This window comes from Zingiber officinale, chromosome 7A, assembly GCF_018446385.1.
Source record: "Zingiber officinale cultivar Zhangliang chromosome 7A, Zo_v1.1, whole genome shotgun sequence".
In the NCBI taxonomy this organism is placed as follows: Eukaryota; Viridiplantae; Streptophyta; class Magnoliopsida; order Zingiberales; family Zingiberaceae; genus Zingiber; species Zingiber officinale.
The window spans coordinates 130520827-130592915 of NC_055998.1; the positions used below are offsets into that span (position 1 = coordinate 130520827).

At 39.6% G+C, this 72089-nt stretch overlaps 1 protein-coding gene and 3 non-coding genes across 5 annotated transcripts; all 4 read right to left on the reverse strand.

The window, feature by feature from the left end:
* Positions 1 to 29528: 29528 nt before the first annotated feature.
* On the reverse strand, positions 29529 to 29600 carry TRNAD-GUC. The gene has a single exon. It is a non-coding gene; the product is annotated as a tRNA-Asp (tRNA).
* A 111-nt stretch (positions 29601 to 29711) lies between these two features.
* On the reverse strand, positions 29712 to 29783 carry TRNAD-GUC. The gene has a single exon. It is a non-coding gene; the product is annotated as a tRNA-Asp (tRNA).
* A 119-nt stretch (positions 29784 to 29902) lies between these two features.
* On the reverse strand, positions 29903 to 29974 carry TRNAD-GUC. Its single transcript has one exon. It is a non-coding gene; the product is annotated as a tRNA-Asp (tRNA).
* Positions 29975 to 40067: 10093 nt separating this feature from the next.
* On the reverse strand, positions 40068 to 42325 carry LOC122002573 (heat stress transcription factor A-4b-like). 2 transcript variants are annotated; one of them, XM_042557786.1, is made up of 3 exons: positions 42091 to 42325; positions 41569 to 41999; positions 40068 to 41265 (listed from the first exon to the last, which is right to left on the reverse strand). In XM_042557786.1, the coding sequence occupies exons 2-3, from the start codon at positions 41794 to 41796 to the stop codon at positions 40339 to 40341; spliced, it is 1155 nt and encodes a 384-aa protein (XP_042413720.1). In that variant the 5' UTR covers positions 41797 to 41999; positions 42091 to 42325; the 3' UTR covers positions 40068 to 40338. The 2 variants fall into 2 exon arrangements, with proteins under 2 accessions (XP_042413720.1, XP_042413721.1); XM_042557787.1 differs by having other exon boundaries at positions 41569 to 42002.
* Positions 42326 to 72089: the final 29764 nt, after the last annotated feature.

The following is a 72089-nucleotide window of genomic DNA, read 5'->3' on the forward strand; positions in this document are numbered from 1 at the left end:
CACACCCATCGAGTCTAGTCGTCGCATTTATCTTGCTTCTTTTTTAGCTGCGCCTCTGGTCCTCAAATAGTACCACGCCTCACAAGGATACAATCCGCGACAAAAATAAAATTTTACATTTATCGATCCTATATTCCACGAAGGAATGTACATATAATCTAGATCGAACAAAATATAAAATCCTAATAACTAATACAACTCCTGCTGTATTTAATATTATAATCATGCACACACATAAAATGCCCTCGACATGTCCGAGGGTCCAATCACACCCAAACACAACATGGCCATAATAGTTAGATCTAGGATGCATGCAGCCACAGAGTTAATCTATTTGCACATCCTACTATTATCATGCCTAAATTATGTATGACATGTGCATAATTAAACTAAAAACCAAACACACAGAGGCTAAAACCTAGCTTTGATACCAATTATTGGTTGCTACTCGGAATACCGTTCTAGTTCCCCTGTACAAAAATTTGTACAAGCATAGAACTATCCTACCTATCCATGTGCTCTACTAAAGTTAAATTTGGATTGCAAACGATGCTTAACATTATTAATCCAAATTTCCCTTTAGAAGTTAAAATTGGATTGAGAACGAAACTTAATATTCTTACTCCAAGTTCAACCGATGTGATCTTCCTAAGTTAAACCATATTACAGAAGTTATCAAATATCTATTTCAAAGATCGGCTTCCAGGTTAAACATGGCGAGGCACTAGGCCTTCTTGGGTATGGGATCATCCACCACTTCTTAAACAAAGCCTCACAAAGAAATTAGATATTTAACTTCTTACAATAAACTAGATTTAACTATAGAGACCTCAATAGAAACACATTATCGAAACATGAAATCAAAAAATAAAATCGATAACAAAAACTATAACATAAAATTGATAGCTTCTTGTGTTTGGTTTTTCATGATCTATACAAAGAACATGAACTAGTTATGATGCGGAAACAAATAACTAGTTATACCTTTCTTTGTAGCTAAAGACCTCTTAATCTTTTGTTGTATTCCTCTCCTCCTCTTGGACGTTGTATGGGCAACGATCTACCAAGATAGAATCCACTCGAACCGCTTCTTCTCCTCCAAGACTCTCGAGCCACCAAGGGATGCCAAAATAGGAAATTTTCTTCTTCTTCTTCTCCTCCAAGCAACCGGCCACCAAGTGCTTCTCCTCTTCTTCTTCTTCCTTTCCAAGTAACCGGCCACAAGGATTTTCAAATCCTTGATGCCGCGGCCCTAAGGAAGCAAAAGAGAAGACTAGATGAAGAGGTGCCGCCGGCCTAAGAGAAAGGGAGAAGGGGAGGTGCCAACCACACCAAGGATAGAGAGAGGAATAGAATAGGGTCGTGTCTCCCATGAGGCACCCTCTCCTTCTCTTTTATATTCCTTGGTCAAGGCAAAAAAGAAAGTTTTAAACATAATCAAAACTTCCTTATTTGTGACCTCTCTTTAAAAAAGGAAAATTTAACAACAATTAAAATCTCTCTTTTCTAAATTTCCTATTGTACATGGCAATAAAGAAAAGTTTTAAAATTAATCTCTCTCTGTTAAAACATGTAGACAATTACAAAAAGGAAAGATTAATTAAAACTTCTCCTTTTTAAATCATGGTTATAAAAAGAGAAAGTTTTATCAAAAATTAAAATTTTTCTTTTAAACATTATAGACAACTACAAATAAGGAAAGATTTTAACAAAATTAAAATCTCTCTTTAATCTTTTGTAGATAGCTATAAAAGGAAATATTTTAAAATTTTAAAACTCTCTTTTAAAACCATAAGGATGGCTATAAAAGGAAATTAAAATCTTTCCATAAAAGGAAAGATTTTAATAAAATAAAATATCTCTTTTAACCATTGTAGATAACTACAAATAAGGAAAGATTTTAATAAAATTTTGTTTTAAACAAAACTTCCTTTTTCCTTTACCTATGGGCGGCCCCATGCTTGGTCACTAAGCATGGCTTGGCCAGCCACTACATGAGCTTCAAAATAATGCTTGGTCGGCCCCCTTGCTCCCAGCAAGGATGTGTCCGACCCATTACTTGGGTAAGAAGTGGACTTTGTGGATACAAGGCTTTATAGAGGCTACAACAGGGACCAAGAGGTGAAATTAATTTTGGTCTCCCGATAAGCTTGAGCTTCCTATGTTTGCCCCAAACACCCAACTCAAGTTCATCAATAATAACTCATACCACTAAAGAGTTATTATTAAACTACCACACCAATCCCAAATTACATTATGGGCTCCTTCTTATTATGAGTGTATTAATCTCCCTGTGTTTAAGATATTGAATGCCCACTAATTAAATGATACTGACAACTTAATTAATATCTAGCTCCAAGAGTAGTACCACTCAACTTTATTGTTATGTCAGACTAAGTCCACCTGCAGGGTTTACATGACAATCCTTGTGAGCTCCTCAAGGGGAAATCATCAACCTAGATTAGTAGGACACAATTTCATTCTATAATCAACAACACACCATATAAATAATATCATTTCCCAACTTATCGGACCTATTGATTTAACGAGTTAAATCACAACCTTTGATAAATTAAAGAAATAAATATTAAGTATACGTGCTTGTTATTATATCATGATTAAGAGTACGCACTTTTATAATAACAGAGGTTTTGTTCTTTTATGTAGTCAGTATAAAAGAAACTACCTCAAATGGTCCTGCTCAATACACTCATAGTGTACTAGTGTAATTTTATAGTCAAGATAAACTAATACCAAATTACACTACAACCACTCCAATGGTTTGTCTCATTCCATCTTGTTGTGAGTTACTATTTATAATTTATAAGGAACTGATAACATGATCTTCTGTGTGTCTCCTCACATCATGTTATCTTCAATATAAATTAAATGGACAACTACACTTAGTAAAAATATAGACATTTGACCAATGTGATTCTTATAAATGTTTATACAAAAGCTAGGCTTTTAGTATACATCCTAACAATAATGCGCTAGAAGAGCTAAAGAGTTATTTAACTTCCTTACCTATACTGTAAAGCCCATCGCCAGTGAGTCACTCTAATGTACCTATTGTCCATAGAGCGAGCAGTAGGATTGATGTTGGTGTGACAAAATGACACTGAATAATAGTCAGTGTACTTTTTGAGTCATTTATTGAAAGATACTGAACACTGCTACACCTATCTCGAGAAACTGGCGTATAGGCTTGTCCTCATCACTCGAAGGTTACGCCCATACTTTTTTTCACATCCCATAATTATCTTAACTAACAACACTCTAAGAAGAGTCTTACTCAATCCCTAAGCATCTGGCCGACTAATCAAGTGGAACACGGAGTTAAGCGAGTTCGACATACAATACCAACTCAGATCGACGATCAAGGCACAAGCCTTAGCCGATTTTGTCACTGAAGTACACAACGTCGAGCTAGAGGTAATTTGGAAGATATATGTGGATGAGTCCTCTACCTAGCAAGGCAGCGGAATAGACATACTATTGATATCACCACGCGAAGAGCGAATGCAATTGTCTGTTTGGTTGGACTACCGAGCTACAAACAATGAGATGGAGTACAAAGCACTAATCATCAGTCTGCAAGCAACCATACACATGGGGGCCACCCGAGTGGTTATCCACTCGGATTCACAATTAGTAGTGCAGTAACTCTCAGGTACTTTCGAAATCAATAACATCAGGTTGAAATTATACGTTGAGGTTTTCAAGAAGTTAAAGGCGGGATTCCAAGAAGTGATCGTATAAAAAATCCCTAGGCGGACAACTAGTACGCGGATAAATTGGGCAAGTTAGCAAGTTCCTTATGTAGATCCCTTCCGGCCAACAAGAGGGGATGAATTGCCCTACACAATAAAATAAACCAATACTTTTCTCAAACAATCGAGATTAACACAAGTATACACTTAATTAAATAGAATAATAGAATCAAAATAAGTATGATACAAGCAAGGTTTTTACTCGGTTGGCAATCGGAGGATTGCTACTCCAAGGAAATCTTTTTCGAACAAAACGTCGAAGGTGGAGAAGCCTCGTACATAAAAATGAAGCTCGAAAGTGAAGAACTGAATAGAACTTGAAGTACAGAGTGTGTTATTAAAAAAAGGAGAAAACCAGGCCTCTATTTATAGCCCACTAGTCGAAAATGACTACTTGCTTACGTGGGACAGTCTAGGCACCCCTACATGGCGAATTTTATCGTCGCGTAAATAGCTACACAACGGACGTGAAATAAAGTTTTATCCTGGATCGGGCGCCCGGACACCCTTCCTCGACGAGGCGGGCGTCGAGGCACCCTTGGGCTGACCTAGGGGGTTCGAGCGCCCGAAGCACTCGAGCGCCCGGACTTGGTCCAAGCACTCGGACAGTCAACAACTCATTGACTGCCCGGTTCTGCTCAGATCTGACTCCGTGGGTGATCTTGACTACTCAGAATATGACTCATCTAAACCTATTTTTTGTCCTTCTCGAGCAGTCTTCAGCTCTCGTTTCTCATCCCTTGAAAAAGTCGCACGCTTCTTATCTGCAACCGTACTCTTCCGCAGCATCTCTTCCCTCAAACGCATCGAGTTCGTCAACTCTCTCTTGTGTCATCCTTCTTGCTAGTTGCATCTTTCTCTTGACTTTCTGTGTTCCTAAATTCCTGCACACTAGACACAAGGCATCAAAAGATAATAGGGCATAACTTGACTTGATTGATCATATCAAAACTATCACAAGGTACTTACACCTTAAGCCCTATGGTGTTGGAAAAGCCAATTGAGCAGGTGATGTTGGAGGCTTACATTGATAGAACGACGGGATTGGAAGCCCCCACCAACTAGAGGACACCTTTGATTGAGTTCCTCCGATCGGACAGTGCTTCGGCTGACCAGGAGCAGACTCGGTTAATAAAAAAGAGAGCCAGGTAGTTCATATTGGTTGGAGATCACCTGTACATAAAGAGCCTTCTCAAGGCCCTTATTGAAGTGTATTGGATCAGAAGACATTCAATACATTCTGTAAGAAGTTCACCAAGACTCTTGTGGTAGACATCCGGGTGGTCATTCATTGGCGAGGAAAATCCTGTTGGCAGGTTATTTCTAACCTACTTTGCAAGCTGATGCCGCTGGAACGGTAGGAACCTGTTGGATCGTGAAAACGCTAGAGGGGGGGAGTGAATAGCGTTTGTTGAAAATCGATATCGAGTAAGCAACAGAAATAAAATACGAAAGCAACATTAGAAAAACACGAGCAGTTTTTACTTGGTTCGGAGTCTTCGGCGACTCCTACTCCAAGGCCTAGGTCTCGCGAACCTATCGATGGGCAATCCACTAAAAATTTCTTCCGTTACCCTCAGAAGAGAGAGTCGAGTACACAAGAATTAGGTTAAGTGCAACAACCTGCACTTACCCTTTTATATAAATTAAGTACAGAAAAATAACTGTTACCAACACTCTTATAGGAATGAAAATGATGCGCTTCGTGTTGATGTTTGTCGGGCGCGATCAGAACTTCTCGGATCAGTCGTCGGGCTTAACAGCTTCTTGGTAGTGTCATAGCAATAACAGGAAGCAGTCGAAGGCTCAGAGGTGCACGCAATAGCTCGTATGTGGTTAATTTCTCAAAGCCTCCTTGAAACAACCTTATAAAGGGCTTGGAAGGCACCTTCCAAAGGCCTTGAAGGCGCCTCCAATGGGATAAAAATTTATCCCGACTTCCCTGCACCTTATCTGCGAACTGGTCAAAATTTATCCTATAGAAGGCACCTTCCATAGCCATGGAAGGCGCCTTCTATGAATAGTACCGAGGCACCTTCCATAGCCATGAAAGGCGCCTTCGAGCACTGCTCACCCGAAAGTCATTTAATTTTGTTCCTTTTGTCCTGCAAAACAATATTAGTCCACTAACCCTGCAAAACATGTGTTAGGACAAATAAATAAATAATAAAAGAGTAATTAGTTCCTATCCTCCCAGGACCAGGAAGTAGTCAAGGTCTCAGTGTAGGGATCCCAAATGGTCCTAGATTGAACCAACGCCAAATGTCTCTCAGCTGGGACGCATCCTCATAGTTACTCTCCTCTAGTGACTTACCTTCACTTACCGTTTACCAGACATCTAGTCAGCCTGTCAACCAGTCTGGATTTCGTGCCAGTTATCAGGTCAGCCCGTCGACTTAGCTGGATTTCGTGCCAGATATCAAGTCAACCCGTTGACCTATTTGGACTTCTTGCCAGCTATCCGGTCAGTCTGTCGACCAAATTGGGCTTCTAACCAGCTATTCGGTCGGTCCGTCGACCTAGCTGGATTTCTCTTGCACACTCAGTCAAAGTGTTAAATCATAACACAACTAACTTAACATACTTTGTCATTCATCAAAACCTGACTTAGACCGTTAGTACTAATCGCACCAACAATCTCCCCCTTTTTGATGCAATGACAACCTGGGTTAAGTTAGTGAAAAATACGTAAAAATAACTGTACCCATGAAATAATTTTAATTTAGTTAGGTTGGTGTTTTGTCTAGTATTTGTTGCTAACTTAAATCACCTAACATAAACAAGTAAACTTATAAAAATAAAAAATTGGCTAAGTAAATTTTGACAATTAAAATTTTTTCAGGTTTACTCGGAGACATTAAACTTATAAATGTGAGTAAAAAATTTTTAATAAAAAAGGAATTGATTTTCAAATATGTCTTAAATCTACATGTATAATTTCTAAAAATAAAGTTTAGATAATTTTCAAAGGCTATTAAGTTTACATAATTTCCAAACTTTACTAGATTTTCAAAAGATATAAAATTTTGAAAATGCTAAAAGAAAGTTAGAAAGTTTTGGAAAAATATTTTTAAATTTTGAAAACATTTTAATATAACTTACTAAACATTTTGAAATTTGAATTTTGAAAAAGATATAAAGGATGTTTTCAAAAATATCTTTTTCAAAAACATTTTAAGGTTTCCAAAAGTAGTACGATAATATTTTAAGTAAAATAATTTTTAAAGACTATATCAAGTCTTTTTTCAAAAATTTAGTCAAACTGATTTTTAAAAACTTATCTTTAAAACTTTTAAAGATTAAGGAAGTAAAAAATTTAAAAATAATTTCATAAAATATTAGAAAAAATGCAAGTAGTTTGTAAAATAAAATATTAATACTTCCCCTGAACCTGACAGTATTTTTAAAATAAAACAACTAGAAAATGTTCTTAACTGTCTAACCATTAGTTACTTACTAACTATCAGAAGATAGCAGCTTTCACTTGATTAGTCAGGTCGAGTTTAGTTGATTCAGTAGTGTTTGACTAAGATGAACAACTTAACCTGATTACTGTTAGTATGGTTTTTAACGTCATACTTGTATTGATACACTGATATAAGCATTTTAAGTCCAGACAATCTGCCTATGCATCTCACCCCTTTTAAAGTTTAGTAATACATAAATAAGGTAGTCCTAGTGTGTTGGTGAGATGCTCAAGTTCTAGACCTATAGGAGCATGCATTCTAAGGATTTGTTCTATACTAAGGCTAAAATTGATTTTGAAAATTCTAAAAATAGGGAATTTTGAGAATATATATATATATATATAAAATTTACCCTAGAATTTTAAAGACAATTTTGAAAATAATTTTGAAATTAAAAGTCCTTATCCATTGAGAACATTCCTAATCTCCGACGTAATTTACTAAACTCACATTCAGGGAGTGGTTTAGTAAATATGTCAACTAAATTAGACTTGGACTTAATATATTTGAGTTCAATATCTCCTTTAGTGACATGATCTCTGATAAAATGATGTCTGATTTCAATATGTTTAGTTCTTGAATGATGCACAAGATTTTTTGTTAAATTAATTGAACTGATGTTATCAAATAACACTTTTATATTTGTAAAGTTTAAATTAAAATATTTTAAGGTGTGCATCATCCATAATAATTGTGTGACACATTCTGCTATAGCTATATATTCTGACTCAGTAGTAGACAAGGCAACACAGTGTTGCTTTCTACTAAACTAGCTGATAAGTGATGGGGCCAGTAGCTGACATCCACCACTTGTACTTTTACGGTCTAATTTACAGCCAGTGTAATCTGAGTCAAAATAGCCTAATGGTTCAAAATTGGTTGTTCTAGGATATTAAATTCCTACATTTCATGTTCCTTTAAGATATCTAAAGATTCTTTTGACTTGAATCAAATGTGATTCTTTAGCACATGTTTGGTATCTAGCACACATACTAACTATAAATAAAATATAAGGTTGACTTGCAATTAAGTATAGTAGGCTATCTATGTCACTCCTATAGTATTTTAAGTGAACTAGTTTTCCAGTTGGGTCCTCATCTAAGGTTGTGTTAGTTGCCATAGATGTTTTTATTTCCTTAGTATTTTTCATTCTAAATTTTTTAAGTAATTCTTTAATATATTTTTATTGATAAATGTAATTACCTTCATTTGTTTGTTTAATTTGGAGTCCTAAAAAGTAAGTTAGTTTACCTACTAGACTCATTTCAAATTCCTGTTCCATTAGGGTGATAAATTCTTGTAAAAATTCTGAATTAGTTGACCCAAAGATTATATCATCTACATAAACTTGGGCTATAAAAATATCTTATTTTATTGATTTTACAAATAGAGTTGGGTCAATTTATCCTTGGTTGAATCCTTTGGAATTTAGGTGGGAGGTTAATCTTTCATACCATGCTCTGGGTGCCTATTTAAGTCCATATAGGGCTTTCTTAAGCTTAAATACATGATTAGGATGATATAAGCTCTCAAATCCAGGTGGCTGACCTACATAAACTTCTTCTTTGATTAGCCAATTTAAGAATGCAGATTTAACATCCATTTGATAAAGTTTAAATCTTTTATGGGTTGCATAGCTAAGCAACATTCTAATGGATTCAAGTCTGGCTATTAGGGCATATGTTTTATCATAGTCAAGTCCCTCTACTTGACTAAACCTCTTAGCAACTAGTCTAGCCTTGTTTCTAATAATTTCTCCAGTTTCACTTAGTTTGTTTCTATTATCTTTTTATTTTTGGGTGGTGGAACTAAATCCCAGACTGTGTTTCTCTCAAATTGGGCTAGCTCTTCTTGCATGACTATAATCCAGTCTGGGAAAAGCAATGATTCAACTATTGTTTTGGGTTCTATCTTTGAAATTAGGGATATTTGACTTAAGTTCCTGAAGGATGACCTAGTCTGAACCCTTAGGTCTGGGTCATCGATTATTTGGTCAATTGGATGATCTGGGTTGACTCTTAGGGTTCTGGGAGGTTTATTCACTCGAAGATGATCTTCTTCTTCGTGAATTAGGTTTTCATTAGCTCCCCCTTGACTAGTGTTACCTTGAATAAAATTAATTGGTTGAATTTGGGCTTGTTCTATGTTTTGATTGGTCTCATCAAATTTCACATTTGAGGTTTTTTCAATTTTCAGTGTGACTTTATTATATATTCTGTAACCTTTACTGTTTAATGAATATCCTACAAATATTCCATTTTCTATTTTTGAGGTAAATTTTTCTAAGTGTTCTCTTGTATTTAGTATGTATGATGGGCATCCAAATACTTTAAAATATTTAATAGTAGGTTATTTATTATAAAATAATTCAAAAAAGGTTTTATTGTGAGTTTTGTTTATTGTAGTTCGATTTTTTACATGACAAGCTGTACTAACAGCTTCTGCCCAAAAATATTTTGGTAAGTTATATTCATTCAACATTGTCCTAGAAGCTTCAAGTAGAGTTCTATTTGTTCTTTCTACGATTCTATTTTGTTGATGGGTTTTAGGACATGAAAATTCATGATAGTAACCATTTTAAAGACAAAATTGGTTAAAGTTGTGATTTTTAAACTCTCCTCCATTGTCACTTTTGATTCTTTTAATTTTTAGGTCTTTTTCATTTTTAATTTGTTTGCAAAAATTTGTGAAGATTTCAAATGTTTCATCTTTACTTTTTAAGAATTTTACCCAGGTGAATCTAGAGTAGTCATCTATTATTACTAAGCAATATAGACTTCCACTTATTGATTTGACTCAATGGGAATCAAATAAGTCTAAGTGTAATAGTTCTAGTATTGAATTTATTTAAAGTTGATTAGTTTGTTTGTGAGTAGATTTTGTTTGTTTTCCTTGTTGACAAGTATTACAGATTGTTGAATCTAAGTTGGGTAATTTTGGTAAGCCTCTAACTAATTCATTTAACTTACTTAGATTTCTGAAGTTTGTGTGTGACATTCTTCTATGTCATAACCAAATTTCTTCTTTTTGTATTAAATAACACTTAAGTGAAGAAGAGGTTAGGTTAATTTCATAGGTATTGTCCTTTCTAAACCCTTTTAGGCTTACAGTAGGGTTATCTAAGTGTTTAATTAAACATTCAGTAGAAAAAACCTAACATTATATCCAGAATCACATAGTTGACTTATATTAAGAAGATTGTACTTGAGTTTTTCAACAAGTAAAACTTTCTTAATAACGAAATCGGTTTTGAGTTCAATGTTACCTATCTCAATTACCTTGAGTTTGTCGTTGTTTCCAAAGGCAACTATTCCTAAGCTCTTGTAGGTTAATTGAGTGAATTTGGTGTGATCCCCAGTCATATGTTTGGAGCAACCACTGTCCAATATCCATTTGGTTTCCTACAATAGGTAGGAGTTTAAAAATTAGTTCAAGTTAATTTTAAAATAATTTTTTAGTTGAGTTAATTTTTAAAATAAATTTTTAAGTTAAGTTAATTTTTAAAATAATTTTTAAGTTAAGTTAATTTTTTAAAATAATTTTTTAAGTTAAGTTCAATTAAAATAAATTTTAAGTTAAAAAAAATTTTAAGTTAAAATAAATTTTTAAAATAATTTTTAAGTTAAAATATTTTTTAAAATGATTTTTAAGTTAAAATAATTTTTTAAAATGATTTTAAGTTAAAATAAAAATGATTTTTAAGTTAAAATAAAATTTAAAATGATGTTTAAGTTAATATAATTTTTAAAATAATTTTTAAAATGATTTTTTAAATGATTTTTAAGTTAAAATAAAATTGATTTTTAAGTTAAAATAATTTTTAAGATGATTTTTAAGTTAATATAATTTTTAAAATGATTTTTAAGTTATATAATTTTTAAAATGATTTTTAAGTTAAATTAATTTTTAAAATAATTTTAAGTTAAATTAATTTTTAAATAATTTTTAAGTTAAATTAATTTTTAAAATATTTTTTTAAGTTTAATTAATTTTTAAAATAATTTTTTAAATTAAAATAATTTTTAAAATAATTTTTAAGTTAAATTAATTTTTAAAATAATTTTTTTAAAAAATAAATTGAAATTGAAATTTTAATTTAATTTTGGTTCTTAGTCATCTCACCCGATCTAAGTTTTCAATCTGGGAATCTTATAATTGTTGTGAGATGAGTCATGTTCAATTTCAGGGTTTGGTTTAACTTTGTATTAGATTCAGGTTTAGCTTGAGCTCAACAAATAGATATTCTTTGGATAAACTTCTGGGCTATGGTGAGTCACTTGGATATCATTAGAGTAACCATGTCTTCGAGGTTTTCCAAATAGTCCTATCCACTGAACTTAATACAAAATCTTGGTCTAACTGGTTACGATCCGTAAGGGGTAGCTTCAGTTAGTTCCAGTTAGCCAAATGCATCAGGTTGAAGCCATATCTTCCTAGACATGCATAGACTGAGCTTTCCTAACCTACTATCATCCAAAACTTCACCAATACCATAGGTCAAGTTAAACTTAGTCTCTTTTTAAGCTAATCTTAATTACCCTGCTGAGTAGGTTATTTTTGGAGGTGCCAACTAATTTGGAGCCTCCCCCTGAATTATTGATCTAAATTTTAGTTCTAGGTTTATGCCAATTACTTTTATAATTATAATATACTTGATTATAATCTTGATTCAAGTTGGTTTTATGGTTATTGCTATTATTTGATTTTGGTTTAGTTGATTTAATTTTATAGTTAGAATTCTGAATTAGGTTTTTGGATTTTACATAATATATTTTATTTTTAGGTATATAATATTGATTAACTCCTATTTGTGTGGTTAAACACGCTTTCGGAACCCAAGCTTTGGTTTGTTTTTTATTTTGAGATACAAGTGAAATAAATGATTTATTTGTTAAGCTAGACTTATATCCAAGTTCAGATTTGTTGTATACTCCTTTTTGATTATTTAATATTAGGTCCAAATTTTTAGATCTAGTTGTGAACTTTTCTAATAACCCTTTAAGTTTGTTAATTTCAATTTTTAGTGTTGAATTTTCCTCCTCAAGTTTTACGACTTGATTTGGATTTGATTTTTCAATTTGTTCCTTGAATTGTTGGTTTTTCTTAAAGAGCAATTTATTGTGATTTTCTTGTTCAGTTAATTTTCTATTTAAACATGCAATTACTTTAAAAAACTTTTTGCTTAAATTAAAATTTACCTTCTCGGAACCTTCGAAAACGAGTACGGACTCGTGGCTTGATTCAGATTCGGACCCGTTTTTCGATTCATCCTCTGATTCTGATTCGCGGGCCATCATCGTGAGGTAGCTCTGGTGCTTCTGCTCTTCGGCTTCCGATTCCTCTGAAGACTATTCATTCCACGTTGCTTTGAGTACCTTCTTTCTCCTGGTGAATATTTTTCCTACCAAGTTCACCTGGTATTCTTCGTCTTCTGAGTCTTGGTCTGACTCACCTTCAGATTCAGGAATGGTTCTTGACTTTTCCTTAGAGGAACCTAAAAAAGAGCAACACCTTTCTCGGTTCTAGCATTAGTTTGCTCGTGTAACTCTAGTTCACAAAACAATTCGTCTAATTTTAACTTTGAAAGATTCTTCAAAATCTTGTAGGCATCCATGATGGATGCCCACAATGTATTTTGAGGAAACGCATTTAGGGCGTGCCTTATTAAATCACGGTTCTCCATTTGATGGTCGATGGTATGAAGCCCATTGAGGATGTCTTTGATCTTCGCGTGGAGTTGACTCACAGATTCTCCTTCCTGCATCTTAATGCTAAACAATTTATTTAAATAAAGATCCCATTTGGTTATCTTTGCATCGCTAGTTCCTTCGTGCAATTCGATGAGCTTGTCCCACAGTTCCTTCGCATTTTCGTGTGGGTCCACTCGGTTCAGCTCTTCCTTTGTTAGCCCGCATTGTAGTGTATTGAGCGCCTTGAAGTCGATCTGGGCTTTCTTCTTCATTTCCAGATTACAATGTTTCAGGTCCATTAGGTTTCCGGAGTTGTCGACAGACGCTTTGTAGCCTCTGGTGAAGCTAAACCACTAGTCAAAATAGGTCTTCAAGTAGACTTCCATTCGTTTCTTCCAGTATGGGAAGTCGTCGCCACTGGTACTGTAACCCTCGGTCTGGGCCATGAATCCTGCACACAAAAAGAGAAAAAGAGAGAGGGTCCCCAGACTTGGTCTTGGATTAGTAGTGTGGAAGAAAGAAAAGTATTACGACTGAAAATGGTGTTGCACCAGTTCAGTTTAATTTGCTACGAAGAAAATGTTTCCAAAAAGGTAATAATACCAGTTTGGATTATATCGAAAAAACTTAAAGCCAAAAAAGAAACAAAAACTTTCACCCCTTGTCTGATTAGTGGTTGCACCAAATCAGAGCGGTACCTGCTCTGATACCACTTGTTGGATCGTGAAAATGCTAGAAGGGGGGGGGGGGAGTGAATAGCGTTCGTTGAAAATCGATATCGAGTAAGCAGCGGAAATAAAATACGAAAGCAACACCATAAAAACATGAGCAATTTTTACTTGGTTCAGACCCTTCGACGACTTCTACTCCAAGGATCAGGTCCTGCAGACCTATCGATGGGCAATGCACTAAAAATTTCTTCCGTTACCCCCGGAAGAGAGAGTCGAGAACACAAGATGTAACGACCACCCTTCTTACTACTACTACTATCTAAGGATGACCGTTAGTTAACTACTAACTCTACTTACCCGGTATGATTAAAAGTCACATGGAAACCCTATCGAAAATTTTTGGCAGAGTCTCCCTTGTACTGGTGACCATAAATCAAGATACAAGCATAGTATACATCAGCCACAGGCGGCTGGAACATTTATCAAACAACCACGCAGTTAAATAAGTATCAAACACAAATATCTACTTACTAAACTGAACTCATCCTACATGCAATCTAAACAGAATAATCTCAGATGACATGAACTTAAAATACAACTCAAATGTTTACAATAACTAAAATGCGGAAACTAAAATTAAAACTTCTTTCCTAGTCCTAAGACGTCCATAGTCCTAGCATCACACATCCTTTGAATACCTCCTTGTCACCTTCCTTTCTATATCTTTTCCTTTCCTGTATCTGCAGTAAGAGGAAGTGTAATCTATAAGCAAAATTTGCTTAGTAAGCGCTATCTAACTCACAAAATCACGAATGTGCATGTATACGAAAAGAACTAGAAACTATATGATCTAAAAAGAAATAAAGCATAAACATAACTGCTCATGTCAAACTAATAGCAAAGAAAAGCTAAGGAATCTACTCATGTAATTCTAATAGCTAATCATGCTGCTCATCTAATAGGTAAACATGAAAACTACTCATCCACTAGATAAACATGGCAGAATAAAGAACTAAACTTACTGATTTTTAGAACTGTATGAAACTTATTTCATTTGTTCTAACTTAATCTTTAATACTTTATGTTTATGTAAAACTCGTTTTACTTGTTCAAAAACTTATACTTATAATACTTCAAAATAGTAATCAACTTCTTCTTGGGCCCGGCAACTGTACTTGCTATGCGCGCATCTCTAACTAGACCCGAGATAGCTGGCCCCGAATCTAGTAGGGTTTACTAGGTTATCTAAACCTAGGGACCGACTATGGGAGCCCATCCCAAGGACTACTGAGAGTCCTGTATACTAGGTTATCTAAACCTAGGGACCGACTATGGGAGCCCAGCCCAAGGACTGCTGAGAGTCCTGCATACTAGGTTATCTAAACCTAGGGACCGACTATGGGAGCCCAGCTCAAGGACTACTGAGAGTCTAGTATAGTGCCACTGATAAAAGTAAAATACTTGTTATCTTTTAATACTTCTAATATATAATGCCTCGGCATTTTAATAAGCACCTTATGTGCCAAAATTCCTAAAGTCTTGACTTTGGGATCTACTTAAGGCCTTGGCCTTTTTCTTTCTTTTCTTTATCTTTCTTATACTTGTTAATACCTCTAATAAAAGAATGCTTCTTTATAAACTGAAATGTTTAAACAAATTCTAACTTTGAAATGCATAAACAAAAATCTGCATACTATGCTAATCAAAATTCTGCATACTATTCTAATCAAGATTCTGCATTCTATGCTACACTATTTCTGCATACTATGCAAACATAAAATCTGCACTATAAGCTTAATTAAAATCTGCACTATAGGCTTAATTAAAAATCTGCACTATGAGGCTTAATTAAAATCTGCAATATAAGCTCTATATAAAAATCTACATTATAAGCTTAATTAAAATCTGCACTATAGGCTTAATTAAAAATCTACACTATAAGGCTTAATTAAAATCTGCAATATAGGTTCTACATAAAAATCTACATTATAAGCTTAATTAAAATCTGCACTATAGGCTTAATTAAAAATCTGCACTATAAGGCTTAATTAAAATCTGCAATATAAGCTCTACATAAAAATCTACATTATAAGCTTAATTAAAATCTGCACTATAGGCTTAATTAAAAATCTACACTATAAGCGCTTCTTATGCTTCGAATTCAAGAAGAACAAAGGTCCGAAACTACTCCTACTGCAGGTGAGAAGCACTTACCTTGATTCTTGGACTCACAACCGAACAAAAAGGGCATCTAGGACCTTGGCCGGCCGCCGGAGATGATACCCTAACTCCCTTTCATTTTCTGCCCGAGCTCCGCCATCGTACGCAGAAGAGAAGGAGAGAATGGTTTAAGTCACGGGAAAACAGAGCATCAACTTATCCCCTTTTATAATCCAATATTCTGTTAATTATCTTAAATAAATTTGCTACTTTTTCTAAACAAACAAATCCAACATCAACTTATCCCTTTTATAATCCAATATTCTATTAATTATCTTAAATAAATTTGCTACTTTTTCTAAATAAACAAATCCAACATCAACTTATCCCTTTTATAATATTCTGTTAACTATCTTAAATAAATTCGCTACCTTTTCTAAGCAAACAAATCCAAGATCAACTTATCCCTTTTATAATCCAATATTCTGTTAACTATCTTAAATAAATTCGCTACCTTTTCTAAATAGAAAAATCCGTTTGCACACCTGGTTAGCCGGGTTTTGACCGAGTCAAAGGTCATGGGTTCAATTCTCGGCTTGGACATTTTTTTGTCGAAACTTCCTTCGTTTTGTAAAAATACCAAACGACCTCCAAAAATTACATAAAAATACTCTAAAATTTCTAAAAATCCCTAGAATATTTCTATAGCATTTTTAAATATTTTTAAATTACTTTTAGGACTCTAATTGAGGAAATTTGAGGCGTTACAATTCTCCCTACCTTATAAAAAGTTCGTCCTCGAACTTAGTATAATTCTGGATATCTCTGTCTCATACTGTCCTCACGCTCATAAGTAACTTCCTCGTGCTTCTGGTTCTAAATGACTTTCACTAATGATACTCTTTGTTCCTTAGTCTCTTAACTTCTCGGTCCTCTATTATTCATATCGCATCGTACCCATTAGGGGTCCTTGGAAGGCTTGATATCTTCTCTATCCTTTCTAAACATACTTATGTATATGAATATAAGAGAGACAAAACTTCTATCTTACTAAAGCGCATTTAAGCAATTACTCCATATTGCAAATAATAAAGAAAGCATAAAAGGAAAACTTAAATACTTTCTTACTTGAAGACGGCAAGGATGGTGCTGATATGTGATGCTGGAGAATGGGAACTGCTCTGATACCAACTGTAACGACCACCCTTCTTACTACTACTACTATCTAAGGATGACCGTTACTTAACTACTAACTCTACTTACCCGGTATGATTAAAAGTCACATGGAAACCCTACCGAAAAATTTTGGCAGAGTCTCCCTTGTACCGGTGACCATAAATCAAGATACAAGCATAGTATACATCAGCCACAGGCGGCTGGAACATTTATCAAACAACCACGCAGTTAAATAAGTATCAAACACACAAATATCTACTTACTAAACTGAACTCATCCTACATGCAATCTAAACAGAATAATCTCAGATGACATGAACTTAAAATACAACTCAAATGTTTACAATAACTAAAATGCGGAAACTAAAATTAAAACTTCTTTCCTAGTCCCAAGACTTCCATAGTCCTGGCATCACACATCCTTTGAACACCTCCTTGTCGCCTTCCTTTCTATATCTTTTCCTTTCCTGTATCTGCAGTAAGAGGAAGTGTAATCTATAAGCAAAATTTGCTTAGTAAGCGCTATCTAACTCACAAAATCACAAATGTGCATGTATACGAAAAGAACTAGAAATTATATGCTCTAAAAAGAAATAAAGCATAAACATAACTGCTCATGTCAAACTAATAGCAAAGAAAAGCTAAGGAATCTACTCATGTAATTCTAATAGCTAATCATGCTGCTCATCTAATAGGTAAACATGAAAACTACTCATCCACTAGATAAACATGGCAGAATAAAGAACTAAACTTACTGATTTTTAGAACTGTATGAAACTTATTTCATTTGTTCTAACTTAATCTTTAATACTTTATGTTTATGTAAAACTCATTTTACTTGTTCAAAAACTTATACTTATAATACTTCAAAATAGTAATCAACTTCTTCTTGGGCCCGGCAACTGTACTTGCTATGCGCGCATCCCTAACTAGACCCGAGATAGCTGGTCCCGAATCTAGTAGGGTTTACTAGGTTATCTAAACCTAGGGACCGACTATGGGAGCCCAGCCCAAGGACTACTGAGAGTCCTGTATACTATGTTATCTAAACCTAGGGACCGACTATGGGAGCCCAGCCCAAGGACTACTAAGAGTCCTGCATACTAGGTTATCTAAACCTAGGGACCGACTATGGGAGCCCAGCCCAAGGACTACTGAGAGTCTAGTACAGTGCCACTGATAAAAGTAAAATACTTGTTATCTTTTAATACTTCTAATATATAATGCCTCGGCATTTTAATAAGCACCTTATGTGCCAAAATCCCTAAAGTCTTGACTTTGGGATCTACTTAAGGCCTTGGCCTTTTTCTTTCTTTTCTTTATCTTTATTATACTTGTTAATACCTCTAATAAAAGAATGCTTCTTTAAAAACTGAAATGTTTAAACAAATTCTAACTTTGAAATGCATAAACAAAAATCTGCATACTATGCTAATCAAAATTCTGCATACTATTCTAATCAAGATTCTGCATTCTATGCTACACTATTTCTGCATACTATGCAAACATAAAATCTGCACTATAAGCTTAATTAAAATCTGCACTATAGGCTTAATTAAAAATCTGCACTATGAGGCTTAATTAAAAATCTGCACTATAAGCTCTACATAAAAATCTACATTATAAGCTTAATTAAAATCTGTACTATAGGCTTAATTAAAAATCTGCACTATAAGGCTTAATTAAAATCTGCAATATAGGCTCTACATAAAAATCTACATTATAAGCTTAATTAAAATCTGCACTATAGGCTTAATTAAAAATCTGCACTATAAGGCTTAATTAAAATCTGCAATATAAGCTCTACATAAAAATCTGCATTATAAGCTTAATTAAAATCTGCACTATAGGCTTAATTAAAAATCTACACTATAAGCGCTTCTTATGCTTCGAATTCAAGAAGAACAAAGGTCCGAAACTACTCCTACTGCAGGTGAGAAGCACTTACCTTGATTCTTGGACTCACAACCGAACAAAAAGGGCATCTAGGACCTTGGCCGGCCGCCGGAGATGATACCCTAACTCCCTTTCATTTTCTTCCCGAGCTCCGCCATCGTACGCAGAAGAGAAGGAGAGAATGGTTTAAGTCACGGGAAAACAGAGCATCAACTTATCCCCTTTTATAATCCAATATTCTGTTAATTATCTTAAATAAATTTGCTACTTTTTCTAAACAAACAAATCCAACATCAACTTATCCCTTTTATAATCCAATATTCTGTTAATTATCTTAAATAAATTTGTTACTTTTTCTAAACAAACAAATCCAACATCAACTTATCCCTTTTATAATATTCTGTTAACTATCTTAAATAAATTCGCTACCTTTTCTAAGCAAACAAATCCAAGATCAACTTATCCCTTTTATAATCCAATATTCTGTTAACTATCTTAAATAAATTCGCTACCTTTTCTAAACAGAAAAATCCATTTGCACACCTGGTCAGCCGGGTTTTGACCGAGTCAAAGGTCATGGGTTCAATTCTCGGCTTGGACATTTTTTTGTCGAAACTTCCTTCGTTTTGTAAAAATACCAAACGACCTCCAAAAATTACATAAAAATACTCTAAAAATGTCTAAAAATCCCTAGAATATTTCTATAGCATTTTTAAATATTTTAAATTACTTTTAGGACTCTAATTGAGGAAATTTGGGGCGTTACACAAGAATTAGGTTAAGTGCAACAAACTGCACTTACCCTTTTATAGAAATTAAGTACAGAAAAATAACTGTTACCAACACTCTTATAGGAATGAAAATGATGCGCTTCATGTTGATGTATGTTTGTCGGGCGCGATCGGAACTTCTCGGATCAGTTGTTGGGCTTAGCAGCTTCTTGGTAGTGTCGTTGCAGCAACAGGAAGCAGTCGGAGGCTCAGAGGTGCGCACAATAGCTCGTATGTGGTTGATTTCTCAAAGCCTCCTCGAAACAACCTTATAAAGGGCTTGGAAGGCGCCTTCCAAAGGCCTTGAAGGCACCTCCAATGAGATAAAAATTTATCCCGACTTCGTTGCACCTTATCTGCGAACCAGTCAAAATTTATCATGTGGAAGGCGCCTTCCATAGCCATGGGAGGCACCTTCTATGAACAGTACTAAGGTGCCTTCCATAGCCATGGAAGGCGCCTTCGGGCACTGTTCACCTGAAGGTCATTTTCTTCCTTTTGTCCTACAAAACAATATTAGTCCATTAACCCTGCAAGACATGTGTTAGGACAAATAAACAAATAATAAAACGAGTAATTAGTTCCTATCCTCCTAAGACCAGGAACTAGTCAAGGTCTCAGTCTAGGGATCCCAAATGGTCCTAGACTGGACCGACGCCTAATGTCCCTCAACTGGGATGCGCCCTCACAGTCACTCTCCTCTAGTGACTTACCTTCACTTACCGTTTGCCAGACATCTGGTTAGCCCGTCGACCAGTCTGGACTTCGTGTCAGCCCAGGTCAGTCCGTCGACCTAGCTAGGCTTCGTGCTAGATATCAGGTCGGCCCGTCGACCTATTTGGACTTCTTGCCAGCTATTCAGTCGATCCGTCGACCTAAATGGGCTTCTCACCAGCTATCCGGTCGACCCATCGACCTAGCTAGATTTCTATTGCAGACTCAGTCAAAGTGTTAGATCATAACATAACTAACTTAACCTACTTTGTTATTCATCAAAACCTGAGTTAGACCATTAGTGCTAACCGCCCTAACACAACCTACTTGTCTTGTCAAAAATATCAGAACATACCGCATAGACCTACAGAAGAGTTGAAGACATCTATTATCTCTTGCTCGTTCGACCAGTGCATGTATATTGCCGGACCTTTGCCCCTGGTGATGGGGCAAAGAAAATTTCTTCTTATGGCTATAGATTACTTCTCCAAATAGGTAGAGGTTGAGTTGTTTGCCAAGATAACCGAACAGATGATCATCAAGTTCTTGTGGTAGAATATTGTGTGTCGGTTCGGCATCCCTCACAAGCTTGTCTCCGACGATGGAAGGCAATTTCAATGATGGAGGCTCAGAGAGTGGTCTGTTAGCTATGGTATTACGCAGACCTTCATTTTAGTAGCTTATCCCTAAAGTAATGGCTAGGCAGAAGTCACCAATAGAGAAATCCTGAAAGGGCTCAGGGCTCGGCTCGACCATGTTAGAGGAAGCTGGGTGGACAAACTGGCAAGCATGCTGTAGGCCTACCGCACCACACCTAGAGAAGCTACCGACATAACCTCGTTACACTTAGTATATGGGGGGGGGGGGTGTGAAACAGTAGGGCCGGTCGAGATAGGAATGGAATCCGATCGGATGCGTCTCTAAGATGAAGAAAATCTCGAGCGGCGCCTTATGGAGTTAGACTTAATAGACGAAATCAGAGATAAAGCAGTCATTCGACTAATGACATACTGATAGAGGATGAAGCAGAACTACAACAGGAGGGTGATTCCCATATCATTCCAAGTTGGCGACTTACTCTGGAAAAGAGTCAAGTTGGTCGGCAACATCACCAAGCTGGAGGCCCCTTGGGGAGGACCGTACAAAGTAATCCAAAAGCTCAATTCGAGATCCCATTATTTACAAGATAAAAATGGAAAGAACCTGGAACGACCTTGGATTGTAAATCATCTGCAACTCTACCGGGCTGGGTAGTACGTTTGTGATTGAATTCATGTAAATTGTAAAGACATTTATTCTATGAATGCAGAAAAGTTTAAATGAAAATTTTTGCTTAGTGTCAATAACTGATGTGTCGTTCGGCCGTATTGTAAGTGAACGAAGCCCTTGCGTGAAAGGTGTTAAAGACTCTCGACCCGTGTGAGCGAGTTATAAATGAGCAAATCCCTCGTGCCTAAGTATCAAAGACTCTCAACCCGTTTGGGGGAGTTATAAGTGAGCTAAGCTCTCACACCTCCAGACTCCCGAACCATCGACTGAGTTATAAGCGAGCATACTCTCGCGCCTTAAAATTATAATCCCCTGGGTTTCAGACTGGGTATGTCCCAGACTCTCAAGCCACTGGCCAAGTTATAAGCTAGCATGCTCTCGCATCTTAAAATTATAAGCCCTTAGATTTCAGATCGGGTCTGTCTCAGACTCCCGAGCCACTGGCCAAGTTATAAGCGAGAATACTCTCACGCCTTAAAATTATAAGTCCCCGGGTTTCAGACCAGGCCTGTCCCAGACTCATATACCGTTCGATAGTGTTATAAATAAGCAAAACCCTCGCGCCTAAGTGTCAAAGACTCTCGACCGGTTCAGACAAGTTATAAGTGAGCTAAGCTCTCATGCCTCCAAACTCTCGACCCGTGCGGGCGAATTATAAGGGGCAAAGCCCTCGTGCCTAAGTGTCAAAGACTCTCGACTCATTCAGGTGAGTTAGAAGTGAGCTAAGCTCTCACGCCTCTAGACTCTTGAGCCGGTTGGTAAAGTTATAAGCGAGCAAAGTCCTCTCGCCTAAGTGTCTAAGTCTCTCGACCCGTTTGGGCGAGTTATAAGTGAGCTAAGCTCTCACACCTCCAGACTCTTGAGTCATTCGACCAAGTTATAAGCGAGCAAAGCCCTCACGCCTAAGTGTCTAAGACTCTTGACCCATTCAAGCGAGTTATAAGTGAGTTAAGCTATCACACCTCCAGACTCTTGAGCCATTTGGCCAAGTTATAAGCGAGCAAAGCCATCGCAACTTAGTGTTAAAGACTCTCAACACACGCGAATGAGTTATAAGTGAGTAAAACTCTCATGCCTCTAGAATCGTGAGCCGTTCGGCCAAGTTATAAGCAAGTAAAACACTCACACTATGTGCTCAAGACGCACGCGTCGATCGGCCGTGTTATAAGCGAAGCTCAACTTTCATTCCACTTATTACACCAACAAAAAACCAAGTCTACTACGCTAAGGATAAGATAAAAGATCACAACACTCCAGACTAGAGAACTCAAAAAGGGTCGAACGAGCGTGCATGGATTCATACTTAGATTTTTTTATAGGGTGACTTGGGCGTGTATGAGAGGCTGCTGCCAAACTTATAAAAACTAGGTAAGGTAGTCAAGCACATCGTCTGGGAGCGAATCCAAGATCTTCTCACTTTTTATACTTTTGTTCGACAGCTCGGAGGAGTGATAGTCGTCGTCCTTTAGTTGTTGGAAGGTTCCATCAATACCATAGTTAAAGAGACAAAGAGTCTGGTTGGTAAACATTTCGTTGAAATCTGGGGAGTGAAGGTACTTCATCTTGAAAGACTCCAGCCGATCGAGCTCCTTCTCCTTGAACTTGTTAAATTCAACCTTGGACGCCTCCAACTCGGCCTTCAGCGCAGCCAGCTCGGCATCATTATTCATTTATGCTCCCAGAGCTGGAACTCGTTTGTCGCCTGCTCCACAGTTCGGCTAACCTATTCGGTTGCTAACGAAGCTTCTGCCTCTTCAAACTTCTTTGCCAAGACTCGAGCCTCCTTGTTTTTGATGTCCAGGTCTTCAATGGCTTGGAGTTTCCTCTCATTGGCAAAATTTATCTTTGACTCAAAATGATGAGTCTTCTTAGTTAGTCGATCAAGTTGGAGGGCATGATCATGATTTTTGTTCTTATCCACACCATGAGTGCCTGCTCAGACCCCAGCAGCTGCTCAGAGCTTGTGTCTAAGTCCTTTTTGAGTTGGGTTAACTCTGCGGTTAATTGCTTGACCCAAGCCCGTGAGATATTTGTTTGCTCAACCGGGGCTCACAACTGCTAGTTTTCGTGCTCCAGGAACGCCAGCCTTTGGTACATAACCAGACTCTCCACCCAGAACTGCAGTCAGAAAAAGCTAGTTAGTGTCGGTCGGGAAAAGAAAAGAAATGGTTTCGTTAAACTGACCCCAGTTGATTTCTGAGTGAAACCATCAACGAGCTCCCCGAGTAGAATAGTCACCGCTCTGACCCTAGCATCTGCCCAGGTTTGCACTAGGGGACCTTGGATTGTAATTTGGTGCTTTGGGGAGCGCGACTCGACTTCATCTGGACAGCGCCATTCGTCGGTCGGCGAGTGAAGGAATGCCTTGATATTCCTACGGTCGCTCAGATATGAAGGCTCGAAGGTGGCCTTACACTTGGACTTGGACATTGGGGAAGAGTGAATAATGAAAGTGAGGGCTTCTGTGTTGATCGGCGAGGGTGGTAGATAGGCGATCGACGGCATGCATATCGTCCCGACCGGCAGCCCGGACAAAGAGGGAGTCCAATCGGAAGAAGGAGGAGTCGGTAAGAGGGCCTCCCTCTTAGGAATCGTGGAGGAAGAAGTCTCGCCTTGCTCGAAAGGAGTTCGTGGAGTCGCTATTGGAACAGAGGGTTGCAAGGTCAAAGTTGACAAGCGGGAGGAAGACTTCGTCCGGTGCCTCTTACAGCGCTAGATGAGCGACTTGCCCGAGGTGTCTAACTCTGACGGAACCATGGTCGATGCCATAGAAGGGAGCTCGGGCGGCAATTTGCCGGTGTTTGCCGCTGCGTCGCTAGTCACTCCCCGACTTTCCCCTGCTTCGCCGATTGGCTCTTCAGAATGCTCGACCGACAACAGCTAGCAACTCTCCAATTCGGCCACTACTTTAGCATTGATCTCCGCTTCGGCAAGCTTACACTTGCCACTCAGCAATGCTCGATTCATGATTTGATTTGCAAAAAAGGAAAAAAGAAAAATCAGTCAGATTAAAAGATGACAGGAAGAAAAAAGACGTACCAAGAGGGATGGGCAACCGTGTTCAGATAGGCTTAGCCCAAACACATACAGCACTCCCCCCAAAGAAGCCTGTGTATATGGTACTTCTGATTGGCCATACTCGTTGCTGCTTGGAGGTAAGTTAATTGGCCTCGATATCTATCGAGCTGAGGAGGCTTCAACAATTATATTTGTAGGATCGAAAAAAATTTAGATATCTTCACAATTGTATGATATTGTCCACTTTGGGCCTAAGCCCTCATGGTTTTGCTCTTGGACTCTATCCAAAAGGCTTCATGCCAATGGAGATATCTTTTCTCTTTATAAACCCATGATCTTTCCCATGTGTTTTCAATGTGGGACTATGTTTGCAACCTCGCAAACCCAACAATCCCCCCCTCAAAGTCCGAGCTCTGATACCAATTATAGGATCTAAAAAAATTTAGATATCTCCACAATGGTATGATATTGTCCACTTTGGGCCTAAACCCTCATAGTTTTGCTCTTGGGCTCTACCCAAAAGGTCTCATGCCAATGGAGATATATTTTCTTTTTATAAACCCATGATATTTCCCATGTGTTTTCAATGTGTATTTGTCAGCTGGTCAGAAAGGCAGTCCGACCAAGGAGACGAACATAGAAGTAGTGCTCTTTCCAGTGCTTATTTGAGGTGGGCATTTTATCAAAATAAACAACACCCACTCAGGCTTGAAAAAGGAAAGTGCTCGGCTTGGATAGTAAAAGTAATGAAACACATGAGGTACTAGGGGAATCCCGTACAGACGGAATAATACGATAACCTTACATAGTAGTCTAAAGGAATTAGGCACTAATTTATACAAATTTTTTTTAAAAAAGGATGGATGGAAAAGTGTAAGCCTGCAAAAAAACTAGTCTTTAAATAAGGGAAGAAAGCCGTTTGGAGGCATATGAGGGCAATCGTAGGCAGAAGGAATGACGATTTGGTAATCGTCAGGAAAATGATAAGTTAGTTTCATTTGGTTAACCTTATCACCGTTAAACTTGGACTCAGTGGAGGTATACTATAGCTCGGGGATAGTCGGGGGTGGGGAAGGAGAGACAACCATGAAATAAAAAGGAAAGAAGAAGGAGCTTACAGGAGAAGGATCGTCGATGATGAGCAAAGGTAGAAAATGAGAAGATGAAGATGGCATAGTGGATCAAAAGGAGGACAAAGGGCTTAAAAACCTCAGGGACAACTACCCTAAGTCGTCCGATGTAGGGCTTTGGAAAAAGAAGTTTAATCTTGGCCGATGATTTTGAAAAGGTAGTAGTTGCATCAAATTTAAACAATCACCTGTCACACCACACATGCGATGGTAGGGAAAGGCTACATGTGGCATTCCATCAAAGGTGGCATTAATGAGGAGAGAAAGCGCATGATTAAAGGGCATGGCCAAGCATACTTTGCATTAATGGCCAGGGATTTGAACGATTTTTGAGAAATTATGGTGATATCAGCGGTAATTAAAAGACACTATGGGGAGGTGAGCAATCAAAGCAGAGATTAGAAGGAAGTAAAAAAATGGCTAAGTGTGGTCCACGATAGATCCGAGCGGCACCGAGGAGTATGAATAGACGATTAGAAGGGCAGTGAAAAAGAAGTTCAAAGTTGTCTAAAGCACACGTGAAAACCGAGTGGCGACTCTAAACTCTAGAACATTGCGACCAAGAAGAGAGTGGCTTCTTGAAGGACAATGTAAATGTTATAGCCGAGCGACTTCGGTCGGAGAAAAGGCAACCTCTTGACGAACGGCAAGAGGTAGGAGGATTGCACATCATAACCGAGCGGCGACTCTAACCCCTAGCACACTCGATTGAGAAGAAGAGTTCCAGAACATATTAATTGTCCAGTCAGTCAGACTTGCAACCTCCTTAGACTTGACTTGAGGGGAAGACTTGTGATACGGTGATGAAAAGGGGCTCTACCAAAAATGGGTCAAAGTAAGGAAGAACGACTGACGTGGAGGTCAAAGTCAAAAAGATATGATCCATAGATCAAGTGAAGACACCCGAGTGGAGCAGCAAGGCCGGACAAACGACATGCCTTGTCCGAGCAGACAGTCAAGGTCGGACGACATGACTAGTCTCTAAAAACCCGTGGCAGAATGATAGAGACAACAGTAAAATCCCAGGACCACCAGCCTAGCCGACCGGACGGCACGTCCGGTTGCATGAAAACCAGTCCTCTGACAATAAGGGCATCCAAGTGAAAGGAGATTGCTCTGTTTAGCAAGGTCGAACGGGAATAGCCATTCCGAACGAGGGACGGTCGACTAGTAGTGGGGCCCACCTACATATACCCTTGTACTCTTTTAGATGTTTGTGCCATTGACAACAGAGCATGTCAGCAGGCGAATCGTACTTTAAAAGTTTCCAGTCTGTCACATTAGGGATTTGTATGCTCGCTTAAGGAAAGATGTCAGAAATACTTTTTGACTTATCTTTTCCTAAGACGCTTTAGAAAATGTGTGCACGCTTAGAGATGAGTGCCCAGACATTACAGTGACAGTATAAAAGGAGGTTCCCATCTATAGGCGGACGTAGACGCAACTTCGTTATTTCACATGCTTTTTGCTACAACATTCTTATTATTCTTCACCGGAAACTAACTTGAGTGTTAAAGGGTCAACACCAGGAACCTCTTCTTCGCCCGACACTAACACCTTTTATGTTGTAGAGTCACACGGAGTCTTCGCGCCGTCAACCTTCCAGTCACATCCCTAACTTGTCATCTTCTCCGCTTTTGGACAGGAGCAGTAAACTTAAATTCCTCCTCAGTTAAGAAAAAAATTATTCTTACTTTTTGCATACAAATTTTTCTTTGCTTCAACTTCTTTTCAACTCCCTAATGTACACCGATTTACCTAATTACCCTTATTTTTTAGGTACAAAAATCCAAAATAAAGTGTAATTTCTCCTAAAATGCAGCACATTTTAAATTAAATCCCAATATATTTTCTATCAAATTGAGCACGACTCTTTTTCCATCTAACCAATCAATTGATATACTCAATTATAGTTAAATGATGCTAAATTTAGGAGGAATTATACCTCATTTTAAATTTTTTCTATCTATAAAAAATAATGAGAGATTATGTTATAATTGCTCCTAAATTCAGTATCATTTAATTAGAATCGAGTTATCAATTGATTGGTCAGGTGAAAAAAGAGTCATGCTCAATTTGATAAAAAAATATACTACATTCTAGTTTAAAGGTGTTGAATTTAAAAGTAATTATAGTTCATTTTAGATTTTTTTAATAAAAAATAAGGATAATTAAGTAAATCGGTGTGCATTAGGAAGTTGAATAAAAAAATTTTGTAGGTATAGTGTGAAAATAAATTTTTTATGACGTACAGCAGGAGGAAGTTGAGTTTAAGACAATCTACCCTAATATAGTTGATAAATCATACTTTTTTCATATAAAATATTTATTTTTAAATATTTTATACTTTGATATGAGCATAAAACATTTAGTTAAAATCTCTCTCTAATCTCGAGTTTGCACATCTTTTTTGGATAACCCAAAGGAAATTTTAACCTCTAAAAGATATAGAAACAAGCTAAAGTTCAAGGCGCTCTCGAGCCCGCGGCCACCCAGAGATCGAGTCGCCGCCGTTGATCACCTCACCGTCGCCGTGCAATCCGTGCTCCGTATCTCCTGCCGCGCCAGAGAGATCACCATGAGCATGCTGCAATTGAGCTCCATCTCTACATCGCGCTTGTACAGACCCATCACGTTTATCCTCCCTGGAATCTCCGTGCGGCTCGCCAGCCTCAGATCCGCCCCGGCCAGGAAGTCCACCGCCAGGTCCAGCCGGGTAGCGACCCGGTCCACCAGCACGTCCACGCGCATCGGCACCGTGGCGGACCGCCGCGCCCGCACCCGCCCCGCCGCCGCGTACGCTACCCCCACCCGCTCCCCGCCGTAGTAGAAGTACGTGGTGCTGTTCCCGAACAGGAAGGAGGCCATGTTGGGGTTCCGGATGGCGATCCCGGCGTCGAGGGTGGCGTTGACCGATAGGGGCTGGACGACGACGCCGATACGAGCAATCGAGAGGGAGGTCATGCTCAGCGTGGGGTTCTTCGCCCTGAGGAGCGTGAGGGAGAGGATGAGGATGACGAGGCCGGCGACAGCCACGGCAGTCGCGAAGCAGAGGAAGCAGCGGAGGAGGCGGCGGCCGCGGCGCGTTGTGGTCGGGCAGTCGGGGCCGACGGTCGCCGCCTCCTCGGCGACGGAGGGGGAAAACGAGGCGGCGAGTGGCTTCGTCTGCTCCTCCTCCTTCTTCTTCTTCTCCATGATCGATGGCGCCGCGAAGCAGAGGAGATGATCTTGTGCAGTTGAAGCATTAATGGATTGATTTATCTGGGTAGTTGGGAGAAATATTGTCGGTGTCATCAATTAATGCGCCGATATTGATACGATTGAAGTTGAACCCGTCGATCACTCTCTAGTTGCGACGAGGCTAGACATATTTGACTGCTTTCAACACTTTACTGAAGGGGAAAAAATTATAAATTAATAAAAATTCACAGTCGAAGCTCTGTCCGTCGGTAAAACATAGTAAAAACGAGAAGTTCCCGCGGAACGAACCGGCCTCACCCGCGTGACAGATGTAAATACTCAGCACAATACTGTCGTCATAAGTCCGTCAGATATATTTAAATATTATTATAAATTAAAAAAATTTCACCATGAACCCACGAAATTCCGTTTCTGTTCGCCGTTGCCGGGGATCGAACCCTTGTCACACGCGTGACAGGCGGGAATACTCACCACTATACTACAACGACCGTCTTGCTATTTATTAGTCAGATATTAAATATATAAATATAATTATAAATAAAAAATGGAACCCAGCGGACACTTCTGTCCACGGGTAAAAACGTTGCAAAAGCTCGCCGTTGCCGGGGATCGAACCCGGGTCACCCGCGTGACAGGCGGGAATACTCACCACTATACTACAACGACCGTCTTGTTATTTGCTAGTCAGATATCATTAAGTATACAAATATAATTATAAATAATCACAGTCGAACCCACCGGACATTTCTGTCCGCCGGTAAAAAAGTTGCAAAAGCGCGCCGTTGCCGGGGATCGAACCCGTGTCACCCGCGTGACAGGCGGGAATACTCACCACTATACTACAACGACTGTCTTGGTATTTTCTAGTCAGATTTCTTTAAGTAGATAAATATAATTATAAATAAAAAACAAATCACCGTCGAACCTACCGGACATTTCTTTCCGCCGGTAAAAACGTTCCAAAAGAGCGCCGTTGGCGGGGATCGAACCCGGGTCACCCGCGTGACAGGCGGGAATACTCACCACTATACTACAACGACAGTCGTATCAATTTTTCGTCAGATCTTTTAGCATTTTAAATATTTAACACAATTTATCCCATTACCAATATGGTAATACGAATGTAAAAATGCATTCTCGCGATTGGCATAAATATATTTATATGCAATGCTTAGATAGTATTAACTTTGAGCATATGCAAAATATATTCCAAATCATCTTATCTCATGCAAACGGTCATAGTGGACGAAACTTTTTTAAATTCATCTTATTTTCAGCTCACACGAGTTAGCCCTTGACGAACCTCCGGCCGTATAAGATCATCTCCGATGAAAATTTTTGTAAGAGTTTTTGAGCTTCTCTTTCTTTCATCGAAAATTAAGATTCTGATTTTACCGTTAAAGCGTTGGAGATGCCCTGTAGTTGCCATTTTTTTTTTTACTGCAAAAATAAAAAAATGATATAAAATAAATAAATTTGAACAGCTCGTTAAGTTTAATAAATAAGTTTGAACACATATGTATTCAGTTCGTTAACGTTCGTGAACAATGTTCGTGAATAATGTTCACGAACCATATTCATTAATAAAATTCTTTTTAATATGTTAAATAAATAATAAATTGTTCACGAACCATATTCATTAATAAAACTCTTTTTAATATGTTAAATAAATAATAAAATAAAATAAATAAATTTAAATTATCAAGTTCAATAACCAATCAAATAACTAAAAGTTTTAAATAATCAAACAATCTTAAATTGAGAGCTTGATAACATCTAAATGAATCAAGTTCAAGATAAGCTCAAGCCAAGCTTGAATTGAGAGCTCGATAATATCTAAATGAACCAAGCTCAAGTCAAACTTCAAATAAGCTTAAGCTCATAAAAAATAAACCAAGCCAAGTTTGAACAATCATTTCAAAAGTTTGATTCATTTTAAACTTAACTCGGCTCGGCTTGGTTACCTTATCAAACAAGCTTGAACACCCCAAATCTCGACCTGCTCGGCTTGTTTACAACCTTAGTTGTATTGATATGCTCAATGAACCAAATTAAACTCAGCCCGGAAAGACCAGCTTAGAACTACAAAACTGTGCTTAAACTTAACCGACTTTGGTTGAACTATTCTGAATGGACCCGATTTGGTTCGGTTCAATTTTGGACTAGGATTTGTAACAGCGCCGACTTCACCCCTAGTTCTTCTTGTATCGTATCATGTCGATTGTAACAGCTGAATAGAGAAGATGCAATGGCGAAGGAACACGAAGCGAGAGACCGAAGCGAAGAAGCGTCCATCCGATTCTTCCTTCACCTTTTCTCGCGTGCTCCCTTTCTACTAGCTCGGTAAGCTCTCCCACTCGATGGAGGAGCGTACTTTGTGAGGCGGTCATTACCGTAAGCATTTGGTCACCTTGACCTACTCCGAACTCTCCGCGAATATCCGGTCATTCTGACCTACTTCGAGTCTCCCCGCGAGTATTCAGTTACTTTAACCTGCTCCAGGCCTCCTCGACTTCATTCAAGATCACCCCACATGGCATCTGATCTGGACCATGCCTCTGATACCATTTGTTGGGAGTAAAAGGATGTCCACATATCTCCACAATGACATGATATTGTCCACTTTGGGCCTAAACCCTCATGGCTTTGCTCTTGGCTCTCCCCAAAAGGTCTCATGCCAATGGAGATATCTTACATCCTTTTAACTTCATGATCTTTCCCAAATCTTTCCAATGTGGGATTTTGATTGAATCTCAACAATCCTCCTCTCAAACGAAGGACAATAATTACTCTCATGGTCTGGGCCCCCGTGAGCATTCAGTCATCCTGACATGTTCCGGACCTCCCCGCAAGCAGTTGGATCCGGTCAACCTTGACCTGCTTCGGGCCTATCTACGAGCATCCGGTCACCCTGATTTGCTTCGGGCCTCCCTACGAGCATCCGGTCACCTTAACCTACTTGTCTCCCCGCAAGAATCCGATCATCCCGACCTGCTCCAGGCCTCCCCGCAAGCATCTGGTCATCTTGACCTACTCCGGGCTCCTCGCAAACATCTGGTCACCTTGACCTACTTTGAGCCTCCCTGCGAGTATTCAGTCACTTTGACCTGCTCTGGGCCTCCTCGATTTCGTTCAAGGTCACCCCACATGACATCTGGTCTGGACCATTGTTGTGCCCAAAGGACGTCCACATATCTCCACAATGACATGATATTATCCACTTTGGGTCTAGGCCCTCATGCCTTTGCTCTTGAACTCTCCCCAAAAAGCCTTATGCTAATGGAGATATCCTACATTCTTTTTAACCCCATGATATTTCCCAAATCTTACCAATATGAGACTTTGATTGAATCCCAACAATCCCCCCCCCCCTCAAACGAAGAATCACAATTACTCTCATGGTCCGGGCCTTTCCGAGAGCATCTGGTCACCCTGACCTACTCTAGGCCTCCCCACAAGCATCCGCACTCGGTTACCTTGACCTACTTCGGGTCTCCCTGCGAACATTTTGTCACCTTGATCTACTTCGGGCCTCCCTGCGAGCATCTGGTCACCCTGACCTACTCGCCTCCGGTAAGTATCGGTCACCCTGACCTGCTCCAAGCCTTCCCGTAAGCATTCAGTCATCCTGATCTGTTTTGGGCCTCCCCGTGAGTATCTGGTCACCCTGACCTGCTTCGAGCCTCCCCGTGAGTATATGATCACCCTGACCTACTCACCCCTGCAAGTATCCGGTCATTCTGACCTGCTTTGGGCCTCCCCACGAGCATCCGGTCACTCATAACTAGTTCCAGGCCTACCCTCAACTTCGTTCAAGGCCACCCCATATTGCATTTGATCTGGACCATGGCTCTGATACCATTTGTTGTGCTCAAATGATGTTCGCATATCTCCACAATGATATGATATTATCTACTTTGGACCTAAGTGCTCATGACTTTGCTTTTGGGCTCTACCCAAAAGGCCTCATACCAATGGAGATATCCTACATCCTTTTTAATCCTATGATCTTTCCCAAATCTTTCTAATATGGGACTTTAATTGAATCAAAATAATCCTCCCCTCAAACGAAGGACCATAATTACTCTCATGGTTCGGGCCTTCCTGAGAGCATGTAGTGATCATGATCATGGCTATGATACCATTTGTTGCGCAAAGAAGAGACAACACCTCTCAACATCTAATGTGCGGAAGAAGAGGAGAGAAAAAAGATCGTGCGGAGCAACAAGACAAAGATGCACAAAAGGAGAGCAAACACGAGGAAGGAGAAGAAGAGAAAGAACAAGAGTTACCGTGGTTCGGCGGCGTGCCTACTCCACAAAAGCGGTCGAACCTTTATTAGAATTCTCTATTGATATGACCTTTGCCTCTATATTTGTAGCACGTGGTCACCTTCTTCCTTCTCGATTTAGAATGAGCCTTGTTGTTATTACCTGATCCATGTCGAGATTTGCTCCTACCATGCTCTTGGTTGCTATTTACCACAAGCCCTTCTCTCTGATAAATTTCATCGCTTGTTTTCTTCCTTTGGTGAAAACCTAGCAACACACCTGTGATTTCCTCCAATTTAAAAGTTTCCTTACCCTACATCAAAGTAGTAACCAAATTCTCATATATAGGAGATGAAGGTAGAGAATTCAACAACATCAGCGCCTTGTACTCGTCTTTGATCTTCACATCAATCCGCTTCAGATCGCTCACAACTGAAGTTCTTCCCAATCTGATCTATCCATGCTTTCTGGTTTCCTTTCTCCTAGCGCATTCACCATGCCTTGTTGCATCAACAAGTCCTTGACTCTTTTCTGCCATAATCCGAAGTTTTAGGTTCCGTCAAACTTCACCATATCAAATTTTGCAGAAGTCGTTCCCGACATGTTGAAGAAATCTACCAAAACCTATAGCTCTGATACCATTTGTTGTGCCCAAAAGGATGTCCACATATCTCCATAATGACATGATATTGTCCACTTTGGGTCTAAACCCTCATGGCTTTACTTTTGGGCTCTCCCCAAAAGGCCTCATGCAAATGGAGATATCATATATCATTTTAACCCCATGATCTTTATCAAATCTTTCCAATATGGGGCTTTGATTGAATCCCAACAATCGCCTTCTCCCGTTGTGCACTGGAGAAGTAGGCGGAGTCGGGCTCTGGTAGCAAGGCTTCTGGCTACAATCTCAGAATCGGGGTTCGACCGCTCCGTCTGGCCAAGGTGAAGGTGCACTCACTGCGTTCAAAGGCAACTGTTGGTGAGAGGCGAAGGAGAGAGAAGCAGGATTGGAGCAGTTCGCGATGGCGATGTGCTCGTGGGATCCGCAGCGAAACTTCAAGAAATCGATGGCGATATGATATGGCAGAAGGGAATTAGTCAGCCGAAGGAGCTGGAGAGCTTGCTCGCCAACTACATCTCCTTCAAGTCCGATGAGCATCATGCCGTCGTAGTCAAGCTATTTCGCCACATTTGATTCTAGGACTGTAAATGAATTAAGCGTTTGTGAACAAACTTGGTGTTCAGCTTGGTAAGAGCTTGTTTATGTTCATTCAATATACATAAGATTAATTAAACAAACAAGCTTGAACAACTTGTTAAGCTAAATAAACAAGCTTGAACATATATGTGTTCAGCTCGTTAACGTTCATGAACAACGTTCATGAACATCATTCGTGAACAACATTCATGAACAATGTTCGTAAACAATGTTTATAAACAATGTTCGTGAACAGCGTTCATAAACAATGTTCACGAACAACGTTCATAAACAATGTTCACGAACAACGTTCATAAACAATGTTCACGAACCATATTTATTAATACAACTATTTTTAATATGCTAAATAAATAATAAAATAAATAAATAAATTTAAATTATCAAGCTCAATAACCAATGAAACAATTAAAAGTTTCAAACAATCAAATAAATTTGAATTAAGAGTTTGATGTTGGACCCCGTGGTTGTTTTGATGTGATCAACCAAGTTTAGGTTAGGTCCTGTTTGTCTGATCCCTGTGTCTAAGTGTGCAGGAGCTTAGGAGCGCATGAAGTCGAGCGGAAGACGCAGCAAGCGAGAAGGACGGCACGGGAAGGGAGCCGACGGGCTCGGTGCGTCCGAAGGACAAGAGAGCTGTGGAAGAGTACACCGGTGGGCGTGAAGAACGTGCACGGCGTTCGAGGGACGTAAAGCCGGGACGGAAGACTGCTCGAGGAGAAGGCCGGGAATTGGGTTCGGGTGAGCCCTATTCCGGTTGACTGAAATCATCCAAGCAAACCGAACCAGAGCAAGTCAACCGGGAGTTGACTTAACAAGTGTTCGGTCGACCGAACGCCATGATCGGTCGACCGAACCCCTATCTTCAGAAGCCAACCATCGCAACCACGTTAGCATCCAGCCTTTGGTTGATCGGTCGACCGAACCCTCTGATCGGTCGACGGAACCGAAGATAAACCAGAAGACCTAGTCGAGCGTGCTAATCAGGCCAGCTCAGGGAGACCGTTGGCTGATCGATCGACCGAACGTAAGGATTGATCGACCGAACCTAAGCTCGATCCACAGAGCCTGCATCCAGACGGAAAGCTGGGAGAGTTCATCAGGTTCGGTCGACCGAACCTGGGGATCGGTCGACCGATCCCTCTCGAGTCAAAACCTGATCCCGAAGATCAGGTGATCTGATAAGTTCTGGAACCCCTATATAAAGGAGTCTCAAACAGCTATTCGATACAACAACTCTGTACTTTCATTCTTAGCAACTTCTGTGCTCTCAAAGTGTAAAAGGCTTCTCCGCCTTCAAAGAAGGAGGCGTTTCTAGTGCGCTTTCCAACCGCCTTGGATTAACAACCGTCTCGGTTGTAACCAAGTCAAATAGCTGAATCGTCTATCTTTTTGTTTTTGTCATTTAATTTATAATACTCTTGTTGCTTTCATTTTGAGTTAAAGTTATTTGAGGAGGGTATACTTTTTGAGTGATAGGCAATTCACCCCCCTCTTGTCGGTCTCGCTGCACCAACAAGTGGTATCAGAGCCCAACAGCCTCAGAAGGACTAACCACCGTCTGAAATATAGAGATCAGGACAATGGCTGGCGCGAACATTCATCCCCCAAAGTTCGACGGAGATTTCGCTACATGGAAGCGAAAAATAGAGGTATTCTTTAAAACAGATTTTGACATTCTTATTACAATGAAATATGATTTTGCAGCACCATAAGACAAAGAAGAATGCCAATGGACGAAGAAAGAGCAGGCTGATTTCGTGGCTAACGGAAAGACTGAGTTCCACTTGCTCAGCGTTCTTTCGCCCCAGGAGGTAAGTCGGATCGGAAGCTACGACTCCGCAAAAGACCTCTGGAAGAAATTCCTAGAACTCCACGAAGGTACCTCAGAAGCAAAGCTAGCGAGGCGCGACATCTTTCGGACACAACTAACGAATCTCCGGATGAACACCGACGAGAAGGTAGCGCAACTCTAAGCAAGGATTAAGGAGCTAATAACTCAACTAAGCAACCTTGGAGAAGAAGTAACGAACCGAGAATCTATCCGATACGCGCTCAAAGCCTTTCCCAGAACTCCAGAATGGGCGTCCTTAGTAGATGCATACTACATCTCTAAGGACTTCGAGGTAAGTACTTTAGAAAATTTATTTTCTACTTTTGAACTTCACGAATCTCGAGTTGCAGAGCCCAATGGAGTAGAGAAGATTAGTCAGAACATTGCCTTAAAGGCAAGAATAAACGGTTCTGACTCCGAAGCCTCGATCGATGAAAACGAAGCAGCATTATTGGTAAGAAAGCTAAATAAATTTGTTAAAACTAATAAATTTAAATCGCAGTCGAGAAAGCATCAACACAACAGAAGGACGGTCCGATGCTACAACTGCAACGATGAAGGGCACATCAAGGATGACTGCCCCAAACTAAAGAAAAAGAACAAAGAGAAGCCTCAAAAACTGACATCCTCTACACGCAAGAGCCTGAAGGCCACATGGGATGATTCTTCATCCTCCGAGTAAGAAGCCGAAGCTTTCTCGGGACTAGCACTGGTGGCCAACCATCTCTTTTAAGATGACTCAGACTCAGAGATGAGTATTGATCAAGGGGGAGAATCAGAAGAAGAAAGCTACGATGAAAGGGGAGCATCACCAAGTGAGGTAAGTAAGGTACATGATCTCACTCCTTCTCAGTCTTTAAAGTTTATCAAAGTACTTACTAAATAATTAGTCAAATCAGAAAAAGAAATTGTCAATTTAAAAATAAAGTTAGAAAATTTGAATTTAGAAAATGAGAAATTAAATTTGGAAATTGAAAAATTGGAAACTGAAAATTCATGTTTAAAAACTAATACTTTTTAAAAATCAAAAATTAATATTTATGGAAAATTAAACTGGTATGTAAGAAAACATCAAGGTCAACTTAGAAGAATACCTATAGGATATGTACCCCCTAAGTTTTTGACCAACCCTATAGGAAGGAACCTTTATTAGGTTCCAAAATTGTTGCTAGTTTAAATTTTTATTTTAGTTAAAAGCTTATAGTGAGAAAATTAAACAATGAATTTCTTTATGAAGCTTTGTCTAAGGAAGTGGTTATTGCTCCAATAACCAAGAAGGTCTAGTGCCTCGCCACGACCTGGAAGTCGAAATATCGAAATAAACTGTTTGATTAACTTTCTGATAAAAGTATTAAAATTAGAATTAAATAATGCTTTGAAAAGTTTTAAAACATTTCCTTAGAAATTCTTTAAAAATATTTCTTTTATCTAAAAAAATGTTTCTTGAAAGTTCTACTTAAAAAAATTCTCATCTTTTTTTAATTAAGATCTTTTCTGAAATTAGATTTATCTAAGCTAAGTTTTTCTGAAAATAATATTAAATTTTCACTTAGCAATTTTTTTTCAAAATGTCTTAGAAAATTTTTCCCCCCATTTTTTTTGTGATCAAAGGGGGAGACTTAAGTAACAAGTTTAGGGGGAGTTAGGAAAATTAATTTTTTTTTTTAAATTTTGTGCTTAAAATGTTAGTTTCGTAATTTTCTTAAAATTACTATTTGTTTGTTTTTGCCCTAACTTAAACTTGGGTTGATGCACATCAAAAAGGGGGAGATTGTTGGACCCCGTGGTTGTTTTGATATGATCAACCAAGTTTAGGTTATGTCCTGTTTGTCTGATCCCTGTGTCTAAGTGTGCAGGAGCTTAGGAGCGCAGGAAGTCGAGCGGAAGACGCAGCTAGCGAGAAGGACGACACGGGAAGGGAGCCGACGGGCTCGGTGCGTCCGAAGGACGAGAGAGCTGCAGAAGAGTACACCGGTGGACGTGAAGAACGTGTGCGGCGTTCGAGGGACGTAAAGCCGGGACGGAAGACTGCTCGAGGAAAAGGCCGGGAATTGGGTTCGGGTGAGCCCTATTCCGGTTGGCCGAAATCACCCAAGCAAACCGAACTAGAGCAAGTCAACCGGGAGTTGACTTGACAAGTGTTCGATCGATCGAACGACATGACCTATCGACCGAACCCTTATCTTCAGAAGTCAGCCGTCGTAGCTACGTCAGCATCCAGCCGTTGGTTGATCGGTCGGCCGGACCCTCTGATCGGTCGACCGAACTGGAGATAAACCAGAAGACCTAGTCGAGTGTGCTGATCAGGCCAGCTCAGGGAGACCGTTGGCTGATCGATCGACCGAACGCAAGGATCGATCGATCGAACCTAAGCTCGATCCATAGAGCCTGCATCCAGACGGAAAGCTGGGAGAGTTCATCAGGTTCGGTCGACTGAACCTGGGGATCGGTCGACCGATCCCTCTCGAGTCAAAACCTGATCCCGAAGATCAGGTGATCTGATAAGTTCTGGAACCCCTATATAAAGGGGGCTCGAACAACTATTCGATACAACAACTTTGTACTTTCATTCTTAGCAACTTCTGTGCTCTCAAAGTGTAAAAAGCTTCTCCGCCTTCAAAGAAGGAGACGTTTCTAGCACGCTTCCCAACCGCCTTGGATTAACAACCGTCTCAGTTGTAACCAAGTCAAATAGCTGAGTCATCTCTCTTTTTGTTTCTGTCATTTAATTTATAATTTTGAGTTAAAGTTCTTTGAGGAGGGTTTACTTTTTGAGTGACAGGTAATTCACCCCCCTTTTGCCAGTCTCGTTGCACCAACACTTGATAATATCTAAATGAATCAAGCTCAAGCCAAGTTTGAATTGAGAGTTGAGTCGGGCTCTGGTAGTAAGGCTTCCGGTTGCAATCTCAGAATCAAGGTTCGACCGCTCCGTCTGGCCAAGGTGAAGGTGCACTCGCCACATCCGAAGGCGGCTACTGGTGAGAGGCGAAGGAGAGAGAGGCAGGATTGGAGAGGTTCATGGTGGTGATGTGCTCATGTGATCTGGAGCAAAACTTCAAGAAATTGATGGCGATATGATATGGCAGAAGGGAATTGGTCACCCGGAGGAGTTGGAGAGCTTGCTCGCCAACTACATCTCCTTCAACTCCGACGAGCATCATGTCGTCATAGTCAAGGTATTTCGCCACATTTGATTCAAGGACTGTAAATAAATCAAACGTTCGTGAACAAACTTGGTGTTCGACTTGGTAAGAGCTTATTTATGTTCGTTCAATATACATAAAATTAATTAAACAAACAAGCTTGAACAACTCGTTAAGCTAAACAAATTTGAACACATATGTGTTTAGCTCGTTAACGTTCGTGAACAACATTCGTGAATAATATTCATGAACCATATTCAATAATAAAATTCTTTTTAATATACTAAATAAATAAATAAATTTAAATTATCAAACTCAATAACCAATCAAACAACTAAAAATTTCAAACAATAAAAAAAACATGAATTGAGAGTTTGATAATATCTAAATGAACCAAACTCGAACCAAGCTCAAGTCAAACTTGAATTGAGAGTTTGATAACATTTAAACAAACTAAGCTCAAGCCAAGCTTCAAACAAGCTCAAGCTCATAAAAAATAAATCAAGCCAACCTTGAATACTCATTTCAAAAGTTTGATTCATTTTAAACTCGACTTGACTCGGTTACCTTATTAAACAAGCTTGAACATCCCAAAGATCAACTTGGCTCGATTTATTTACAACCCTATTTGGTTCGAGTTAGAACCGAGAGTGACTCATCTCCAAATGTGATCAAAATTTGACCAGTCCATAGAACACCAACAATGGTTCAAATGTATCTCGTGAACAGACAGTCAAATGCATCTCGTGAAGAACTTTCTTTGACTGCAATCGACTGCTTGACTATCCTTCTACATCAGCAGTTAAGATCACGAAACTAACAGCAGCCATTTTTTCTAATGTAAGTATGGAAGCTGAACTGATAGCACAGGTAGTTACATCCATGTTTTGTGCAGGAAAACAACCTAATAATTTATTAACTTAGAACTGTAAACAACCTAATAATCAGTTACCGCCGGCTCGGCATCTTTCGTATCGTGGGAACCTGGAATCTCTGTGAGAAATTGTTCCCAGAACACATCGTTCTTCCCCGTAGGCACCGCAGAGATTGCGCTCCCAATATCTCTTGATGAATCGATCTCGGTAGAATCTGGCTCCAAATTCACATCAATTTCCGAAAATCTGTTGCCGGAGTCCACTTCTTTTTCGTTTGCGGGAGTTTCTGGTGATGATTGTATGTTTTCTAAGGGAGGTGAAGAAGAATGCTGAAGTTTCAATTGCGGATCCACATCAGTCTCTCCTGATGAGGCATTCATCTCGGAGATGATCACGTTCGATGGCAGGCAAGGAACGAGTGTGTCGTAGGGCATGTCATCCCCGGATGCTTGACTAACACCTCTGAAGAAATTCTCCAAAGAATTCAGAGATGACTCCATCTTCTCGAATGGCTCCATGTCGAATGCATGCTCCCTCGAGGTGGCCTGGAAAGTTTCAACCTGCTGTTCTTCGGCGCAAATATCCTCGTTCAAGTAGTCTATCCTCGGCAATTTCCTCTTCTTGGTGTGAAAATCAGAGTGTTGCACGAGGTCAGAAAGGAAAACAGGGTTTTGTATGATTCGGGCCATGAATGACATCAAACCCTTCTGTCGGTTTCCGACGACCTGCAACCTTTCCTCCAAAGACTGCATTTGGCATTCTAATCCAAACTGCTTCTGTGTATGCCTCTGGATCTCGTTCCAAAGCCTGCGCTTCTCTTGCTTAAGCTTCTCGATCTCTTCCTCGAGCTCTTGTTTGTCGAATGAAGAATTCAGCGAATGGCTATGGATCGGCTTGCGTCGGTATATGTTCTTCAGGAGGTGTCTCTGTCCTCGTACAAAATCCTCATTTGCAAACTCCCACTGATCAGGATCTACTTTTCTGAAGCCCTACAACAGAACATGAACACTTCAATTCTCTTCGAATCACCACAAGAACATTAGACAAACACAAAATCTGTCTCTAATGAGTTGATATCTGTTCTTAGTTTCTATTTGAAGATCATAGTTCAGGGAATGAAAATGATATGTTGTTGTCAATGAGACAATTCAACAAACACAAAGTAGGTCAAAAAAAGCAGGCGAGATTATCCAATCAATAAATGATGAAAAAAAATAATGAACATAACTGAAGGAATTGCGAATTGAAGTCAAAAAAGTAGGTCTTTTTTCTAAGGAAAAATTTCCACTCACATAAGTGTTGAGCTGCCGGACGAAGCTGGAGAAATTATTGTGCTTGAAGTACCTCGGTAGCAAATCCCTGGCGAACTCCGGCGCATTCCAGACGACGAAGCTCGCGTTGCTAGCGCTCCACGAGACGACGGAGTCCGTCGACGGGTCGTCCACCATATCGTACGTCTTGACGAGGAACGGCGGCGGCGAGTTCGAACTGCCGCGAGAGCCGCTCCCTTCCATCTCCATCGGCCAATCGGGACGACAGCTCCAGAACTCGCATGAAGATCAGGGCGAGCTTGAGTCCGACCGCCAAATCGCCTCTCCGAGGACGAGCTCGACGGATCCGCTCCCTCTTCCGACGGAGACCGCTTTGTTCGCGGATCACGGCGCTCAAAAAACAATTCTTCTGGGGGGAGGTGATCTCCAAGCAGGCGGCGCCGGCAAGAAATCTGCTGAAAGACGCGACCTTTACGTTGAGCGAGATCAAAGAAAAGCGAAGAAGTGTCGAAAAAGTTACCAAAAAGAACTAATTTTACAAACCTAAAAAACGAAGAACGAAAGCAGAAACAAGAGACAGATGAGTTCTTTCCCTCATAATTCTCTTCTTCCTCTCCTATTCCTCCTTGTTCTTGTTACCGAACGCGATAGATGGAATTCTTCCAAGTCGTTCTGGACTCCGGAGATTTGTTAGTATGCGACTAGAAGTCGTCGGAATTTTCTAGAAGACGAAGCAAGCAAGAAAGCTCAAAAGTCCAATCATAGCTCAGGAAAACAATGCCTTTTGGGGGAAGGAAAAAAAAAATGGAGGAATAAATCCACTCAAAATTGTTATATTAATCGAGGGAAATAAATAATTTTGGACTTAAAGAATGCCATTTATTTTTATTTATTTATCCTTCTATTATTAAAATATAGTAATTTTGACTAAAGTTTTTAAAAAATGGGTATTTACAAATAAAATAAAATGAAGTATTTTTTTAATTGAGATGCTTTTTTATAATAACAAAAATAAAGAGTATAATTTTTTTAGTTTAAAAAATAAATATAATTTCTTGTTGTATACATTTTATTTGTCATTAATGGCTTTGAACCCCACACCATGTAAATTGACAGCGTTGGTTAAGTTTATGAAATTTTCGAATTATGTTGGAGTGTATATTGAAAACCTAAGCTTTGTAAATATTCATTATGAATAAAGAATCACATTTGGTCAAATTGTCTACATTTAATTGTAGTTGTTCAATTAATTTATACTGTAGATAACATAGTATGTGGTGTCACATGCAGAAGATGATGTTATCAGTACCTTATAAATTATAAACAGTAGCTCACGACCAAAATGGAAAGGAACAAATCATTAGAAGGTCGTAGTGTAATTAGGTATCAGTTTATCTTGACTGTATAATTACACTAGTACACTTAGAGTGTAATGAGTAGGACCATTTGAGGTCGTTTCTTTTATACTGACTTTATAAAGAAACAAAGATCTCGGTTATTATGGAAGTGTGTGCTCTTAATCCTAATATAATAACAAGCACATATATTTGATATTTATTTCTTTAATTTATCAATGAGTGAGATTTAGTTCGATGAATCAATAAACCCGATAAGTTGGGAAATTGTATCACTTATAGTGTGTGTTGTTGATTATAGAAGGAAACTGTGTCCTAGAGATACTAGGTTGATAATGTCCTCAAGAGGAGCTCATAAGGATTGTCATGTTAAACCCTGCAGGTGGACTTAGTCCGACATGATGATAAGGTTGAGTGGTACTACTCTTGGACTAAGATATTAATTAAATGAGTTGTCAGTAACTCACTTAATTAGTGGACATTCGATATCTTAAACACAGGGAGACTAACACACTCATAATAAGAAGGAGCCCAAAAATGTAATTTGGGATTGGTGCGGTAGTTCAATAATAGTTCTCTAGTGGAATGAATTATTATTGATAAAATTAAGTTGTGTGTTCGGGGCGAACACGGGATGCTTAATTTTATCGGGAGACCAAAACCAATTCCTCCTCTCGGTCCCTATCGTAGCCTCTTATTTATAGAGTTCTATACCTACCTATACCCACTTTTTATACCCACCTAATAGGGGCCGGCCAAGCTAGCTTGGGAACCAAGCTAGGGCCGGCCTAAGCATAAATTGGTGTGGTCAGCCCTCGCTTGAACCCAAGCTAGAGGGGCCGACCATATTAAATTAAAAATGATTTTAATTTTAATTTTTATTATGTGGAAGATATAATTTATTAAAGAGAATTAAAATTAAAATATCTCTCTTGTAAAAGATCTACAAAAGATTAAAGAAAGAGATTAGATCTCTTTCCTTATTTGTAGATTGGTGAGATATTTTATTTTCTCTTTAAAAATTATTCACATGTTGTTAAATTAAAATTATAGAAATTTCTTTTTATCAACCATGAAGAGATTTTTGAAGAGAAATTTTATTTTTAAAATTTCCGGAAATAAATTAGGAAGTTTTAATTTGTTGATTAAAACTTGTCTAATTTATTTCTTTTGATGTGGTCGGCCAATATTGTTTTAATTGAAAATTTTATTTCATTTTTCTCAATTAAATCATGTCAAGGAAATTAAGGAAATTTTATTGTAATTAAATTTCCTAATTTGCCTAGGCCAAGGAATATAAAAGAAGGGGTGGGGGTGCCTTCATGAGATACAACCTCTATTATTTCTCTCCCTCTTTTGTTTCTTGGTGTGGCCGGCCATCATCATCCTCTCCCTCTCTTCCTCTTGTGGTGGCCGAACCTTTCTCTCCCCTTGGAGCTCTTGTGGTGGTCGGATACTACTTGGAGAAGAAGAAGAAGAAGGAGAGAAAGCTAGCATCTCTTGGAGCTTGGTTGGTGTTTTGATCTTCTTCCTTGGTGAAGCTTCCTTATTGTGGCCGAACATAGCTTGGAGGAGAAGAAGGTGTTGGTGCAATATCCCTCAGGTCAAGGTTGACCTGGGTAACCAAGCTGAGTCTTGGTTTGGGTTTAGATGTTTGACAATAAGATATTGATTGAAGAAGAGTCAAGTAGGTCAAGGTTGACTGGATACTTGACTGGGAAGTCCTAACTGGGATGTTAGGCAAAATGAAAGACCTAGTGAGTGAAGCTAGGCAGATGGAAATCCTGGTGAGTAAAGCCAGGCAGAAGAAAAGTCCTGGTGAGTGAAGCCAGGCAGAAGAAAAGTCCTGGTGAGTGAAGCCAGGCAGAAGGAAGTTCTAGTGAGTGAAGCTAGGCAGATGGAAATCCTGGTGAGTGAAGCCAGGTGAAAGTCCTAGTGAGTGAAGCTAGGCAGATGGAAATCCTGGTGAGTGAAGCCAGGTGAAAGTCCTAGTGAGTGAAGCTAGGCGGATGGAAATCGGTGAGTGAAGCCGGTGAAAGTCCTAGTGAGTGAAGCTAGGATGGAAAACCCTAGTGAGTGAAGCTAGGTGAAAGTCCCGTGAGTGAAGCCGGGCAAGGAAAATCCAGGATGGATTAAGGATGATTGGACATCCGGTGTTGGGAAGTCCAAGTAGGTCAAAGGATTGACCGGATACTTGGCACAGAAAAGTCCGGTAGGTGAGGATTGACTGGATACTTGGCACAGAGAAAGTCCAAGTGGGTCAAGGGATTGACCGGACACTTGGTAAGGGAGTCCTAGCAGGTCAAGGAAGTGACTAGATGCTAGGCATGACATACCAACAGTCAAGGTTGACCGGATGTTGGTTTGGGAGGTTTGGGACTTGGTTTTGGACAAAATCAAGTTTTGGATCGATCGAGGACAGTGCTCCGGATCGATCGGTGGATCGATCCGACTGCCCCAATAGAGCCTCGATCGATCCGTGGATCGATCCAGAGGTCCCAATCGATCAGTGGATCGATTGGGACGCGGCTGCTTCGCGCGATAAGCGCTGGATCGATCCGTGGATCGATCCAGGCGTGTTTCCAGAGCACAAAGGCGCTCTGGATCGATTCGTGGATCGATCCAAAGCCTCCCCGATCGATTGGGAACATTCGAATCGATCGGGATCCGACCGTTGGCGTCGTTTATAGCCGCAGGCGTTCATTTCCTTCAGCATTGCTTCACGATTTCATCTCAGATTACTCGCCAGCTCCTCCACAGCGCTCTCAAAGATCAGATCGCCAGTTCTTGAAGGATCTTGGAAGCTTTCCAAGTCAAGAGGCGGATCAAAGGCAAGAAGAGAAGCTAGGGTTAGGGTTTATACTCATTGTAAGCTTGTAAGCTTGTATTTCTTGTATCCTTTCCCTCTCTTCTTGTATTGAGTCTTGTAGGGCTTCTCCGCCCTTGGTAGTTACCATAAAGGAGAGTTTTATTTAGTGGAGGGTGTGTGTGTTGGTGTGGATCCTTGGATTAGTCACCTCTTGTGAGGTGGATACCAAGTAAAACCAACCGTGTTAGCATTGTGTGTTTGTTTCTGTATTTTCCGCTGCACATCTTTGAAGGAACAAGCAACGCCGAGCAACGAGCGAACGGGACGAGCTATTCACCCCCCCCCCCTCTAGCTACTTTTGGTCCTAACAAGTGGTATCAGAGCAAGGTTGCTCTTCACCAGAATCACCGCCGGAAGGGGCAAACATATCAAGAAAAGCTAGAGGGTGAAGAAGTTGGAGCAAATTCTTCAAGTTCAAGATTCTATCAAGCTCAACTTCAAGATGTAATTCCAAGATGGACTTGGATTTGACACAAGGGTGGCTCCACCATATTCATCTACAAGCTTCGATTCTTGGAAATCAAGAATCGAAAATTTTCTTATGATGGAGATAGAGCAATGGTTTGCTCTCATGGAAGGTTTTGAAGCTCCCACAAATTCCAAGGGCAAAGTACTCAAAAGGAGCAAGTGGAGCAAAGACTAAATCCAAAGATGTGAGGCCAATGACAAAGTGACCAAGCTTTTGGTCAATTTATTGCCAAGCAACATCTTGGAACAAATTGGAGAGTTTGAAGATGCCAAGGAGCTTTGGAGCAAATTGGCAAGAATTCATGAGATCCCCTCCACTGTATCAAATCAAGGAGAATCCAAAGAGGGCGACTCATTGGATTAAGACCAAGAGGAGGACTCCGAGGTTGAGAGATGCTCAACCTCCGAAGAAGAGGAAATCCAAGAAGCTTCATCCTCAAGGGAATGCAACGAAGGGAACAAGGAGGGAGCATACTCCTTGTTTCATATTCAAGATGATGAAGCCTCCACCTCTAGGATTGAGGGGGAGTAATTCTTGGTGACGCTGGATCAAGAAGAAGGAGAAGCTTCTACATCCGGGTCAAGTGAAGAAGAAGAAGATAGTGCAACCTCCGAAATTCAAGAAATATCAAATGGAGGAGCAAGTGCCACCCCTACAAGCAAAGGTATGAATATTTCAATTAATAATAAAAAACATATAATATGTTTTGAGTGTAGGGAACATGGGCACTACAAGAGCAAGTGCCCTAAATTGGCCAAGAAGAAGGGCCAAGTGGCAATAAAGGGCAAGGAGAAGCCCAAGGAGACCATCCCCGGAACAAAGAAGAGCAAGGAGCACATCGTGTGCTTCTCTTGCAATCTAAAGGGGCATTACCGAAGTCAATGCCCTAAGGGGAAGAAGGTGGTCAAGGCTCATGGAGGAAGCTCTAGTCAAGGGGGAGCCTCCAAGGTAAAAAGGAAGGTAACTTTCATTGAGCCTATTCCCTTACAAAATGGTAAAAAGCATGCTAGGTCAAATTTTTATCATTTTAATGCAATTTACCATAAGAATAGAAAGCATGAGGGCTTTAAGGAAAAACATGTGGCCCTACATGCCAAAACTACCCAACCTAAGGTTAGGAAGGTAGATAGACACTTGGGCAATAACTCTAAAGATTTTAGATACAAGCCCAAAAACAAATATGCTCATGAATCAAATGAAAAATCTAAAACTAAGGACTTAGTGATAGAAAATCAAGCCTTGAGGTCAAGACTTGATAAAATGGAAAAGACCCTAAAAAGGATGGAAAATATCCTATTAGGGCAAAAATGAGCATAACCTAGGTTTAGGGGTACAAAAGCCATCCAATGGCCATAGAGGTTTGGGATACAAACCAAAGGCTAAGAAGGATGTGCTCTCTTACCATAGAGTTCCATATAGTTATGGAACATACCCTAGGTCTAGCGGTCAAGCCAAAAATACTAGGGAAGTCATCCCTAAGAGTATTTTTGCAATAAATGTGACTAAGACTTCTAAGAAGTCTAAGAAAGTCACAAACAAGGTCACAAGGGAGGCTATCCCTAGAGTTGACTTAGAAAATGTAACCAAGGCTTCTAAGAAGCCCAACAAGGTCACTAGGAAGGTATCTAGGGAAGTTATCCCTAGTGAGTACCTAGAGCATCCAAGGAGCACCAATAGGTGTTGGGTTCCTAGGAGCATCTTCTCTACCCCATAGATGGGTTAGAGAGTGTCAACTCCGATTAGAAGGGTAGTTAACCCAACTTTGAGGAAATTGACACTCAAGGAGCATTTTCAAGGTTTTAGTTAACCTTTGAAAATGAAATGGACCTATTGATTACTCCTTGAAAGAGTAAAATGTGCCTAATGGTGGAAGAATTGATTTTAATATTAAATGGCACATATTGGGAAATTCATAAGAACTATCAAGTTGGGATTTTGGTATGTTCTTAGGCAATTTAAGGCAATCCGGGCCTTAAAATTTAAAAGTGCTACTCTTGAGGAAAAATGGAATATGCCAACATTTGAGGACATGTTTATTTTCAATTGGCATACATTAAATCAAGGAAATTAGAAATGCCAATTTAGGTTTTGGCATTCTCTTGAAGCACTTTAGGGCAATCTAGGTTTAAGTTGTAAGTTTAGCTAAGATTTTAAGGATACTTAGATAGCTAATCTAGGTATATTTTATTTATGCTAAATCTTGCCATGATTGTTTGCCCATCATATGCCATGACATCATGTCTAGTTTTGCATTCATGTTTTGTTATGAAAAATCCAAAAATATCATGTCATGACATTCATACATCATGTAGTAATAGGATATTTTCTTTTGAAAATTATTTTCTTTTGATGTATGCCATAACATAATCATGCATTAAGTTTAATTCTTTGTAATTAAGGACGAATGACATTTAACGACACTTATTGACAAGTGACATCCTAGGTGGATGTCTAACATTTCTAAAATGCCTATATAAATATGCATGATCCCTCGATTAGGGCAAAAATCAAAATCTACATCTCACAAAGACTATAAGGTGACTTGTATGTGTTTTTTCCATATTATATACAAGTGAGAAGTTAGGATGATGAACAAAACTCAAGATGTTGATTTAGTGCATTCTTTTGAGTTTTAGGTTCATCAAAACACATAGTTATGTGTTTTCCCATCATTGGGAAAGCTAATGTACAAGTCATGTGCATTATGCCCAAGGAACATGATGGGATATTGGTTTTGAAAATGTTTTTAAAATATTTTTGGAAAACCTTGGTGAAGGCTATCTTTTGATAGTAATCATCATTGAATAGTTAGACACAAACTTGAAGAAAAACACTAAAGTTTTTGCAAGTTTTCAAGTTTGTGTCAATCTTTGAAAATATGATGTATTTTCATAGAAAACTATTTTTCCATGATTAAGTATGCCCTAAATAATGTCTACACGAAATTTCATAATTTTTGGATTTTGTAGAATTTTCTAGGGTTTCAGTTGACTGAAATGGAATTTCAGCAACTATCGAGTCTGATCGATCCATGGATCGATTGAGTTACTGAATCGATCCATGGATCGATTCAAACGGCAATTCCACCGAAGCTCGCTGGATCGATCACCGATCGATCGAAGTCCGAATCGATCGGTGGATCGATTCGTAAAGGTTCAATCGATTGGAACCCAACTCCAATCGATCCAAGTTGCTGATTTTGGCTGGGAAGGCTTGATTTCAGCATCTTTGAACCTCTTTGAGTCTAGGTAACCATTCCAAACCCCTTAAATACATTTGTATACATACAAAGGGTGTTTTCATGTTGAAAACAAGGATGGATTGGTTAACGAAGACTAAGTAGAAGTTTAGGTTGAGGTTGTTTCAAATTTTGAATATTTGAACCTCAAAACTTCTAAATTTGGGTTTCCTAATGTTTTAGGGATTCCAAGTCATTGTTGGTGCAATGACAGAAGTTACCACCATGTCTTTAGGGGGAGGGACTCTTTAAAGACATGAAATTATTTTTTCATGAACCTTGGAAGGTGGTTAACCTTCTGTTGTGAACTTGCTTAAGGTTGAGCATTTAAACTTGAAATGGGGAGAAATGGGGAGTGGATATCCTCATTATTTCAAGTGGATACTCAAGTGGTTGAAAATGCTCAAGGTTGGGTATTTGTCAACATTGAGGGAGAAGTTAAAAGGATAAATGAAGGGTATGTGACCTTCATTATCGTGTTGATCACAACGAGTGATGTTGTGAACAACGATGAGCAACTCTTCAGGGGGAGAGTCTTCAACAAATGGATTTGTTGAAGTGTGCCCAGAATTGGAGCATAGGTTGATGTGTGTCCAACGATGGGTTGATGTGTGCCAATAGGGGGAGAATGTATGGTTAAGTTTAGGCTTTCATTACCTATGGGAAGGTCATAGGGGGAGAATGAAAGGACTCATGAAAGGGAGTAAGTTAGGCTTTCATTACCTAGAGGGAGTTTGCCCTCTTAGGGGGAGAATGAAGAGCTTTATTTATGCTTTCATTACCTAGTGGCATGAAGAAGGAGGCTATGGGATTAGCCTAACTTACATATGGGATTGTAAGTGTTATTGTGGTATTGTCAAACATCAAAAAGGGGGAGATTGTTGGTGCAATATCCTGTTGACCTAGGTAACCAAGCCGAGTCTTGGTTTGGGTTTAGATGTTTGACAATAAGATATTGATTGAAGAAGAGTCAAGTAGGTCAAGGTTGATTGGATACTTGATGGAAGTCCTAACCGGGATGTTAGGCAAAATGAAAGACCTAGTGAGTGAAGCTAGGCGATGGAAATCCCTGAGTGAGGCAGGATGAAAGTCCCGTGAGTGAAGCCGGGCAGTGGAAAGTCCAGTGAAGCCAGGCAGAAGGAAGTCCTAGTGAGTGAAGCTAGGCGATGGAAATCCCTAGTGAGCGAAGCGGTGAAAGTCCTAGTGAGTGAAACTAGGCGGATGGAAACCTGGTGAGTGAAGCCGGTGAAAGTCCTAGTGAGTGAAGCTAGGCGGATGGAAAACCCTAGTGAGTGAAGCTAGGTGAAAGTCCCGTGAGTGAAGCCGAAGGGAAAATCCAGATGGATCAAGGATGATTGGACATCCGGTGTTGGGAAGTCCAAGTAGGTCGAAGGGATTGGATACTTGGCACAGAGAAAAGTCCAAGTAGGTCAAAGGGATTGACCGGATACTTGGCACAGAGAAAAGTCCAAGTGGGTCAAAGGGATTGACCGGACACTTGGTAAGGGAGTCCTAGCAGGTCAAGGGAGTGACTAGATGCTAGGCATGACATACCAACAGGTCAAGGTTGACCGGATGTTGGTTTGGGAGGTTTAGGACTTGGTTTTAGACAAAAATCAAGTGCTGGATCGATCAGTGGATCGATCCAGACCTGTCCCAGCGAACAGAGAGCCTCTGGATCGATCCGTGGATCGATCCAGAGGTCCCAATCGATCAGTGGATCGATTGGGACGCGGCTGCTTCGCGCGATAAGCGCTGGATCGATCCAGGCGCGTTTCCAGAGCACAGAGGTGCTCTGGATCGATCCGTGGATCGATCCAAAGCCTCCTCGATCGATTGGGAACATTCGAATCGATCGGGATCCGACCGTTGGCGTCGTTTATAGCCGCAGGCGTTCATTTCCTACGGCATTGCTTCACGATTTCATCTCAGATTACTCGCCAGCTCCTCCACAGCGCTCTCAAAGATCAGATCGCCAGTTCTTGAAGGATCTTGGAAGCTTTCCAAGTCAAGAGGCGGATCAAAGGCAAGAAGAGAAGCTAGGGTTAGGGTTTATACTCATTGTAAGCTTGTAAGCTTGTATTTCTTGTATCCTTTCCCTCTCTTCTTGTATTGAGTCTTGTAGGGCTTCTCCGCCCTTGGTAGTTACCATAAAGGAGAGTTTTATTTAGTGGAGGGTGTGTGTGTTGGTGTGGATCCTTGGATTAGTCACCTCTTGTGAGGTGGATACCAAGTAAAACCAACCGTGTTAGCGTTGTGTGTTTGTTTCTGTATTTTCCGCTGCACATCTTTGAAGGAACAAGCAACGCCGAGCAACGAGCAAACGCGATGAGCTATTCACCCCCCCCCCTCTAGATACTTTTGGTCCTAACAGAAGGTGGTTGGTGGTTTCTCATCCCGGAAGATCGTTGCCCACACAACGTCCGAGGTTAGAAGAGGAATACGGTAGAAGATCAAGAGGTCTTTCTAGAAGGTATAACTAGTAGTTTTTCCTTTTCCGCATCATACTAGTTATTTATGGAAATAATACCAAATACAAGAGGCTTACGTTCTAGTATTTCGAATATGTTTTTCGGAGTTGTGTTCTTTTGTTTTATTTTTCCTTGTGATTTGATTGTTCTTTTCGGTTAACCTAAAGTTATTTTAGAAAATTAAATATTAGATTTCTATAAAAGGTTTTGTCTAGTCGGTGGTGGTTGCTCCCATATCCAAGAAGGTCATGTGTCTCGCCACGTCAGTACTGGGAACCAATTGTGGAAATTAATATTTAATGGAATTAATAACTTAAGGTGATTTGGGTCGAACGTGTTAAGTTCCGCAGGAGATCCAAGTCAAAACCTAAAAGAACAAATAGATTAAGTTTTGGATCAAACGTGTTAAGTTCCGCAGGCGATCCAAAATTTAATTTAAAAGAACACATCGTAGCTAGGAAAAGGTTCAGACCTTTGTACAAAATTTTTGTACAGTGAAACCTCTAGGCTTTCCGAGTAGCAACCAACAATTGGTATCAGAGCTAGGGTTTTGCCTCTATGTATTTGGTATTAGTTTAATTATGCACATGTCATACATAATTTAGGCAGGTTAATAGTAGGATGTGCTAACTTTGTGGATGCAGGATCCAACTATTATGGCTTTTAGTTATTATGTGTGATTGGACCCTTGGACATGTCAAGGGCATTTATATGTGTGTGCATGATTGTATTAAAAATACAGCAGGAGCTGTATTTAGTTTTATTAGGATTTTATTTTTGATCTAGATACATGTACATTCCTTTTATGGAATATAGGATCAAAAATGTAAAATTCTATTTATGTCGCGGATCAAATCTTGCAAAGTGTGGAACCTTCTAAGGACCAGAGGCGCAGCGGAACTAGGAGCAAGATGGATGCGACAGCTAGACCCGGTGGCGGTGGCCAAATATGACAGCAGCTTGGGATGACAACACACGGAGGACAACTATAGATAAAAGTCATAATAGTTGAAAATTAGATTTTCTATTTATTACTTTTATATTGTGCTGTGTGTGCATGTTAGTATACATGACTAGTAGGCTAGCATAGTTAAAATTCCTCGTTTATAAATAACTAAGTGGGAGAGGGATTTTTAAATAAATCTCATGGTCTCCATTACTGGTTTGTAAGTGATGCAAACAAGCTTGCGCGTTGGCTCTGAGTGCCTTTCTCCATAACGGATGAACTTGTTTGTGGATCACTAGAACAGACTTCCATTTTTGGATGACTATAGGAAGTTAATTAAGAGCGTGTGATCTTCCCCAACGGAAGGGGCATAATTGTATTAATGGACTTAGTGTCAAGTAATGGTATACACTTAGACACATCTAATAGTATCCTCCCCATCGGAGTCACTGCTATTATTTGTGTGACCAAAAGACACCAACTATTAATTTTATTTATCAAAAAGTTAGGTTGACAAGATAATAAAATTAATGGGTTAAAACCCTTCTTTTATAAATGTTGAATTTGTATACGTCCACACTAACGTGGCATACAAAATTCACGGTGTTTTGAGGTGTTGGTTAATTTAAAATAGTATTGTTTGAGGAATCTATATTATTCTAAATTTAGAGTTCTGACCAAAAGTTATTTGTGATTCTTAGGATGACTTTCAACCCACTGTCCATCATACTTCAACAGAATAAACTTACTGGACCTAATTACATAAATTGGAAAAGGAACCTGGACATTGTTCTTACTGCTGAAAGCTATAAATTTGTACTGACTGAGCCTTGCCCTGAAGCACCTACTGGTGAATCTACCCAAGAGGAGATTGAATATCATAGGAAATGGGTAAAAGTAGATGAGATGGCGCGGTGTTACATTTTGGCTTCAATGTCAAATGTATTGCAACATCAGCATCAAGATTTACCAACAACTTATGATATTATGAACAATCTCAAGGAACTCTTTGGTCATCAGGATAGGGCTTCTAGACAAGAAGCCATGAGAAAGATAATGACAGCCACCATGCAAGAGGGTACTCCTGTGAGGGATCATATCCTAAAGATGATGGTTTATCTGAACGAGATACAGATCCTTGGAGGAGAAATTGATGGGGAAATCCAGATCGATATGATCCTCCAAACACTACCTAGAAGTTTTGAGCAATTCCGCCTGAATTACAATATGAATAAAAGGGTATATTCATTGGCGGAACTACTGACAGAACTTCAGGCAGCAGAAGGATTGTTTCGTCACAACTCTCATATTCACTATGTTGAAAATGGTTCTACTTCTAAGCCGAAAGGAAAGAAGAAGAAGAAACAAGTTGGTTCAGCAAAGAAAGTGAATAAAACTCAGAGTACAGGATTTAAAGCTGGAGTGAAGAAGCCGAAGGGCAAGTGCTTCATCTGCAAGCAGTCAGGGCATTGGAAGGCGGACTGTCCTCGTAGGAATCAGAACAACAAAGGTATATCTCATGCTCTAGTTGTTGAAACATGTTTAGCGGTGTTATCTACCAGCACCTGGTGTGTAGATACAGGAGCCACTGATCATGTCTGCAATTCTTTGCAGGGGTTCCAGAAAACCCGATGACTATTTGAAGGAGAGATAATCATCTATATGGGCAATACTTCTAAGGTGGCGGCTGTTGCAATGGGAGACGTCTACTTATCTTTTGATAGGAATAGAAATTTGATTTTAAGAAATTGTCTTTATGTACCCAGTTTTAGAAAGAATTTAATTTCAGTTTCTAAACTGTTTTTAGATGGATATTCAGTTTCTTTCAGTAACGATGTAGTTATTAAGAGAAATAAAGTGATTATCTGTTCTGGTACATTAGTTGACAATTTGTATACTTTAAATCTAATTTCTTCCACAAAGCAAAACATGGAAATTTATAACTCATCTTCTAACTCAAATAAAAGAAAAGAACCTTCGGAAATGAACCAAGCATATCTTTGGCATCTAAGGCTTGGTCATATTAACTTAAGTAGGATTCAGAGGCTAATAGCCGATGGACTTTTGGGTTCATTAGAGTTGGAAAATTTTCCAACTTGTGAATCTTGCTTGGAAGGTAAAATGACCAAGAGGTCATTCAAGGCCAAGGGGTATAGAGCCAAAGAAGTGTTGGAATTGGTTCATTCTGATTTGTGTGGTCCTATGTCTGTCCAGGCAAGAGGTGGTTTTGAATATTTTGTCTCTTTTATAGATGATCATTCAAGATACGGATATATTTACCTAATGCGCCGCAAGTCTGAGTGCTTTGATAAGTTCAAAGAATACAAGGCTGATGTGGAGAAATGATTAGGTAAAAGTATCAAGACACTACGATCTGATCGTGGTGGCGAATACCTCTTAGGAGAGTTTAGGAATTACTTATCAGAGGCCGGGATTCAATCCCAATTGTCTGCACCTGGAACACCCCAACAGAATGGTGTAGCAGAACGAAGGAATAGGACTCTTATGGAGATGGTTAGATCGATGATGAGTTATTCAGAATTACCAAATTCGTTTTGGGGATATGCTCTGGAAATAGCAGTGTATGTTCTGAACTTAGTACCTTCTAAATCAGTTTCTTCTACTCCCATAGAATTGTGGAATGGGCGAAAACCCAGTCTAAGACATATTCGGATTTGGGGTAGTCCAGCACATGTGCTGAAACCAGATGCTGATAAGTTAGAATCCCGTACAGAAGTTCGTGTGTTTGTAGGATATCCCAAAGGAACGAAAGGTGGTTTATTTTATAGTCCTAAAGACCAGAAGGTCATTGTTAGCACCAATGCCCAGTTTTTAGAAGAAGACTATATAATGGATCACAAGCTCAGTAGTAAAGTTGTTTTAGAAGAACTAAGAGAGGACACGTCTACTTTAGTACCAACATTACAAGATGAAGTACCACAAGAGACTGCAACACGTGTCACATATGATACACAACCACAGACAGTGCCTCGTCGTAGTGGGAGGGTTGTGAGGCAGCCTGAGAGATTCATGTTTTTGGGAGAGTCTTCGGACTTGATCCCGGGTAAATATGAACCTGATATAGATGCAGCATCTTGGCAAAAGGCGATGAATTCTGAAATAGAGTCTATGTACTCTAATAAGGTCTGGGAGCTTGTAGAACCACCTGATGGTGTAAAAGCCGTTGGATGTAAGTGGATCTATAAAAGGAAAAGTGGGACAGACGGGAAGGTAGAAACCTTCAAAGCTAGGCTTGTTGCGAAAGGGTACACTCAGAAAGAGGGAATCGATTATGAGGAAACCTTTTCACCGGTAGTCATGATTAAGTCTATCCGGATACTCTTATCCATTGCTGCTCATATGGATTATGAGATTTGGCAAATGGATGTCAAGACAGCTTTCCTTAATGGAAGTCTTGAGGAAAACATCTATATGAGGCAACCAGAAGGGTTCATTGAAAAAGGCAAAGAGCATCTAGTGTGCAAGCTCAATCGGTCCATTTATGGACTGAAGCAAGCTTCAAGATCTTGGAACATCCGGTTTAATGAAGTAATCCAGTCATATGGATTTATTCAAAGTCCGGATGAGTCTTGTGTATATAAGAAGTGTAACAGAAACGTGGTAGTATTTCTTGTACTATACGTAGATGATATTTTGTTAATTGGCAACAATGTCAAGGTATTATCAGACGTAAGGGTATGGTTGTCCAAACAATTTGATATGAAGGATTTAGGAGAGTGTGCACACATTCTTGGGATCAAAGTAATAAGGGATCGCAAGAAAAGAATGTTGTGTCTGTCCCAAGCTTCATACATAGATACAATCCTTGCTCGTTTAGTATGCAGGATTCCAAGAAAGGTTTCTTACCTTTTAGGCATGGAATTGTTGGTTGCTACTCGGAAAACCTAGAGGTTCCACTGTACAAAAATTTTGTACAAAGGTCTGAACCTTTTCCTAGCTACCATGTGTTCTTTTAAATTAAATTTTGGATCGCCTGCGGAACTTAACACGTTTGATCCAAAACTTAATCTATTCGTTCTTTTAGGTTTTGACTTGGATCTCCTGCGGAACTTAACACGTTCGACCCAAATCACCTTAAGTTATTAATTCCATTAAATATTAATTTCCATAATTGGTTCCCAGTACTGACGTGGCGAGGCACATGGCCTTCTTGAATATGGGAGCAACCACCACCGACTAGACAAAACCTTTTATGGAAAGCTAATATTTAATTTCCTAAAATAACTTTAGGTTAACCGAAAAGAACAATCAAATCACAAGGAAAAATAAAACAAAAGAACATATCATCGAAAAACACATTCGAAATACTAGAATCGTTAGCCTCTTGTATTTGGTATTATTTCCATAAATAACTAGCATGATGCGGAAAGGAAAAATTACTAGTTATACCTTCTAGAAAGACCTATTGATCTTCTACCGTATTCCTCTTCTAACCTCGGACGTTGTGTGGGCAACGTTCTTCCGAGATGAGAAACCACCAATCACCTTCTTCTTCCTTGCAAGTTTCGCCATCAAAACATCTTCTAGGATGAAGAGGTTCGCCACCACCACCATGCTCCAAGGGATGCTAGAACGAGGCAGCTTTTTCTCCTTCTTCTCCTTCCTTGATCCGCCACTAACAAAAGCTCCACCAAGAGATAAGTTTCGCCAACAAGAGGAGAGGAGAGAAATAGGACACCACCAAGGAAAAGAGGGAGAAAATAGAATAGAGTCGTTAGCCTGAAGCCTCCTCTACCCCTCTTTTATAATCCTTGATCTCGGCAAATAAGGAAAATTTAATAAAATTTCCTTAATTTTTTTCCATTGAAAAGGAAAAATTATTTAATTAAAATAATTTTCTTTCTCAATTTTATTTGGCCACATAAAAGCTACAAACAAGGAGAGTTTTAATTAATTAAAACTTCCTAATTTGTCTCCAGAAATTTATAAAATTTCTCCAATAATTTAATCCCTTCATGATTGGTTTATAAAAGGAAATTTAATAAATTAAAATCTTTCTTTAAACATGTGGATAAAAAGAAAGTTATCTCTAAAAATTAAAATCTCTTTTAATCTACAAATAAGGAAAGATATCAAATCTTTTCTCAATCTTTTGTAGAAACTAATAAAAGAGAATTATTAATTTTTAAACTTTCTTTTAAATCATGAACATGGTTAAAAAGGAAAGTTTTCTTAAAATTTAAAATCCTCCTTTAATCAACAAGTAAGGAACGATTTCAAATTATAAACTCTCTTTAAACATGTAGATGATTTACAAATAAGGAAAGTTTTTACCAAAAATTAAAACCATCCTTTTAAACTACAAATAAGGAAAGAGATTAATCTCTTCTCTTAATCTTTTGTAGAAAGCTATAAAAGGAAATTTTTAATTTTTAAACTCTCTTTTAAAATCATGATATCCACATAAGAAATAATTTTAATAAAAATCCTTTTTAATATTCTAGTGGCCGGCCACCTAAGCTTGGGACCCAAGCTTTGGCCGGCCCTAGCTTGGGTTCCAAGCTAGCTTGGCCGACCCCATTGGATGGGTAAGAAGGTGGGTATGCGGTGGGTATAAATCTCTATATACTAGAGGCTACGATAGGGACCGAGAGGAGGAATTGATTTTGGTCTCCCGATGAAATTAAGCATCCCGTGTTCGCCCCGAACACACAACTTAATTTCATCAATAATAATTCATTCCACTAAAGAACTATTATTGAACTACCGCACCAATCCCAAATTACATTTTGGGCTCCTTCTTATTATGAGTGTGTTAGTCTCCCTGTGTTTAAGATAACAAATGTCCACTAATTAAGTAAGTTACTGACAACTCGCTTAATTAATATCTAGCTCCAAGAGTAGTACCACTCAACTTCATCATCATGTCGGACTAAGTCCACCTGCAGGGTTTAACATGACAATCCTTATGAGCTCCTCTTGGGGACATTCTCAACCTAGATCACTAGGACACAGTTTCCTTCTATAATCAACAACACACACTATAAGTGATATCATTTCCAACTTATCGGGCTTATTGATTTATCGAACTAAATCTCACCCATTGATAAATTAAAGAAATAAATATCAAATATATATGCTTGTTATTATATTAGGATTAAGAGCACATACTTCCATAATAACTGAGGTCTTTGTTCCTTTATAAAGTCAGTATAAAAGGAACGACCTCAAATGGTCCTACTCAATACACTCTAAGTGTACTAGTGTAATTATATAGTTAAGATAAACTAATACCTAATTACACTACGACCTTCCAATGGTTTGTTCCTTTCCATCTTGGTCGTGAACTACTGTTTATAATTTATAAGGAACCGATAACATGATCTTCTGTATATGACACCACACACCATGTTATCTACAATATAAATTAATTGAGCAACTACATTTATCATAAATGTAGACATTTGACCAATGTGATTCTTATTTCTAGATAAATGTTTATACAAAAAGCTAGGCTTTTAGTATACACTCTAACAATCTCCCACTTATACTAAAAGACTAAGCTGTCATATCTGCTGTCATACATCTGATTCTCAACCCTTCAACATGCCCATCAAAAGCTCTTGCCTTAAGGACCTTAGTGAAAGGATCTATAGGTCATCACCTAATGCAATCTAGGCAGCAACAACTTCTTCTCGTTTATACGATTTCTCGTATTGGGTGGTACTTGCACTCTATTGTGTTTACTTGCCTTATAGACTTATGGTTTCTTCGAGTTTGCTACTGCACCAACATTATTACAATAAATTGTAACAATCTTTGAACAAACCAGAAATCATATCTAAGTCTATCTTGAGGTTATTGAGTCATTCAGCTTTTATGGCTACCTCAGAGGCTTGCCATATACTAAGCTTCTATGGTGGAGTCCAGAAAAACACCTATGTTTATCACTCTTCCATAGTTATGACTTTACCTCCTAAAGTAAACACAAAACCTCGAGGTTGACTTATTATTATCCCTATCCGATTGGAAGCCAAAATCCATGCAACCCACTAGGACTAAATTAACTGCCTTGTAAGCTAGCATATAATCTCTAGTGCCTCTAAGGTACTTCAATATATGCTTTACTGCAGTCCACTGTCCTTGTCCAGGGTTACTTTGATATCTGCTAACTATGCCCTTGGCAAAACAGATTTCTAATCTCGAGCATAGCATATATTAGGCTTCCGATAGCCGAAGCATAAAGAACTGCCTTTATTTCGTTTATCTCCTTTGATGTCTACAGAGACATATCTTTAGATAAAGTTACTCCATCCTAAAAAAGTAAGAAACCTTTCTTGGAGTTTTGCATGCTTAAAACGAGCAAGGATTTTTCCGATGTATGAAGCTTGGAATAAGTAAAATATTCTTTTCTTGCGATCCCTTATTACTTTGATCTCAAGAATATATACATTCTCCCAAGTCCTTTATATCGAATTGTTTGGACAACCATACCCTTACTTCTGACAACATTTTGATATTGTTTCCAACTACCAAAAATATTATCTACGTATAATACAAGAAATACCACCACGCTTCCATCACACATTTTGTATACACAAGACTTATCCAGTTACTAAATGAATCCAAAGGTCTGGATTACTTTAATAAACTGGATGTTCCAAGACCTTGAAGCTTTGTATCAGTCCATAGACTGATTGAGCTTGCACACAAGATGCTCTTAGGCCTTTGCAATGAACCCTTCTGGTTGCTTTATATGGATGCTTTCTTCAAGACTTCCATTAAGGAATGCTGTCTTGACATCCACTTACCAAATAGATAAAAGAATCCAGATAGACTTAAGCATGGCTACCAGTGAAAAAGTTTCCTTTTTCATCTAGCCTTGCTTTGAAAGTTTCTACCTTCCTGTCTATCCCTCTTTTCCTATTATAGACCTTTTTATACCCAAAGGCTTTTACACCATTTGGTGGTTCTACAAGCTTCCAGATTTTATTAGAATACATATATTCTAATTATGTTATTCATTACTCTTTGCCAAGATATTGCATCTCTATCTTGGAGTGCTTCGTCATATGTCCGGAGATCAGGTTCATGTCCTCCAGGGATCGAGTCCAAAAACTCTCCCAAAACATGAATCTTTTTAGGTTGCCTAACAACCCTCCCACTACGACAAGGCACTTTCTGCAATTGTGTATCATTTGTGATACGTGTTGCAGTTTCCTTGTGGTATCTCATCTTGTACAATTGGTACTAGATTAGACATGTCTTTTATTATTTCCTTAAGAACAAGTTTTCTTATGGGCACATGGTTTATTACATAGTCCTTTTCTAAAAATTGGTCATTGATGCTAACAATGACCTTCTGATTTTTAAGGCTATAAACCTACTTTCATTTCTCTAGGATAACCCACAAACAAGTGAATTCCTGTCCAACTTATCATTGTCTCTTTTCAGCATATGTGCTGGACTACCCGAATCCAAATATACTTCAAAATAAGCTTACGCCTATTCAGCAATTCTATATGAGTAGAGAGTTCTGACTTTGGAAGGTACTATGTTCACTTCCGTTTCCAGAGTATATCCTTAAAATGAATTTGGTAAAATAACTCATCATCAGTCTACTTATTTCCATAAGAGTCCTATACCTTCTTTCTACTACACCATTCTATGAGGTGTACTAGTTTGGATTGAATCCCTACTTCTGATAAGTGATTCCTAAATTCTCCCAAGAGGTACTTGCCACTATGATTTCACCATAGTGTCTTTTTACTTTGTCGTTTCTCCACATCAGCCTAGTACTCTTTGAACTAATCAAAGTACTTAGTCTTGCGGTACATTAAGTAAATTTATTTGTATCTTGAATAGTTGTCTATAAAATAGACAAAATATTCAATACTACCTCTTGTCTGGATAGTCATAGGATCACACAAATCAGAATGAACCAATTTCAACATATCTTTGACTCCATACCCCTTAGACTTGAAAGCTTCTTGGTTATTTTTCCTTCCAAGTAAGACTCGCAGGTTGGAAAGATTTCCACTACTAATGAACCCAAAAGTTCATCAGCTACCAATGAATCATACTCAAGTTAATATAACCTAGCCTAAGATGCCAAAGATATAATTGGTTCATTTCCGAAGGTTACTTTCTCTTAAAGTTACAAGATGTGTTATTAATTTCCATTTGTTGCATCGTAAGAGTTATTGGATTTATAAATTGCCAACCAACGTACCAGAACAGATAACTTCCCTCTTTTTCTTAATAACAACTTTGTTATTAAAAGAGGCAGAATATCAAGTTCTTTGAATAGTTTAGAAACTGAAAACTAGTTCTTTCTAAACTTGGTGCGTAAAGACAATTACTCAAAAATCCATGTTTTATTCTTATCAAAAGATAAACATCTCCCACTGCAACAGCTACCATTTTTACAGTAGTGCCCATGTGGACGGTGTTTTAATTTTCATTTAGTTGTCGGGTTTCCTGGAACCCTGCAATGAATTGCGGACATGATTAATGGCATCTGTATCTACACTCCAGGTTCTGGTAGATAACACCACTAAACATGTTTCAACTAATGAATTAAATACACCTATGTTGTTCTTAGTTTTAAGAAGACAGTCTACCTTAATGTCCAAGTCCTATTTCCAATCATTACAATTGGGACTACTAAGCCTTTTCTATAGTATGACTACTAGGGGATTGACAAATATTTAAATCCTAAGAATCACAAAAATATTTGGTTAAGATCAACTCCTTAAAAATCCCCATGAATTTTGTATGCCACGATAGTGTGGACATATACAAAATCGAAGAGGAGATTTTATTCATTAATTTTATTATCTCGTCAACTTTACTTTATGACGAATAAAATTAATAGTTGATCTGTCTTTGATCAAATATTTGGTCAAAAACTTTTGAATTTAAAAAAAATATTGATTCCTCAAACAATATTATTTAAATTCACCAACACCTCAAACACCGTGAATTTTGCATGCCACGTTAGTGTGGACGTATACAAATTCAACATTTGTAAAAGGAGAGTTTTAACCCATTAATTTTATTATCTTGTCAACCTAACTTTTTGACAAATAAAATTAATAGTTGGTATCATTGGTCACACAAATAATAGCAGTGACTCCGATGGGGAGGATACTATTAGATGTGTCTAAGTGTATACCATTACTTGACACTAAGTCATTAATAAGATTATACCCCTTCCGTTGGGGAAGATCACACGCTCTTAATTAACTTCCTATAGTCATCCAAAAATGGAAGTCTGTTCTAGTGATCCACAAACAAGCTCATCCGTTATGGAGGAAGGCACTCAGAGCCAACGCGCAAGCTTGTTTGCATCACTTACAAACCAGTAATAGAGACCATGAGATTTACTTAAAAATCCCTCTCCCACTTAGTTATTTATAAATGAGGAATTTTAACTATGCTAGCCTACTAAATATGTAAACTAACATGCACACACAGCACAATATAAAAGCAATAAATAGAAAATCTAATTTTCAACTATTATGGCTTTTATCTCTAGTTGTCCTCCGTGTGTTGTCTGTTAGGACCTTCGGATAGCGGCTAGAGAGGGGGGGTGTGAATAGCCGACCTCTAATTATCGTTTCTTCCTACAATTTAGGTTAGCGCAGCGGAAATACAATGTAGAAACGAAAGTGAAGAAGATCAAACCTCAAACACGATGATGTAACGAGGTTCGGAGATGATACTCCTACTCCTCGGCGTGTCCGTAAGGTGGACGAAGCCTATCAATCCGTCGGTGGATGAGACCCCGGAAAATCGGCTAACAACAACTCCTTCTGGGTGGAGAAACCTCGCCACAAACTCTTTTGCAACAACAATAAAGGAGTACAACCAATAGAGAAAGAAAACAAGAACAATATAAATGTAAAAACACTTTGCTTGCCTTCTCGTCGACTGGAGTTCGATGAAGCAGCAACTTCACGATGTCAACAGCAGCTGATCACCCAGTCGAGGGAAGCTCACACGAAGCTTCAGGAATAGGGAGCTCAGCAAAGCTCAGATCGCAAGAGTGAGGAACAAGAAGAAGTAGAACTAGAAATCTACTGTAGAGGCCCTCGACCTCGAGATATATCTGCACCTGCGAAGAAGAAGACAAAGAACAACACAGAAATCTAGTCGTTGTGTCTCAACGGCTAGGCCTGGACCGATCAGGCTATGGCCTGATCGGTCCAGGACATCCCTGATCGGTCTGGGGACTGATCAGGCCCTAGGCTGATCGGTCCCCAGACCGATCCCAACTCTCACAGAGAGTTGGTTTAGGGCCCTGATCGGTCTATGGACCGATCAGGATACAGGTGGATCGGTCCTCAGACCGATCCCCCCTTCTCTGAATCCCCTCGCTTCCTCAGATAACATCGCTTCCTGATCGGTCTACAGACCGATCAGATAACCCACAGTACGCTTCTGTTTGGTTGCTGATCGGTCACCAGACCGATCAGATAAACCAAAGTATCACTGGATCGGTCAACAGACCGATCCAATGCCTATGTAGGTTTTAGAGCTTCCCAGCCCTAAACCCTAAGGCCTTCCTGGTCTTGAGAACGAGCTACCGAGCCCTCTCTGACCTAGTCTGGAGAACGAGCTACCGAGCCCTCTCCGACTTCGTCCGGTCCAGAGAACGAGCTCCCGAGCCCTCTCTGACCTAGTCCGGAGAACGAGCTACCGAGCCCTCTCCGACTTCCACGTCCGGTCCAGAGAACGAGCTCCCGAGCCCTCTCTGACCTAGTCCAGAGAACGAGCTACCGAGCCCTCTCCGACTTCGTCCGGTCCAGAGAACGAGCTCCCGAGCCCTCTCTGACCTAGTCCGGAGAACGAGCTACCGAGCCCTCTCCGACTTCGTCCGGTCCAGAGAACGAGCTCCCGAGCCCTCTCTGACCTAGTCCGGAGAACGAGCTACCGAGCCCTCTCCGACTTCCACGTCCGGTCCAGAGAACGAGCTCCCGAGCCCTCTCTGACCTAGTTCGGAGAACGAGCTGCCGAGCCCTCTCCGACTTCGTCTGGTCCAGAGAACGAGCTCCCGAGCCCTCTCTGACCTGGTCCAGAGAATGAGCTGCCGAGCCCTCTCCGACTTCCCATGCCAAGCTTCTATACTTGGACTTCTCCCGTGCCAAGCTCCCTGCTTGGACTTTTCCGTGCCAAGTCTCCATACTTGGACTTTTCCCGTGCCAAGTCTCCATACTTGGACTTTTCCCGTGCCAAGCTCCCTGCTTGGACTTTTCCGTGCCAAGTCTCCATGCTTGGACTTTCCCGAATCAAGTCAACTCAAGTCGGGTCAACCAGGTCAACCTTGACCGAAGGTTGCACCCACAATCTCCCAAGTTTGTATTCTTGTCAAACATCAAGATACAACTTTTCTATTCTCGTCAAACATCAAAATACAACTCGAGTCAGGTCAACTCGAGTCGGGTCAACCAGGTCAACCTTGACCTAAGGTTGCACCAACAATCTCCCCCTTTTTGATGTTTGACAAAAACCATAATCAAATTAGGTTAACCCGATAACCTAACTTAGGTTTTCCAATAGTTCTCCAATCAATGTTCTTCCTTGAACATTCTCCCCAAACTCCAATGTTTTTCCTTGAACATTCTCTAAACATTTCTCCCCCTTTTTGACACACATCAAAAAGAGTGAATCAAGGTCAAAAGTTTCTTCCTAATGAAAGTCTCATACCTTTCATTGAAACCCTTAATTTCCCCCTTGATACTAAAGACAATAATCAACATAGTGACAATCCCCATATCACTCATCCTCAGAAATCGAGTAAAAACTCCCCCTAAAAGTCAACTCCCCTTTGACCAATAGGTAAAACTCCCCCTAAAGGTCAACTCCCCCTTGACCATTGCACCAACAATGTCTTGGAGAGTTTCAATCCTTTAGAAATCTAAAATACCAACTTCCAGCTGAAATTTCAGACAATCAGTCGAAAATCAGCCCTTTACTGGATCGGTCACCAGACCGATCCACACTTCCCTGGATCGGTCCAGTGACCGATCCAGACCTCCCTGGACCGATCAGCATCCCCTCTGATCGGTCCACAAAACTCTGATAGGAATTTTTTATTTTTCTCCCGAAATTCAGAAACCCCTAAAAAATCACAGAAAATTCCAAAAATTATAAAATTTTGAGGATACATTCCTCATAACATATATTATCATAAAAAAATAGTTTTCTATGAAAATAACTTCCATTTTCAAATCTTGATACAAAGTTCGAAAGACTTTGAAATAGTTCAAGGTTAATCCATCTTTGTATCAACTTGCTCAATGATGAATGCTATCATTAGAAAAGCTTCATCGAGGTTTTTCAAATCAATTTTGAAATGATTTTAAACCATTCAATTTAGGACCACAATCTTAGGGCTAAATGTACATGACTTGTACACAAGCTTTCCCTATGATCCTCAATTTCGAATTAGGCTCATCTAGGTACAAGAACTATGCACCTTGATCCTAACTCATAATCCTAATATCTCACACACATCTAAGGTGTATCAAACACATCCAAGTCAATTTTGATGTGAGATATGGGTTTAGGTCATCTTAAGCTAAGTTCTCATGCATTTTCTAGACAACAATTTGATTTCCATATCAAATTGAGTTTTTATCCTTAAATCAATTTAATTGATCATACATGCAAGAGATGATGACATGGCATAAAATAATATCATAAGTGGAAACATGTGCCAATGTCATGATGTCATGGCATAAAGTATGAAACTTAAATAAGGCATGACATATAACTAACCTAAGCATTATCATAACATTTCAAATGATAGTAAATTAGATATGATGTCATGACATGGCATATGGCAAACAATATATGGCAAATAACATATAAAAGTATAGAAAATACATAATTCTAGCCTTAGTTGCCATTTTGATAATTTTGATCATTTTGCCATAAATTCTATATTCCTAAGTGTAATAGACCTAAAATCATATACTAAAGATTTTTAGATCACTATGTGCCAATTAGATTGATCCTAGAAAATTCCTCAAATGTGGTTGGCACATCCTAATCACCTTAGGAATAATTTTTAATTTCATTTTCAAGGCTTGGTTATACCTTGAAACTTCCTAAAATGCCACCTTTTGCCATGATTAGGTTAACTACCTATCCAAATAAGGTGGGCACACCCTAAACCATCTAGCGTGATGAAATCACGCTCTTAGGAACCCAAAACCTATTTGAGCTCATTGGGTTCACTAAATATTCACTAGGGATGACTTCCCTAGCAACCCTCTTAATGACCCTCCTAGGCTTTAAAGCCTTGGTCATTTGGGACTCATCAAGATCAACTCTAGGGGTGACTCCCCTTGTGACCTTGGTGATGGTCTTCCTAGCCCTAGGTCTTGTTCCATAATCGAATGGAACATTATGGTAAGTGGGCTTGACCACTTGAGACTTAGGTTTGTGACTCAAACCTCTCATGTCCTTGGGCTTTTGCTTTTGACCCTTAGACCCTAGAGTTGACTTTTCCAAATTCTTAAGAGTCTTTTCTAAGGTGTCAAGTCTTGACCTCAAGACTTGATTTTCCTTCTCTAATACCTCAAGTTTTAATTTGTCATTTTTCTTTGAGGTATTCCTAGGCATATGTCTAGTTGTTTTGGGATTCCTATCTAGGTTTTCCTTAACCTTAGATGAGTTAATTCTAGGGTTGGTACTTCTAGTATTGTCCTTACCTAGACTAACATGTTTGGCACCTAAGCACATGTATCGGTTTCTATGGTTATCATGCTTATCATCATTGGCAATTGCAATAAAGCTACTAGCATGTTTCTTATTAGAATTGCAATAATGTGTCTTAAAGGGTACCTTAGGGTTTGCCTTAGCTCCCCCCATAGATGTGCTTGGTCTCTTGTCCTTGTGAGGTTGCCTCCCCCTCGGACATTGGCTCCTATAATGTCCCCTTTGCTTGCATTGGAAGCACACCACGTGCTCCTTGCCCTTGCGTATCGGGACTCCGGCTTCCTTGACCTTTAGCGCCGGTGGAGTCTTCCTAATCCTCTTTGGACATTTACTCTTGTAATGCCCATATTCCCTACACTCAAAGCACATTATATGTAATTTATTTGAAATTAAGTTGCTTGAGTTACCTAGGGTTGAGGATGGATATACGCTCTCTTCTTCATCCCTTCCGGAGGTAGAGGTTTCTTCTTGCACCAATCTTGATGAAGAACTCTCCTCCTCTTCTTCCTTAGATGTTGAGTAGCCCTCAACTTCTAATTCCATACCTCCATGATGTGAGCTACTTGGCTCACTTGACTCCTCTTCATGACTTGAATTGGAGCTCTCCTCATGAAACTTAGTCAAGTTGTTCCACAACTCCTTGGCATCATTGTATCCACCTATCTTACACAAGATATCATTAGGTAATGAAAATTCAAGGATTTTCGTTACCTCGTCGTTGATTGTGGATTGGTGGATTTGTTCCTTCGTCCATATCTTCTTCTCGAGAGGTTCTCCCTTTTTATCCATCGGAGGAGTAAAACCTACTCGTACACAATTCCAATTTACTAGGTTAGTCATAAGAAAATACTTCATTCTTACCTTCCAATATGCGAAGTCGTCGCGATCGTAGAAGGGTGGAATCGTGATGTCTTCTCCAAGTAGATCCATTCTCTAGCTTGTGCTCCCCCGGGTGTTAATCCGACGAAGAGCAACCTCGCTCTGATACCACTTATTAGGACCTTCGGATAGCGGCTAGAGAGGGGGGGTGAATAGCCGACCTCAAATTATCGTTTCTTCCTACAATTTAGGTTAGCGCAGCGAAAATACAATGTAAAAACGAAAGTGGAGAAGATCAAACCTCAAACACGATGATGTAACGAGGTTCGGAGATGATACTCCTACTCCTCGGCGTGTCCGTAAGGTGGACGAAGCCTATCAATCCGTCGGTGGATGAGACCCCGGAAAACCGGCTAACAACAACTCCTTCTGGGTGGAGAAACCTCGCCACAAACTCTTTTGCAACAACAATAAAGGAGTACAACCAATAGAGAAAGAAAACAAGAACAATATAAATGTAAAAACACTTTGCTTGCCTTCTCGTCGACTGGAGTTCGATGAAGCAGCAACTTCACGATGTCAACAGCAGCTGATCACCCAGTCGAGGGAAGCTCACACGAAGCTTCAGGAATAGGGAGCTCAGCAAAGCTCAGATCGCAAGAGTGAGGAACAAGAAGAAGTAGAACTAGAAATCTACTGTAGAGGCCCTCGACCTCGAGATATAAAAAATATCTGCACCTGCGAAGAAGAAGACAAAGAACAACACAGAAATCTAGCCGTTGTGTCTCAACGGCTAGGCCTGGACCGATCAGGCTATGGCCTGATCGGTCCAGGACATCCCTGATCGGTCTGGGGACCGATCAGGCCCTAGGCTGATCGGTCCCCAGACCGATCCCAACTCTCACAGAGAGTTGGTTTAGGGCCCTGATCGGTCTGTGGACCGATCAGGATACAGGTGGATCGGTCCTCAGACCGATCCCCCCCCTTCTCTGAATCCCCTCGCTTCCTCAGATAACATCGCTTCCTGATCGGTCTATAGACCGATCAGATAACCCACAGTATGCTTCTGTTTGGTTGCTGATCGGTCACCAGACCGATCAGATAAACCAAAGTATCACTGGATCGGTCAACAGACCGATCCAATGCCTATGTAGGTTTTAGAGCTTCCCATCCTTAAACCCTAAGGCCTTCCTGGTCTTGAGAACGAGCTACCGAGCCCTCTCTGACCTAGTCTGGAGAACGAGCTACCGAGCCCTCTCTGACCTAGTCCGGAGAACGAGCTACCGAGCCCTCTCCGACTTCGTCCGGTCCAGAGAACGAGCTCCCGAGCCCTCTCTGACCTAGTCCGGAGAACGAGCTACCGAGCCCTCTCCGACTTTCACGTCCAGTCCAGAGAACGAGCTCCCGAGCCCTCTCTGACCTAGTCCAGAGAACGAGCTACCGAGCCCTCTCCGACTTCGTCCGGTCTAGAGAACGAGCTCCCGAGCCCTCTCCGACTTCGTCCGGTCCAGAGAACGAGCTACCGAGCCCTCTCTGACCTAGTCCGGAGAACGAGCTACCGAGCCCTCTTCGACTTCCTCATCTGGTCCAGAGAACGAGCTCCCGAGCCCTCTCTGACCTAATTCGGAGAACGAGCTGCCGAGCCCTCTCCGACTTCGTCTGGTCCAGAGAACGAGCTCCCGAGCCCTCTCTGACCTGGTCCAGAGAACGAGCTGCCGAGCCCTCTCCGACTTCCCATGCCAAGCTTCCATACTTGGACTTCTCCCGTGCCAAGCTCCATGCTTGGACTTTTCCGTGCCAAGTCTCCATACTTGGACTTTTCCCGTGCCAAGTCTCCATACTTGGGACTTTTCCCGTGCCAAGCTCCCTGCTTGGACTTTTCCGTGCCAAGTCTCCATGCTTGGACTTTTCCGAATCAAGTCAACTCAAGTCGGGTCAACCAGGTCAACCTTGACCGAAGGTTGCACCCACAATCTTCCAAGTTTGTATTCTTGTCAAACATCAAGATACAACTTTTCTATTCTCGTCAAACATCAAAATACAACTCGAGTCAGGTCAACTCGAGTCGGGTCAACCAGGTCAACCTTCACCTAAGGTTGCACCAACATTGTCATCCCAAGCTGCTGCCATATTTGGCCACTGCCACCGGGTCTAGCTGTCGCATCCATCTTGCTCCTAGTTCCGCTGCGCTTCTGGTCCTTAGAAGGTTCCACGCTTTGCAAGATTCGATCCGCGACATAAATAGAATTTTACATTTTGATCCTATATTCCATAAAAGGAATGTACATGTATCTAGATCAAAAATAAAATCCTAATAAAACTAAATACAGCTCCTGCTGTATTTTATAATACAATCATGCACACATAATAAAATGCCCTTGACATGTCCAAGGGTCCAATCACACACATAATAACTATAAGCCATAATAGTTGGATCCTGCATCCACAAAGTTAGCACATCCTACTATTATCCTGCCTAAATTATGTATGACATGTGCATAATTAAACTAATACCAAATACACAGAGGCAAAACCCTAGCTCTGATACCAATTGTTGGTTGCTACTCGGAAAACCTAGAGGTTCCACTGTACAAAAATTTTGTACAAAGGTCTGAACCTTTTCCTAGCTACCATGTGTTCTTTTAAATTAAATTTTAGATCGCCTGCGGAACTTAACACGTTTGATCCAAAACTTAATCTATTTGTTCTTTAAGGTTTAGACTTGGATCTCCTGCGGAACTTAACACGTTTGATCCAAATCACCTAAGTTATTAATTCCATTAAATATTAATTTCCATAATTGGTTCCCAGTACTGACGTGGCGAGGCACATGGCCTTCTTGGATATGGGAACAACCACCACCGACTAGACAAAACCTTTTATGGAAAGCTAATATTTAATTTCCTAAAATAACTTTAGGTCAACCAAAAAGAACAATCAAATCACAAGGAAAAGAAAAATAAAAGAACACAACTTCGAAAAACATATTCGAAATACTAGAATCGTAAACCTATTGTATTTGGTATTATTTCCATAAATAACTAGCATGATGCGGAAAGGGAAAACTTACTAGTTATACCTTCTAAAAAGACCTCTTGATCTTCTACCGTATTCCTCTTCTAACCTCGGACGTTGTGTGGGCAACGATCTTCCGAGATGAGAACCACCAAGCACCTTCTTCTTCCTTGCAAGTTTCGGCCACCACAATTCTCCAAGAGAAGTAGAGGTCCGGCCACCACCACCAAGCTCCAAGGGATGCAAGAAACAAAAACACCTTTCTCTCCTTCTTCTCCTAGCTAGAACCGGCCACCATCAAGAGCTCCAAGAGAGGTTGCCGCCGGCCATAAGAAGAAGAGAAGAGGAAGAAGCTAGGGTCGGCCACCAAGGAGGAAAAGAGAGGAGAAGAATAATAGAGTTAATCACCCGTGAAGGCACCTCTACCCCCTCTTTTATAATCCTTGGTCTTGACAAATAAGGAAATTTTAATAAAAAATTCCTTAATTCTTTTGTCATAAAAAAGAAAAATTATTTTAATTAAAAAACAATTTTCTTCTTTTAATAATAATGGCCGGCCACTTCTAATTCCCCAAAACAAGGAAAAATTTAATTCACACAAGAATTAAAACTTCCTAATTTGTTTCTAGAAATTTATAAAAATTTCTCCAACAATTTTTATCCCTTCAT

Excerpts from the sequence above, each read along its gene's own strand:
- LOC122002573 (XM_042557786.1), bottom strand. The coding sequence starts at position 41,796 with ATGGAGATGGAAGGGAGCGGCTCTCGCGGCAGTTCGAACTCGCCGCCG. Across the intron at positions 41,266-41,568 it reads TCCGGCAGCTCAACACTTAT|GGCTTCAGAAAAGTAGATCC; the intron begins GTGAGTGGAAAT and ends GTTCTGTTGTAG.